The sequence below is a fragment of the Triticum aestivum genome, chromosome 2B (assembly GCF_018294505.1).
Source record: "Triticum aestivum cultivar Chinese Spring chromosome 2B, IWGSC CS RefSeq v2.1, whole genome shotgun sequence".
Taxonomy (NCBI): Eukaryota; Viridiplantae; Streptophyta; class Magnoliopsida; order Poales; family Poaceae; genus Triticum; species Triticum aestivum.
The window spans coordinates 104,641,243-104,713,331 of NC_057798.1; positions in this window are offsets into that span (position 1 = coordinate 104,641,243).

Here is a 72,089-nt window from a genome sequence, read left to right on the forward strand (position 1 = left end):
ATAGAAAAGCGAATAATTATGACGTTATCTAGGCATGATCATGTCTGTAGGCATCACATCCGTAACAAGTAGACCAACTCCTGCCTGCATCTACTACTATTACTCCACACATCGACCGCTATCCAGCATGCATCTAGAGTATTAAGTTCATAAGAACAGAGTAACGCATTAAGCAAGATGACATGATGTAGAGGGATAAACTCAAGCAATATGATATAAACCCCATCTTTTTATCCTCGATGGCAACAATACAATACATGCCTTGCAACCCTTTCTGTCACTGGGTAAGAACACCGCAAGATTGAACCCAAAGCTAAGCACTTCTCCCATGGCAAGAAAGATCAATCTAGTAGGACAAACCAAACCGATAATTCGAAGAGACTTGCAAAGATAACTCAATCATATAAAAGAATTCAGAGAAGATTCAATTATTATCCATAGATAAACTTGATCATAAACCCACAATTCATCGGATCTCGACAAACACACCGCAAAAAGAGATTGCATCGAATAGATCTCCACAAGAGAGGGGGGAACATTGTATTGAGATCCAAAAAGAGAGAAGAAGCCATCTAGCTAATAACTATGGACCCGAAGGTCTGTGGTAAACTACTCACAACTCATCGGAAGGGCTATGGTGTTGATGTAGAAGCCCTCCGTGGTGGAATCCCCCTCCGGCAGAACGCCGGCGATGGCTCCAAGATGGGATCTCGCGGGTACAGAAGGTTACGGTGGCGGAAATATTTCTTTGGTGGCTCCCTGGATGTTTTGGGGGTATGTAGGCTTATATAGGAGGAAGAAGTACGTCGATGGCTGCCCGAGGGGCCCACGAGACAAGGGGCGCGCCCTATAGGGGGGGCGCCCTACCCTCTCGTGGCCGCCTCAGATGCTTCTTGACTTGCACTCCAAGTCCTCTGGATCACGTTCGTTCCAAAAATCACGCTTCCGAAGGGTTTATTCCGTTTGGGCTCCGTTTGATATTCCTTTTCTTCGAAATACTGAAATAGGCAAAAAAAACAGCAATACTAGTTGGGCCTCAGGTTAGTAGGTTAGTCCCAAAAATGATAATAATGTGTAAAATAAAGCCCATAAACATCCAAAACAGGTAATATAATAGCATGGAACAATCAAAAATTATAGATACGTTGGAGACGTATCAACAGTCTAGTGGCCAAGTAGAACTGAGTAACAGAGAGCTTAAATTAATTTTGCAAAAGACTATTAATAGATCTAGAAAGAATTGGTCTAAGAAACTTGATGATGCATTATGGGCTTACAGAACTGCATATAAAAATCCTATGGGTATGTCTCGATAAAAAATGGTTTATGGAAAGGCATGTCACTTACCTCTTGAACTAGAACGTAAAGCATATTGGGCTATTAAAGAGCTCAATTATGATTTCAAACTTGTCGGTGAGAAGAGGCTATTTGACATTAGCTCACCTGATGAATGGAGAACCCAAGCCTATGAGAATGCGAAACTGTTTAAGGAAAAGGTTAAAAGATGGCATGACAAAAGGATACAAAAGCGTGAGTTTAATGTAGGTGATTATGTGTTGCTCTTCAACTCTCGTTTAAGATTTTTTGCAGGAAAACTTCTCTCTAAATGGGAAGGCCCTTACGTTATCGAGGAGGTCTATCGTTCCGGTGCCATAAAAATCAACAACTTCGAAGGCACAAATTCGAAGGTGGTGAACGGTCAATCAAATATTATATCTCAGGTAATCCAATAAATGTTGAAACTAATATTATTGAAACCATAACCCCGGAGGAATACATAAGGGACACTTTTCAGAACATTCCAGACTCCGAAAAGGAATAGGTACGTGGTATGGTAAGTAAACCGACTCCAAAACAGTTCCAACAGCTGTTTTTCTCTATTTTGGAATATTTAAGAAAATAAGACAATAAGAAGTAGTCCGGGAAGGACACGAGGCATCCACGAGGGTGGAGGGCGCGCCCTACCCCCCAGGGCGCGCCCCCTGCCTCGTGGGCACCTCGTGTGCTCTCCGGACTCTGTTTTCTCGCACAATACTTCTTTTGGTTGGTAAAAAATCATTATATAATCTCCCGAAAGTTTTGACCACCGTATCACGCAAATATCCTCTGTCTTTGTTTCCAGATGTTTTCTGTCATATTTGTCAAGGCTAGGCATCATGTTGTCACCCTCCTCCAACAATGAAGGCAACGATGCTTGGTTGATGAAGATGGAGCTGAAGAGAGAAGGACCCAGGGAGATCAACAAGGAGGATAGGATCAAGAAGATTACGGAGGATCAAGCTCCAGCGGGAGGAGAAGAAGACACTCAACCTCTTCCCGACCTATTTACCCCAACTAAGATTGGAGCCTTCAAGATAATTGATTTAGCTCGCATACAAAACAAGTATCTCACATGTGAAAATATTTTGTTGAAGGATCATATCTTCGCACTCAAGGGCATTATCCGCAAATTGGAAGAGCTCCTATGCTCGATGTGCGACTATCCATCATCATCACCACCCTCTTCACCAGCAAAGGAGGCATAATCACATGGGTATGGGCACTCCCCTTGGCAACTGCCAAGCTTGGGAGAGGTGCCCCGGTATCGTATCACCATCACACTCCTATCTTTACCGTTCTACTTAGTTCGATCCTTTTAGAAATATCTTGATCTAGTAGAATAAAGCTTTGGTATGATTTAGTTTTGAGTTTTGCTTTATGATCCCTCTATGTAATCGAGTCCGTGAGCTATATATAATAAAGATTAGTGTTGAGTCAAGGGCTTAGCGTTTTGCTATGATCTTGAGGGAATAAAAATAAAAAAAGTATAAAAACAAATAAAGAGATCATATCGATCTTATGAAGAGTGATGACTTCACATATAAAGAGTATGATGAATAAAAGTTGTTGGGAGTTGGCAAACATAGTTTTGGTCATCATTGCAATTAATAGGAAGTAATAAAGAAAGAGAGGTTCTCACATATAAATATACTATCTTGGACATCTTTTATGATTGTGAGCACTCATTAAAATATGACATGCTAAAGATTTGACGTTGGACAAGGAAGACAACGTAATGGGTTATGTTTTCTTATATCCGAAAAAAAGTATATTGTCATGGATCATCCAACATGTTGAGCTTGCATTTCCCTCTCATGTTAGCCAAATTCCTTGCCACAAGTAGAGTTACTACTTGTGTTTCCGAATACCCTTAAAACCAGTTTTGCCATGAGAGTCCACCATATCTACCTATGGATTGAGTAAGATCCTTCAAGTAAGTTGTCATGTTGCATGCAATAAAAATTGCTCTCTAAATATGTATGACTTATTAGTGTGGAGAAAATAAGCTTTACACGATCTTGTGATATGGAAGTAATAAAAGCGACGGACTACATAATAAAGGTCTCTATCACAAGTGGCAATATAAAGCGACGTTCTTTTGCATTAAGATTTCGTGCATCAACCACAAAAGCACATGACAACCTATGCTTCCCTTTGCGAAGGGCCTATCTTTTAATTATTTATTGTCTTATACATTATGCAAGAGTCATGGCGATCTTCACCTTTCCTTTTTATTTTATCCTTTGGCAAGCACTTGTGTTGGGAAGATCCTGATATATATATATATATATATATATATATATATATATCCAATTGGATGTAAGTTAGCATGAACTATTATTGTTGACATTACCCCTAAGGTAAAAGGTTGGGAGGCAACACTATAAGCCCCTATCTTTCTCTGTGTCCGATTAAAACTTCGTACCATAAGTATTGCGTGAGTGTTAGCAATTGTGAAAGACTAAATGATAGTTGAGTATGTGGACTTCCTGAAAAGCTCTTATATTGACTCTTTCCGATGTTATGATAAATTGCAATTGTTTCAATGACCAAGATTATAGTTTGCTACTTTTCAATGAAGTTTATGATTCATACTTGACATTGTGAATAAATTGTTACTTGAGAATAGGAAAACCTATGACAAAATTTATAAATGTTGATGTTATAAGAATGATCATGATGCTCTCATGTCCGTATTTTATTTTACCGACACATCTATCTCTAAACATGTGGACATATTTTTTGATATTGTATTCCGCTTGAGGACAAGCGAGGTCTAAGCTTGGGGGAGTTGATACGTCCATTTTGCATCATGCTTTTATATCGATATTTATTGCATTATGGGCTGTTGTTGCACGTTATATCACAATACGTATGTCTATTCTCTCTTATTTTACAAGGTTTACATGAAGAGGGAGAATGCTGGCAGCTGGGATTCTGGGTTGGAAAAGGAGCAAATATTACAAACCTATTCTACACAACTCCAAAAGCCCTGAAACTCCACGAAAGTCATTTTTGGAATTAATAAAAAAATACTGGCGAAAGAATCAATGTCAGGGGGGCCACACCCTATCCACGAGGGTGGGGGCGCCCCCCCCCCTCTAGGGCGCGCCCCCTGCCTCATGGGCCCCCTGGAAAAAAATCAGAAGCAAGCTTACGGGACGAAACTCCGCCGCCACGAGGCGGAACCTTGGCGGAACCAATCTAGGGCTCTGGCAGAGCTGTTCTGCTAGGGAAACATCCCTTCAGGAGGGGGAAATCATCACCATCGATCCTCTCATCGTGAGGGGGTCAATCTCCATCAACATCTTCACCAGCACCATCTCCTCTCAAACCCTAGTTCATCTCTTGTATCCAATCTTTGTTCCAAAACCTCAGATTGGTACCTGAGGGTTGCTAGTATTGTTGATTACTCCTTGTAGTTGATGCTAGTTGGTTTATTTGGTGGAAGATCATATGTTCAGATCCTTAATGCATATCAATACCCCTATGATTATGAACATGGATATGATTTGTGAGTAGTTATATTTGTTCATGAGGACATGGGAGAAGTCTTGCTATAAGTAGTCATGTGAATTTGGTATTCGTTCGATATTTTGATGAGATGTATGTTGTCTCTCCTCTAGTGGTGTTATGTGAACGTCGACTACATGACAGTTCACCATTGTTTTGGCCTATAGGAAGGCATTGGGAAGTAATAAGTAGATGATGGGTTGCTAGAGTGACAGAAGCTTAAACCCTAGTTTATGTGTTGCTGCGTAAGGGGCTGATTTGGATCCATATGTTTCATGCTATGGTTAGGTGTACCTTAATACTTCTATTGTAGTTGCGGATGCTTGCAATAGGGGTTAATCATAAGTGGGATGCTTGACCAAGAAAGGGCAGTACCCAAGCACCGATCCACCCACATACCAAATTATCAAAGTAACAAACGCGAATCATATCAGCATGATGAAAACTAGCTTGATGATAATTCCCATGTGTCCTCGGAGCGCTTTTCTCTATATAAGAACTTGTCCAGGCTTGTCCTTTGCTACAAAAAGGATTGGGCCACCTTGCGGCACCTTGTTTACTTTCATTGCTTGTTACCTATTACAAATTAGCTTATCACAAAACTATCTGTTACTGATAATTTCAGTGCTTGCAGAGAATACCTTAACCGCTTGTCATTTCCTTCTGCTCCTCGTTGGGTTTGACACTCTTATGTATCGAAAGGACTACGATAGATTCCCTACACTTGTGGGTCATCAAACGTCTTGTATGATATGAGTCTTTGCTTTTTTGTTTGGCACAATCATCCTTGATGTACAAGCTTTTGAGAGGGACACACATGAATCGTGATTTATTAGAATACTCTATGTGCTTCACTTATATCTTTTGTGCTTAGCAATTTGCTCTAGTGCTTCACTTATATCTTTTTAGAGCACGTCGGTGGCTTTATTTTATAGGAATTGTTGAACTCTCATGCTTCACTTATATTATTTTGAGAGTCTCTAAACAACATGGTAATTTGCTTAGGTTATGAATTTATTCCTTTTATGATGGGCATCCAAGAGGGATATAATAAAAACTTTCGTATAAGAGCTATGATTAGATGAGAAGTTTGAATCCTTGCATTTGTTTTGAGATATAAAGATGGTGATATTAAAGTCATGCTAGTGAGTAATTGTGGATTAGTAGAAATACTTGTGTTAAAGTTTGTGATTCCCGTAGCATGCATGTATGGTGAACCGTTATGTGATGAAGTCGGTGCATGATTTATTTTTTGATTGTCCTCCTTATGAGTGGCAGTCGGGGATGAGCGATGGTATTTTTCTACTAATATATCCCCCTAGGAGCATAAGTGGAGTACTTTATTTTGATGGCTAATAAATTTTTGCAATAAGTATGTGCGTTCTTTATGATTAATGTTGAGTCCATGGATTATACGCACTCTCACCCTTCCACCGTTGCTAGCCTCTCTAGTACCGTGCAACTTTCGCCGGTGCATTAAACCCACCCTATACCCTTGCTCAAAAAAGCCACCATACCTACCTATTATGGCATTTCCATAGCCATTCTGAGATATATTGCCATGCAACTTCCACCGTTCCGTTTTATTATGACACACACCATCATTGTCATATGGTTCTCATATGCATGAGGCATTCATATAGAGTCATATTTTGTTCTAGTATCGAGTTGTAATCCTTGAGTTGTAAGTAAATAAAAGTGTGATGATCATCATTATTAGAGCATTGTCCCATGTGAGGAAATGATGATGGAGTCTATGATTCTCCCACAAGTAGAGATGAGACTCCGAACTTAAAAATAAAAGAGACCAAAGGGCACAAAATAAAAAAGAGTCCAAAGAGTCGAAACCAAAAAAATAAAAAAATGAGAGAAAAAGAGAGAAGGGATAATGTTACTATCCTTTTACCACACTTGTGCTTCAAAGTAGCACCATGATCTTCGTAATAGAGAGTCTGCAATTTTTCCACTTTCATATAATAGTGGAATTTTTTCATTACAGAACTTGGCTTGTATATTCCAATGATGGGATTCCTCAAATTGCCCTAGGTCTTTGTGAGCAAGCAAGTTGGATGCACACCCACTTAGTTTCTTTTCGAGCTTTCATACACTTATAGCTCTAGTGCATCCTTTGCATGGCAATCCCTTCTCGCTCGCATTGATATCTATTGATGGGCATCTTCATAGCCCATTGATACACCTAGTTGATGTGAGACTTTCTCCTTTTTGTCTTCTCCTCACAACCTCCACCATATTCTATTCCACCTATAGTGTTATATCCATGGCTCATGCTCATGTATTGCGTGAAAGTTGAAAAAGCTTGAGAACATTAAAAGTATGAAACAATTGCTTGACTTGTCATCGGAGTTGTGCATGATAAAATACTTTGTGTGATGAAGATGGAGCATAGCCAGACTATATGATTTTGTAGGGATAACTTTCTTTGGCCATGTTATTTTGAGAAGACATGATTGCTTTATTAGTATGCTTGAAGTATTATTGTTTTATGTCAATATTAAATTTTTATTTTGAATCTTATGGATCTGAATATTCATGCCAAAATAAAGAAGATTACAATGATAAATATGTTAGGTAGCATTCCACATCAAAAATTCTGTTTTTATCATTTACCTACCCGAGGACGAGCAGAAATTAAGCTTGGGGATGCTTGATACGTCTCCAACGTATCTATAATTTTTTATTGTTCCATGCTATTATATTATCTATTTTGGATGTTTTATATGCATTAATATGCTATTTTATATTATTTTTGGGACTAACCTATTAATCTAGAGCCTAGTGCCATTTTCTGTTTTTCCTTGTTTTGGGGTTTTACAGAAAAGGAATATCAAACGGAGTCCAAACGAGCTGAAAATTTACATTGATTCTTTATGGACCAAAAGAGACCCCCGAAGCACCGGAGCTGGACCAGAAGAGTTATGAGGATACGACAATCCAGGGGGCGCCCTATCCCCTGGGTGTGCCCTGAGGGCTTGTGGGCCCCTTGGGCACCTTCTTGACTTGTTTCCGACGCCAAAAAATCTTATAAATATAGAAACCTCCGAAAAGAACCCTAGATCAGAAGTTCCGCCGCCCGAGCCTGTGTAGCCACAAAAAACCAATCAGGATCCTGTTCCGGCACCCTGACGGAGGGGGAAATCATCACCGGAGGCCATCTTCCTCATCCCGACGGTCTCCATGAATAGTTCACCCTTAGGGCTGAGGGTATGTACCAGTAGCTATGTGTTTGATCTCTCTCTCTCGTTTCTTGATTTGGCACGATCTTGAAGTACCATGAGCTTTGTTATTATAGTTCGATCATATGGTGTTTCTTCCCTCTCTATCTCTTGTTGTGATGAATTGAGTCTTGCTCTTTGAGGTTCCGTTATGTTGGATTGAGTGTAAGATTTGAGAACACTTGATGTATGTCTTGCGATGGGATATCTGTGGTGACAATGGGATGTTCTATTGATTCACTTGATGTGTGATTTGGCACTCAACTCACGGTTTCTCGAGGTGACATTGGGGTAATCTATGCATAGGGTTTGATGCACGTTTTCGTCCTACGTTCTCCGATAGGAACTTTGGAGTGACTCTTTGTCGCACATTGAGGGATTGCCATATGATCTAATTATGTTATCATTGTTGAGAGACTTTGCACTAGTGAAAGTATGAACCCCGGGCCTTGCTTTCAAGCATTGCAATACCATTTTTACTCACTTTTGTTACTAGTTACCTTGTTGTTTTTATATTTTTAGATTACAAAAACCCATATCTACTATCCATATTACACTTGTATCATCATCTCTTCACTGAACTAGTGCACCTATACAATTTACCATTGTATGGGTGTGTTGGGGGCACACGATACTCTTTGTTATTTGGTTGCAAGGTTGTTTGAGAGGGACCACCTTTATCCCTACGCCTCCCACGGATTGATAAACCTTAGGTCATCCACTTGAGGGAAAATTGCTACTGGCCTACAAACATAGTTTCAAATAGCAAAGATAGCATCCTCTATTGCGTCCGCAATAGCGCTATCACAATAGCGTCCGCTATTGCTCAAATTAAATGTCATTACTTTTTGTTCATGATCTAGAAATATACACCATAATCTAGTGTTTTTACATATCTGCTACGCGGACATAGCTCCCACTATATCGCTCGCTATCCGCATTGCGCTACGTGGACCCTAATCCGCTACCAGCCCGCTATCCGCTATTTAAAACCATGCCTACAAAACTTTGCGATTGGAGGCCCAACACGAGTCTACAAGTAGAAGCTTGCATAGTAGACATTGAGGGAGTCCCGAATTAAGGGGTCCTCGGACAGCCGGACTATATGCATATGCCGGACTGTTGGGCTATGAAGATACAATATAGAAGACTTCGCCCCGTGTCCGGGTGGGACTCTCCTTTGCGTGGAAGGCAAGCTTGGCGATTCGCATATGTAGATTCCCTTCTCTGTAACCGACTTGATGTAACACTAGCCCCCTCCAGTGTCTATATAAACCGGAAGGGTTAGTCCGTAGGACAAGGCCAATCAGAATCATAGGCTAGCTTCTAGGGTTAGCCTCTATGATCTCGTGGTAGATCAACTCTTGTAATACTCATATCATCAAGATCAATCAAACAAGAAGTAGGGTATTACCTCCATAGAGAGGGCCCGAACCTAGGTAGACATCGTGTCCCCCGCCTCCTATTACCATTAGCCTTAGACGCATAGTTCGGGACCCCCTACCCGAGATCCGCCGGTTTTGACACCGACATTGGTGCTTTCATTGAGAGTTCCACTGCGTCGTCATCATAAGGCTCGATGGCTCCTTCAATCATCTACAACAATGTGGTCTAGGGTGAGATCTTTCTCCCCGGGCAGATCTTCGTATTCGGTGGCTTCGCACTGCGGGCCAACTCGCTCGGCTAGCTGGAGCAGATCAACAGCTATGCCCCAGGCCATCAGGTCAGGTTTGGAAGCTTGAACTACACCACCGACATCCGCGGAGACTTGGTCTTCGACGGATTTGAACCCATGACAGCCGCACCCTGTAGCCACGATGAACATGACTTAAATCTGTCATCAAACCATGCTTAGGAGACAGCGCATGTAACTGTCCTGGCCCTAGATCCAGTGCAGGTTGTGCCACCCAAGGACGGGAGGATGGACCCTGCCACGGAAGTTGCAGACTCAACGGTGTTAGAGCCGAACACAGATCTGACCTCCAACGAAGCCTGTGTCATCGGAACCTTGGACTTGTCTCCAGCCATAGGCTCCAAACCGCGTGTATCCGCGCCCATCGAATCTAACTGGGCACCAATCTTGGATTTCAGCTCCGCAGACATCTTCCAACACTCACCCTTGGGTGATGTGTTAAACTCATTGAAATCCCTCTCCTTGGCAGGGGATTCTTGGCCGGACTATGTCCGGCTTGAGTGGGATGTGGACAACGAAGAACTTTGTTGCCCACCCACCACCCACTTGATAGCCACTGTCGACGACTTGACAGACGTGCTTGACTTCGACTCCGAAGACATCGACGGTATGGACGACGATGTAGGAGAGGAACAGGAACCACCGCCCACAAGGCGCTGGACAGCCACCTCGTCGTATGACATATACATGGTGGATACACCCAAAGAAGACAATGGCGAGAACAACAAGGATCCAGTTGAGGACAAGCCTCCTGAGAAGCAGTCGAAGCGCCGACGTCAGCGGCGCCGCTCTAAACCATGCCATGGTAAAAACAGTGATACCGGCACAAGAGACAATAACACTCCGGACAATGCCGAAGACAAAGACGACCCCGCCCAGCCGAGTTTCGAACCAGTCGAATGGGAAGACGGGCGAGCCAGCCCTGATGAACAGGCCATGAACGAAGACTCGGAAGACATCAATTACATGCCCCTCTCCGAGGATGAGGCGAGCCTCGGCGATGAAGAATTTACCGTGCCTAAGGATCCCGTCGAACAGGAGCGCTTTAAGCGTCGGCTTATAGCCACTTCAAAGATCCTGAAGAAGAAGCAGTAGCAGCTTCAAGCTGATCAAGATCTGCTCACTGATAGATGGACTAAGGTCCTAGAAGCCAAGGAATACGGACATGAATGGCCAACCAAAAATTACTCGAAGCGCAGGTTGCTACCTCAATTTGATGACGAGGCACTAGAGCCCTTACCACCAGGGCACGATGCGGCTGACCGACCCCCACGTGGCCGAGATAAAGTGGCATATCAGCCGAACTCCAGCCCGCACCCTATCGTCGAACAAATAGAAACACAACAGCTCGGGGATACACACACGACCTGCGATACGACTTGCAAACTAGAGCAGGAGAGCCCAGATCGATCTATGGATCACGAGGGCGCGCCCCAATGCGCGACGACAGCCGCCACGCCGGATATAATAAATACAAACCTTTTAGGGCCGAATACCGCAGACCAGCTCCATCCGAACTGTGTCGCGACGTAGCCCGACATAGAGGCGCCGCACACCCCCCTATGCTTCACTGATGAAGTAATGGAACATGAATTCCAAGAAGGGTTTAAACCCGCAAACATCGAATCATATGATGGGACAACAGATCCCGCAGTATGGATCGAAGACTTCCTTCTCCACATTCATATGGCCTGCGGTGATGATCTGCATGCCATCAAGTATCTCCTGCTAAAACTCAAGGGACCAGCTCGGCACTGGTTGAACAATCTGCCTGAAAACTCTATTGGCAGTTGGGAGAGCCTAGAAGATGCATTCCTTGACAACTTCCAAGGCACCTATGTCCGACCTCCGGATGCCGATGACTTAAGCCATATAATCCAACAGCCCGGAGAGTCAGCCAGGAAATTCTGGACTCGGTTCTTAACTAAAAAGAACTAGATTGTCGATTGTCCGGATGCCGAAGCCCTAGCGTCCTTTAAACCCAACATCCATGACGAATGGCTTGCCCGACACCTCATCCAAGAGAAGCCGAAGTCTGTGGCAGCCCTTACGACGCGTATGACCCGCTTTTGTGCGGGCAAGGACAGCTAGCATGCTCGTAGCAACAGCACCTCAAGTAAACCTGGAACTTCTAAATCCAGGGATAACAACGGCAAGCCCTGACGCAGTAGACACAAGCGTCGAAACAATGGAAACAACGCTGAAGACACGGTTGTCAACGCCGGATTCAGTGGTTCTAAGTCCGGTCAATGAAAGAAACCATTCAAAAGAAACAATCAGTGTACGTCCAGTTTGGACCGCATACTCTACCGTCCATGTCAAATTCACAGCACCCTAGGTACACCAGCTAATCATACCAACAGAGAATGTTGGGTCTTCAAACAGGCCGGCAAGTCAAATGCTGAAAGCAAGGAGAAGGGGTTGCAAAGCGACGACGATGACGAGGAGCCCCGGCCACCGAAAACAGGAGGGCAAAAGAAGTTCCCTCCACAAGTCAAAATGGTGAGCATGATAAATGCCACCCATATTCCCAAGCAGGAGCGGAGGTGCACACTCAGGGACGTCTACGCGATGGATCTAGTCGCCCCAAAGTACAACCCATGGTCGTCCTTCCCGATCACCTTTGATCGCAGGGATCATCTGACCAGTATCCGTCACGGCGGCTCAGCCGCACTAGTCCTTGACCCAATCATTGACGAATTCCACCTCACGCGAGTCCTCATGGATGGCGGTAGCAGCGTGAACCTGCTTTATCAGGACACAGTGCGCAAGATGGGTATCGACCCTTCAAGGATCAAACCCACCAAAACTACCTTCAAACGTGTCATACCAGGTGTTGAGGCCTACTGTACGGGCTCAATCACTCTAGAAGTGGTCTTCGGATCCCCGAATAATTTCTGAACTGAAGAGCTAATCTTCGACATCGTCCCTTTTCGCAGCGGCTATCATGCACTGCTCGGACGAACCGCATTCGCTCAATTCAATGTGGTGCCACACTAAGCTTATCTCAAGCTTAAGATGCTCGGTCCATGTGGCGTCATAACAGTAAATGGAAACTGATACGTCTCCAATGTATCTATAATTTTTTATTGTTCCATGTTATTATATTTACCTGTTTTGGATGTTTATGGGCTTTACTCTACACTTTTATATAATTTTTGGGACTAATCTATTAACTGGAGGCCCAGCCCATATTGTTGTTTTCTTGCCTATTTCAGTGTTTCGAAGAAAAGTAATATCAAACGGAGTCCAAAGGGAATGAAACCTTCGGGAAAGTTGTTTTTGGAACGGAAGCAATCCAGGGGACTTGGAGTGCACGTAAGGGAAGCTTCGAGGAGGCCATGAGACAGGGGGCGTGCCCACCCCCTTGGGCGCGCCCTCCACCCTCGTGGGCCCCTCATGGCTCCCCTGACCGACTTCTTTCGCCAATATATCTCCATATACCCTAAAAAAATCTAAGGGCACAATAGATCGGGAGTTTCGCCGCCACAAGCCTCTGTAGCCACCAAAAACCAATCGGGACCCTGTTCCGGCACCCTGTCGGAGGGGGGATCCCTCACCGGTGGCCATCTTCATCATCCCGATGCTATCCATGACGAGGAGGGAGTAGTTCACCCTCAGGGCTGAGGGTATGGACCAGTAGCTATGTGTTTGATCTCTCTCTCTCGTCTTCTTGAGGTGATACGATCTTGATGTACCACAAGCTTTGCTATTATAGTTGGATCTTATGATGTTTCTCCCCCTCTACTCTCTTGTAATGGATTGAGTTTTCCCTTTGAAGTTATCTTATCGGATTGAGTCTTTAAGGATTTGAGAACACTTTATGTATGTCTTGTCGTGCTTATCTGTGGTGACAATGGGATATTCACGTGATCCACTTGATGTATGTTTTGGTGATCAACTTGCGGGTTCCGTGACCTTGGGAATCTCTGCATAGGGTTGGTACATGTTTTCATCTTGACTCTCCGGTAGAAACTTTGGGGCACTCTTTGAAGTACGTTGCGTTGGTTGAATAGATGAATCTGAGATTGTGTGATGCATATCGTATAATCATGCCCACGGATACTTGCGGTGATAATGGAGTATCTAGGTGACATTAGGGTTTTGGTTGATTTGTGTCTTAAGGTGTTATTCTAGTATGAACTCTATGATAGATTGAACGGAAAGAATAGCTTCATGTTATTTTACTACGGACTCTTGAATAGATAGATCAAAAAGGATAACTTTGAGCTGGTTTTGTACCCTACCATAATCTCTTCGTTTGCTCTCCGCTATTAGTGACTTTGGAGTGACTCTTTGTTGCATGTTGAGGGATTGTTATGTGATCCAATTATGTTATTATTGAAGGAAATATGCCCTAGAGGCAATAATAAAGTTATTATTTATTTCCTTATTTCATGATAAATATTTATTATTCATGCTAGAATTGTATTAACCAGAAACATGATACATGTGTGAATACATAGACAAACATATAGTCACTAGTATGCCTCTACTTGACTAGTTCATTAATCAAAGATGGTTATGTTTCCTAACCATAGACATGTGTTGTCATTTGATTAATGGGATCACATCATTAGGAGAATGATGTGATTGACATGACCCATTCCATTAGCCTAGCACTTGATCATTTAGTATGTTGCTATTGCTTTCTTCATGACTTATACATGTTCCTGTAACTATGAGATTATGCAACTCCCGTTTACCGGAGGAACACTTTGGGTACTACCAAACCACACAACATAACTGGGTGATTATAAAGGAGTACTACAGGTGTCTCTGAAGGTACATGTTGAGTTGGCATATTTCGAGATTAGGTTTTGTCACTCCGATTGTCGGAGAGGTATCTCTGGGCCCTCTCGGTAATGCACGTCACTATAAGCCTTGCAAGCAATGTGACCAATGAGTTGGTTACGAGATGATGCATTACGTAACGAGTAAAGAGACTTGCTGGTAACGAGATTGAACTAGGTATTGGATACCGACGATCGAATCTCGGGCAAGTAACATACCGATGACAAAGGGAACAACGTATGTTGTTATGCGGTTTGACCGATAAAGATCTTCGTATAATATGTAGGAGCCAATATGGGCATCCAGGTTCCGCCATTGGTTATTGACCAAGAATAGTTCTAGGTCATGTCTACATAGTTCTCGAACCCGTAGGGTCCGCACGCTTAAGGTTTCGATGACAGTTATATTATGAGTTTATGAGTTTTGATATACCGAAGGAGTTCGGAGTCCCGGATGAGATCAGGGACATGACGCGGAGTCTCGGAATGGTCGAGACGTAAAGATCGATATATTGGACGACTATATTCGGACTTCGGAAAGGTTCCGAGTGATTCGGGTATTTTTCGGAGTACCGGAGAGTTACGGGAATTCGCCGGGGAGTATATGGGCCTTATTGGGCCATCCGGGAATAGAGGAGAGAGGCCGAAAGGAAGGAGGCGCGCAGCCCCCCTCTGGTCCGAATTGGACAAGGGGTGCGGCCCCCTTTTCCTTCCTCCTCTCCCCCTCTTTCCCCCTTCTCCTACTCCAACAAGGAAGGAGGGAGTCCTACTCCCGGTGGGAGTAGGACTCCCCTTGGCGTGCCCCTCCTAAGCCGGCCGCCCCCTTCCCCTTGCTCCTTTATATACGGGGGCAAGGGGGCACCTCTCGACACAACACAAGTTGATCTTCATGATCGTTCCTTAGCCGTGTGCGGTGCCCCCCTCCACCATATTCCACCTCGGTCATATCGTTGCGGTGCTTAGGTGAAGCCCTGAGTCGGTAGAACATTATCATCGTCACCACGCCGTCGTGCTGACGGAACTCATCCCCGACACTTTGCTGGATCGGAGTCCGGGGATCGTCATCGAGCTGAACGTGTGCTGAACTCGGAGGTGCCGTACGTTCGGTACTTGGATCGGTCGGATCGTGAAGACGTACGACTACATCAACCGTGTTGTCATAATGCTTCTACTTATGGTCTACGAGGGTACGTGGACAACACTCTCCCCTCTCGTTGCTATGCCATCACCATGATCTTGCGTGTGCGTAAGAAATTTTTTGAAATTACTATGTTCCCCAACAGTGGCATCCGAGCTAGGTTTTATGCGTTGATGTTATATGCACAAGTAGAACACAAGTGAGTTGTGGCCGATACAAGTCATACTGCTTACCAGCATGTCATACTTTGGTTCGGCGGTATTGTGAGATGAAGCGGCCCGGACCGACATTACGCGTACGCTTACGCGAGACTGGTTTAATCGTTACGAGCACTCGTGCTGAAAGGTGGTTGGCGGGTGTCTGTCTCTCTCACTTTAGCTGAATCGAGTGTGGCTACGCCCGGTCCTTGCGAAGGTTAAAACAGCACTGACTTGACGAACTATCGTTGTGGTTTTGATGCGTAGGTAAGAACGGTTCTTGCTAAGCCCGTAGCAGCCACGTAAAATTTGCAACAACAAAGTAGAGGACGTCTAACTTGTTTTTGCAGGGCATGTTGTGATGTGATATGGTCAAGACGTGATGAGATATAAGTTGTTGTATGAGATGATCATGTTTTGTTGAAGTTATTGGCAACTGACAGAACCCCTATGGTTGTCTCTTTGTTGCATAAGATGCAAGTGCCAAATAATTTCTTTACTTTATCGCTATGCGATAGCAGTAGTTGCAAGAGCAATAGTTGGCGAGACGACCATGTAACGACACATTGATATAGATCAAGATGATGAAGATCATGGTGTCGTGCCAGTAACGATAGAGATCATGATAGTACTTTGGAGATGGAGATCAAAGGCGCAAGATGATAATGGCCATATCATGTCATATATTTTGATTGCATATGATGTTTATCTGTTATACATCTTATTCTGTTTTGTTTGACGGTAGCATTTTAAGATGATCTCTCACTAATTATCAAGAAGTGTTCTCCCTGAGTATGCACCATTGTGAAATTTCTTCGTGCTGAGACACCACGTGATGATCGGGTGTGATAGGCTCTACGTTCAAATACAACGGGTGCAAAACAGTTGCACACGCGGAATACTCAGGTTAAACTTGACGAGCCTAGCATATACAGATATGGCCTCGGAACACGGAGACCGAAAGGTCGAGCGTGAATCATATAGTAGATATGATCAACATATTGATGTTCACCGTTGAAACTACTCCATCTCACGTGATGATCGTACATGGTGTAGTTGATATGGATCACGTAATCACTTAGAGGATTAGAGGGATGTCTATCTAAGTGGGAGTTCTTAAGTAATATGATTAATTGAACTTAAATTTATCATGAACTTAGTCCTGGTAGTATTTTGCAAATTATGTTGTAGATCAATAGCTTGCGTTGTTGCTTTCATATGTTTATTTTGATATGTTCCTAGAGAAAATTGTGTTGAAAGATGTTAGTAGCAATGATGCGGATTGGATCCATGATCTGAGCTTTATTCTCATTGCTGCACAGAAGAATTATGTCCTTAATGCATCGCTAGGTGACAGACCTATTGCAGGAGCAGACGCAGACGTTATGAACGTTTGGCTAGCTCAATATGATGACTACTTGATAGTTTAGTGCACCATGCTTAACGGTTTAGAATCGGGACTTCAAAGATGTTTTGAACGTCATGGACCATATGAGATGTTCCAAGAATTGAAGTTAATATTTCAAGCAAATACCCGAGTTGAGAGATATGAAGTCTCCAACAAGTTCTATAGCTAAAAGATGGAGGAGAATCGCTCAACTAGTAAGCATGTGCTCAGATTGTCTGGGTACTTCAATCACTTGAATCAAGTGGGAGTTAATCTTCCAGATAAGATAGTGATTGATAGAATTCTCTAGTCACCATCACTAAGTTACTAGAACTTCGTGATGAACTATAGTATGCAAGGGATGACGAAAACAATTCCCGAGCTCTTCGTGATGTTGAAATCGATGAAGGTAGAAATCAAGAAAGAGCATCAAGTGTTGATGATTGACAAGACCACTAGTTTCAAGAAAAGGGCAAAGGGAAAGAAAGGGAACTTCAAGTAGAATGACAAGCAAGTTGTCACTCCCACGAAGAAGCCCAAAGCTGAACCAAAGCCTGAAACTGAGTGCTTACACTGCAAAGGAAATGGTCACTCGAAGCGGAAATGCCCTGAATATTTGGTGGATAAGAAGGATGGCAAAGTGAACAAGGGTATATTTGATATACAGGTTATTGATGTGTGCCTTACTAGTGTTTATAGTAGCTCCTGAGTATTTGATACTTGTTCGGTTGCTAAGATTAGTAACTGAAATAGGAGTTACAGAATAAACAGAGACTAGTTGAAGGGGAAGTGACAATGAGTAATGGAAGTAGTTCCAAGATTGATATGATCATCATCGCACACTCCCTATACTTTCGGGATTAGTGTGAAACCTAAATAAATGTTATTTGGCATTTGCGTTGAGCATGAACATGATTTGATCGTGTTTATTGTGATACGGTTATTCATTTAAAGGTAGAGAATAATTGTTATTCTGTTTACATGAATAAGACCTTTGATGGTTATACACCCAATGAAAATAGTTTGTTGGATCTCGATCATAGTGGTACACATATTCATAATATTGATGCCAAAAGATGCAAAGTTAATAATGATAGTGCAACTTATTTGTGGCACTGCCGTTTGGGTCATATCGGTGTAAAGCGCATGAAGAAACTCCATAAAGATGGATTTTCGGAATCACTTGGTTATGAATCATTTGATGCTTGCGAACCGTGCCTTTTGGGCAAGATGACTAAACTCCATTCTCCGGAACAATGCAACAAGCTACTGACTTATTGGAAATAATACATACCGATGTATGCAATCCAATGAGTGTTGATGCTCGTGGCAAGTATCGTTATTTTCTGACCTTCACAAGATGATTTGAGCAGATATGGGTATATCTACTTGATGAAACATAAGTCTGAAATAGTTGAAAGGTTCAAAGAATTTCACAGTGAAGTGGAAAAATCATCGTAACAAGAAAATAAAGTTTCTGCGATCTGATCGCGGAGACGAATATTTGAGTTACGAGTTTGGTCTTCAATTAAAACAATGTGGAATAGTTTCACAGCTCACGCCATATGGAACACCACAATGTTATGGTGTGTCCGAACGTTGTAACCGCACTTTATTGGATATGGTGCGATCTATGATGTCTCTTACTAATTTACCATTATCGTTTTGGAGTTATGCATTAGAGACAGCTGCATTCACGTTAAAAGGGCACCATCTAAATCCGTTGAGACGACATCGTATGAACTATGGTTTAGAAGTAAACCTAAGCTGTCATTTCTTAAAGTTTGGAATTGCGATGCTTATATGAAAAAGGTTTTCAACCTGATAAGCTCGAACCCAAATCGGAGAAGTCCATCTTCATAGAATACCCAAAGGAAACTGTTGGGTACTCCTTCTATCACAAATCCAAAGGCAAAACATTCGTTGCTAAGAATGGATCCTTTCTAGAGAAGGAGTTTCTCTCGAAAGAAGTGAGTGGGAGGAAAGTAGAACTTGATGAGGTAACTGTACCTGCTCCCTCATTTGAAAGTAGTTCATCACAGAAATCTATTCCTGTGACTACTACACCAATTTGTGAGGAAGTTAATGATGATGATCATGAAACTTCAGATTAAGTTACTACAGAATCTCGTAGGTCTTACAGAGTAAGATCTGCACCAGAGTGGTACGGTAATCCTGTTCTGGAAGTTATGTTACTAGACCATGACGAACCTACGAACTATGAAGAAGCGATGGTGAGCCCAGATTCCGCAAAATGCCTTGAGGCCATGAGATCTGAGATAAGATCCATGTATGAAAACAAAGTATGGACTTTGATTGACTTGCCCAATGATCGGCGAGACATTGAGATTAAATGGATCTTCATGAGGAAGACGGACGCTGATAGTGTTACTATCTACAAAGCTAGAATTGTCGCAAAAGGTTTTCGACAAGTTCAAGGTGTTGACTACGATGAGAGTTTTTCACTCGTATCAATGCTTAAGTCTGTCTGAATCATGTTAGCAATTGCCGCATTTTAAGAAATCTGGCAAATGGATAAACAAAACTGCATTCCTTAATGGTTTTCTTAAAGAAGAGTTGTATATGATGCAACCAGAAGGTTTTGTCAATCCTAAAGGTGCTAACAAATTGTGCAAGCTCCAGCGATCCATCTATGGACTGGTGCAAGCATCTCGGAGTTGGAATATATGCTTTGATGAGTTGATCAAAGCATATGGTTTTATACAGACTTTTGAAGAAGCCTGTATTTACAAGAAAGTGAGTGGGAGCTCTGTAGCATTTCTAATATTATATGTGGATGACATATTGTTAATTGGAAATGATATGGAAATTCTGGATAGCATGAAAGGATACTTGAATAAGAGTTTTTCAAAGCAAGACCTCGGTGAAGCTGCTTACACATTGAGCATCAAGATCTATATAGATAGATCAAGACGCTTGATAAGATTTTTCAATGAGTACATACCTTGATAAATTTTTGAAATAGTTCAAAATGGAACAGCCAAAGAAGGAGTTCTTGCCTGTGTTACAAGGTGTGAAGATGAGTAAGACTCAAGACCCGACCATTGCAGAAAATAGAAAGAGAATGAAAAGTAATTCCCTATGCCTCATTCATAGGTTCTATAAAGTATGCTATGCTGTGAACCAGACCTATTGTATACCTTGCTCTGTGTTTGGCAAAGGAATACAATTTTGATCTAATAAGTAGATCACTGGACATGGGTCAAGAATATAAGATGTTTCTCGATTATGGAGGTGATAAAAGAGCCCGTCGTTAAAGTTACAACGATGCAAGCTTTTACACCAATCCAGATGACTCTAAGTCTCAATCTGGATACATATTGAAAGTGGGAGCAATTAGCTAGAGTAGCTCCGTGCAGAGCATTGTGGACATAGAATATTTGCGAAATACATACGGCTCTGAATATGACAGACCCGTTGACTAAGCTTCTCTCACGAGCAAAACATGATCATACCTTAGTACTCTTTTGGGTGTTAGTCACATAGCGATGTGAACTAGATTATTGACTCTAGTAAACCCTTTGGGTGTTGATCACATGATGATGTTAACTATGGGTATTAATCACATGCAGATGTGAATATTGGTGTAAAATCACATAGCGATGTGAACTAGATTATTGACTCTAGTGCAAGTGGGAGACTGGAAGGAAATATGCCCTAGAGGCAATAATAAAGTTATTATTTATTTCCTTATTTCATGATAAATGTTTATTATTCATGCTAGAATTGTATTAACTGGAAACATGATACATGTGTGAATACATAGACAAACATATAGTCACTAGTATGCCTCTACTTGACTAGCTCATTAATCAAAGATGGTTATGTTTCCCAACCATAGACATGTGTTGTCATTTGATTAATGGGATCACATCATTAGGAGAATGATGTGATTGACATGACCCATTCCGTTAGCCTAGCACTTGATCGTTTAGTATGTTGCTATTGCTTTCTTCATGACTTATACATGTTCCTGTAACTATGAGATTATGCAACTCCCGTTTACCGGAGGAACACTTTGGGTACTACCAAACGTCACAACGTAACTGGGTGATTATAAAGGAGTACTACAGGTGTCTCCGAAGGTACATGTTGAGTTGGCCTATTTCGAGATTAGCTTTTGTCACTCCGATTGTCGGAGAGGTATCTCTGGGCCCTCTCGGTAATGCACATCACTATAAGCCTTGCAAGCAATGTGACCAATGAGTTGGTTACGGGATGATCATTATGTAACGAGTAAAGAGACTTGCCGGTAACGAGATTGAACTAGGTATTGGATATCGACGATCGAATCTCGGGCAAGTAACATACCGATGACAAAGGGAACAACGTATGTTGTTATGCGGTTTGACCGATAAAGATCTTCATAGAATATGTAGGAGCCAATATGAGCCTCCAGGTTCCGCTATTGGTTATTGACCAAGAATAGTTCTAGGTCATGTCTACATAGTTCTCGAACCCGTAGGGTCCGCACGCTTAAGGTTTCGAGGACAGTTATATTATGAGTTTATGAGTTTTGATGTACCAAAGGAGCTCGGAGTCCCGGATGAGATCAGGCACATGACGAGGAGTCTCGAAATGGTCGAGACGTAAAGATCGATATATTGGACGACTATATTCGGACTTCGGAAAGGTTCCGAGTGATTCGGGTACTTTTCGGAGTACCGGAGAGTTACGGGAATTCCCCGGGGAGTATATGGGCCTTATTGGGCCATACAGGAATAGAGGAGAGAGGCCGAAAGGAAGGAGGCGCGCAGCCCCCCTCTGGTCCAAATTGGACAAGGGGTGCGGCCCCCTTTTCCTTTCTCCTCTCCCCCTCTTTCCCCCTTCTCCAACTCCAACAAGGAAGGAGGGAGTCCTACTCCCGGTGGGAGTAGGACTCCCCTTGGCGCGCCCCTCCTAGGCCGGCCGCCCCCTTCCCCTTGCTCCTTTATATACGGGGGCAAGGGGGCACCTCTAGACACAACACAAGTTGATCTTCGTGATCGTTCTTTAGCCGTGTGCGGTGCCCCCCTCCACCATATTCCACCTCGGTCATATCGTTGCGGTGCTTAGGGGAAGCCCTGCGTCGGTAGAAAATCATCATCGTCACCACGGCGTCGTGCTGACGGAACTCATCCCCGACACTTTGCTGGATCGGAGTCCGGGGATCGTCATCGAGCTGAACGTGTGCTGAACTCAGAGGTGCCGTACGTTCGGTACTTGGATCGGTCGGATCGTGAAGACGTACGACTACATCAACCACGTTGTCATAACGCTTCGGCTTACGGTCTACGAGGGTACGTGGACAACACTCTCCCCTCTCATTGCTATGCCATCACCATGATCTTGCGTGTGCATAAGAAATTTTTTGAAATTACTACGTTCCCCAACAATTATTCTTGAGAGAACTTGCACTAGTGAAAGTATGAACCTTAGGCCTTGTTTCCTAGCATTGAAATACCATTTACGCTCACTTTTACCACTTGTTACCTTGCTGTTTTTATAATTTCAGATTACAAATACCATTATCTACCATCCATATTGCACTTGTATCACCATCTCTTCGCCGAACTAGTGCACCTATACAATTTACCATTGTATTGGGTGTGTTGGGGACACAAGATACTCTTTGTTATTTGGTTGCAGGGTTGTTTGAGAGATACCATCTTCATCCTACGCCTCCCATGGATTGATAAACCTTAGGTCATCCACTTGAGGGAAATTTGCTACTGTCCTACAAACCTCTGCACATGGAGGCCCAACAACGTCTACAAGAAGAAGTTTGCGTAGTAGACATCAAGCTCTTTTCTGGCGCCGTTGCCGAGGAGGTGAGTGCTTGAAGGTATATCTTTAGATTTGCAATCGAATCTTTTAGTTTCTTGTTTTATCACTAGTTTAGTCTATAAAAGAAAACTACAAAAAATGGAATTGACTTTATCTCATATGCTTCATCTTTTTAATAACTTTCGTAAGAATGATGGAAAGGAAAATTGTGCTCAAGTGCTAGAAGAAGAAATCTATAAAATGTTTGGCACTAAATATGTGAATGATGAGCATGATTGCAATGTTGTTACTATGAATTCTTTGAATACCCATGATGCTAATGATATGCAAAGCCATAAGCTTGGGGATGCTATGTTTGATGAAGATGATATGTTTAGTCCCCCAAGTTTTGATGAGAATATTTATTATGATGAAAGCATGCTCCTATTTACGATGATTATATTGATGAAAGTGGATTTGGAGAGGTCATTGTTGGGTAACGTAGTAATTTCAAAAAAAATCCTACGCACACGCAAGATCATGGTGATGCATAGCAACGACAGGGGAGAGTATTGTCCACGTACCCTCGTAGACCGTAAGCAGAAGCGTTATGACAACGCGGTTGATGTAGTCGTACGTCTTCACGATCCGACCGATCCAAGTACCAAACGTACGGCACCTCCGAGTTCAGCACACGTTCAGCTCGATGACGATCCCCGGACTCCGATCCAGCAAAGTGTCGGGGATGAGTTCCGTCAGCATGCCGGCATGGTGACGATCTTGATGTTCTACCGTCGCAGGGCTTCTCCTAAGCACTGCTACGATATTATCGAGGTGGACTATGGTGGAGGGGGGCACCGCACACGGCTAAGAGATCCAAGGGATCAATTGTTGTGTATTTGGTGCTAGCCCTGTCCCTCTATTTATATGTTGAGCCCCGGGGTCGAAACTTGGAGCAAAAGCCTCCTCAAAGTCGGTTTTGCCCGAAAGGCAAGAGTCCCACTCGGACTCCAGGACCAAACGCCACAATCCTTGGTGTCTGGCCCAGACGCCATGGGCCTTGGCGTCTGGGTCTCCGGCGTTTGGCCCCCTGGCCTCCGCAAAACTCCTTTTGCACGGACCTAAAGCCTGATGGGCTTGACCCCTTGGCCTAACCATATCATCCAATATATGAATCTTTACGTCTCGACCATTTCGAGACTCCTCGTCATGTCCCCGATCTCATCCGGGACTCTGAACTCCTTCGGTACATCAAAACATGTAAACTCATAATATAACTATCATCGAAACCTTAAGCGTGCGGACCCTACGGGTTCGAGAACAATGTAGACATGACCTAGAACTATTCTCGGACAATAACCAATAGCGGAACCTGGATGCTCATATTGGCTCCTACATATTCTACGAAGATCTTTATCGGTCAAACCGCATAACAACATACGTTGTTCCCTTTGTCATCGGTATGTTACTTTCCCGAGATTCGATCGTTGGTATCTCAATACCTAGTTCAATCTCGTTACCGTCAAGTCTCTTTACTCGTTCCGTAATACAATCATCCCACAACTAACTCATTATTTGCAATGCTTGCAAGGCTTAAGTGATGTGTATTACGGAGAGGGCCCAGAGATACCTCTCCGACAATCGGAGTGACAAAACCTAATCTCGAAATACGCCAACCCAACATGTACCTTTGGAGACACCTGTAGTACTCCTTTATAATCACCCAGTTACGTTGTGACGTTTGGTAGCACCCAAAGTGTTCCTCCGGTAAACGGGAGTTGCATAATCTCATAGTTACAGGAACATGTACAAGTCATGAAGAAAGCAATAGCAATATACTAAACGATCAAGTGCTAGGCTAACGGAATGGGTCATGTCAATCACATCATTCTCCTAATGATCTGATCCCGTTAATCAAATGACAACTCATGTCTATGACTAGGAAACTTAACCATCTTTGATTCAACGAGCTAGTCAAGTAGAGGCATACTAGTGACACTATGTTTGTCTATGTATTCACACATGTATTATGTTTCCGGTTAATACAATTCTAGCATGAATAATAAACATTTATCATGATATAAGGAAATAAATAATAACTTTATTATTGCCTGTAGGGCATATTTCCTTCAGTCTCCCACTTGCACTAGAGTCAATAATCTAGTTCACATCGCCATGTGATTTAACACCAATATTCACATCTATATGTGATTAATACCCATAGTTCACGTCGTCATGTGATCAACACCCAAAGGGTTACTAGAGTCAATAATCTAGTTCACATCGTTATGTGATTAACAACCAAAGAGTACTAAGGTATGATCATGTTTTGCTCATGAGAGAAGTTTAGTCAACGGGTCTGTCACATTCAGAGCCGTATGTATTTTGCAAATATCTATGTCTAGAATGCTGTGCACGAAGCTAATCTAGCTTATTGCACCCACTTTCAATATGTATCTAGACCGAGAGTTAGAGTCATCTAGATTAGTGTCAAAACTTGCATCGACGTAACCCTTTACGACGAAACTTTTATCACTTCCATAATCGAGAAACATATCCTTATTCCACTAAGGATAATTTTGACCGTTGTCCATTGATCTACTCCTAGATCACTATTGCACTCCCTTGCAAAGCTTAGTGGTAGGGTATGCAATAGATCTGGTACACAACATGGCATACTTTATAGAACCTATGGCTGATGCATAGGGAATGACTTTCATTCTCTTTCTATCTTCTGCCGTGGTCGGGTTTTGAGTCTTACTCAATCTCACACCTTGTAACACAGGCAAGAACTCTTTCTTTGACTGTTCCATTTTGAACTACTTCAAAATCTTGTCAAGGTATGTATTCATTGAAAAACTTATCAAGCGTCTTGATCTATCTCTATAGATCTTGATGCTCAATATGTAAGCAGCTTCACCGAGGTCTTTCTTTGAAAAACTGCTTTCAAACACTCCTTTATGCTTTGCAGAATAGTTCTACATTATTTCCGATCAACAATATGTCATTCACATATACTTATCAGAAAGGCTGTAGTGCTCCCACTCAGTTTCTTGTAAATACAGGCCTTTCCAAAAGTCTGTATAAAACCATATGCTTTGATCAACACATCAAAGCGTATATTCCAACTCCGAGATGCTTGCACCAGTCCATTGATGGATCGCTGGAGCTTGCACATTTTGTTAGCACCTTTAGGATTGACAAAACCTTCTGGTTGCATCATATACAACTCTTCTTTAAAAAATCCATTAAGGAATGCAGTTTTGACATCCATTTGCCAGATTTCATAAAATGTGGCAATTGCTAACATGATTCAGACAGACTTAAGCATAGATATGAGTGAAAAACTCTCATCGTAGTCAACACCTTGAACTTGTCGAAAACCTTTTGCGACAATTCTAATTTTGTAGATAGTAACACTATCAGCGTCCGTCTTCCTCTTGAAGATCCATTTAACCTCAATGTCTCGCCGATCATTGGGCAAGTCAATCAAAGTCCATACTTTGTTTTCATACATGGATCTTATCTCAGATCTCATGGCCTTAAGCCATTTTGCGGAATCTGGGCTCATCATCGCTTCTTCATAGTTTGTAGGTTCGTCATGGTCTAGTAACATAACTTCCAGAACAGGACTACCGTACCACTCTGGTGCGGATCTTACTCTGGAAGACCTACGAGGTTCTGTAGTAACTTAATCTGAAGTTTCATGATCATCATCATTAACTTCCTTACTAATTGGTGTAGCAGTCACAGGAACAGATTTCTGTGATGAACTACTTTCAAATAAGGGAGCAGGTACAATTACCTCATCAAGTTCTACTTTCCTCCCACTCACTTCTTTCGAGAGAAACTCCTTCTCTAGAAAGGATCCATTCATAGCAACGAATGTTTTGCCTTTGGATCTGTGATAGAAGGAGTACCCAACAGTTTCCTTTGGGTATTCTATGAAGACGCACTTTTCCGATTTGGGTTCGAGCTTATCAGGTTGAAACTTTTTCACATAAGCATCGTAGCCCCAAACTTTAAGAAACGACAACTTTGGTTTCTTGCCAAACCATAGTTCATAAGGCGTCGTCTCAACGGATTTCGATGGTGCCCTATTTAAAGTGAATGCAACTGTCTCTAATGCATAACCCCAAAACGATAGTGGTAAACTGATAAGAGACATCATAGATCGCACCATATCCAATAAAGTGCGGTTACGATGTTCGGACACACCATAACGTTGTGGTGTTCCAGGTGGCATAAGTTTTGTGAAACTATTCCACATTGTTTTAATTGAAGACCAAACTCGTAACTCAAATATTTGTCTCCGTGATCAAATCACAGAAACTTTATTTTTCTTGTTACGATGATTCTTTACTTCACTCTGAAATTCTTTGAACTTTTCAAACGTTTCAGACTTATGTTTCATTAAGTAGATATACTCATATCTGCTCAAATCATCTGTGAAGGTCAAAAAAATAATGATACTTGCCGCGAGCCTCAACACTCATCGGATCGCATACATCAGTATGTATTATTTCCAATAAGTCAGTTGCTAGCTCTATTGTTCCGGAGAACGGAGTCTTTAGTCATCTTGCCCATAAGGCATGGTTCGCAAGCATCAAGTGATTCATAATCAAGTGATTTCAAAATCCCATCAACATGGAGTTTCTTCATGCGCTTTACACCAATATGACCTAAACTGCAGTGCCACAAATAAGTTGCACTATCATTATTAACTTTGCATATTTTGGTTTCAATATTATGAATATGTGTATCACTGCGATCGAGATCCATTGAACCATTTTCATTGGGTGTGTAACCATATAAGGTTTTATTCATGTAAACAGAACAACAATTTATTCTCTTACTTAAATGAATAACCGTATTGCAATAAACATGATCAAATCATATTCATGTTCAACGCAAATGCCAAATAACATTTATTTAGGTTTAACACTAATCCCGAAGGTATAGGGAGTGTGCGATGATGATCATATCAATCTTGGAACCACTTCCAACACACATCGTCACTTCACCCTCAACTAGTTTCTGTTTATTCTGTAACTCCTGTTTCGAGTTATTAATCTTAGCAACCGAACAAGTATCAAATACTCAGGGGTTACTATAAACACTAGTAAGGTACACATCAATAACATGTATATCCAATATACCTTTGTTCACTTTTGCCATCCTTCTTATCCGCCAAATGCTTGGGGTAGTTCCACTTCCAGTGACCAGTCCCTTTGCAGTAGAATCACTTAGTCTTAGGCTTAGGTCTAGACTTAGGCTTCTTCACTTGAGCAGCAACTTGCTTGCTGTTCTTCTTGAAGTTTCCCCTTCTTCCCTTTGCCCTTTTTTTTGAAACCAGTGATCTTGTCCACCATCAACACTTTGATGTTTTTCTTTGATTTCTACCTTTGCCGATTTTTGCATCACGAAGAGCTTGGGAATCATTTTCGTCATCCCTTGCATACTATAGTTCATCACAAAGTTCTACTAACTTGGTGATGGTGACTAGAGAATTCTGTCAATCACTATCTTATCTGGAAGATTAACTCCCACTTGATTCTAGCGATTGAAGTACTTAGACAATCTGAGCACATGCTCACTAGTTGAGCGATTCTCCTCCATCTTTTAGCAATAGAACTTGTTGGAGACTTCATATCTCTCAACTCGGGTATTTGCTTGAAATATTAACTTCAATTCCGGGAACATCTCATATGGTCCATGAAGTTCAAAACATCTTTGAAGTCCTGATTCTAAGCCGTTAAGCATGGTGCACTAAACTATCAAGTAGTCATCATATTGAGCTAGCCAAACGTTCATAACGTCTGCATCTGCTCCTGCAATAGGTCTGTCACCTAGCGGTGCATTAAGGACGTAATTCTTCTGTGCAGCAATGAGGATAAACCTCAGATCACGGATCCAGTCCGCATCATTGCTACTAACATCTTTCAACACAATTTTCTCTAGGAACATATCAAAATAAACATATGAAAGTAACAACGCAAGCTATTGATCTACAACATAATTTGAAAAATACTACCAGGACTAAGTTCATGATAAATTTAAGTTCAATTAATCATATTACTTAAGAACTCCCACTTAGACAGACATCTCTCTAGTCATCTAAGTGATCACGTGATCCAAATCAACTAAACCATGTCCGATCATCACGTGAGATGGAGTAGTTTCAATGGTGAACATCATTATGTTGATCATATCTACTATATGATTCACGCTCGACCTTTTGGTCTCCTTGTTCCGAGGCCATATCTGTATATGCTAGGCTCATCAAGTTTAATCCGAGTATTTCGCGTGTGCAACTGTTTTGCACCCGTTGTATTTGAACGTAGAGCCTATCACACCCGATCATCACATGGTGTCTCAGCACGAAGAACTTTCGCAACGGTGCATACTCAGGGAGAACACTTCTTGATAATTAGTGAGAGATCATCTTAAAATGCAACCGTCAATCAAAGCAAGATAAGATGCAAAAAGGATAAACATCACATGCAATCAATATAAGTGATATGATATGGCCATCATCATCTTGTGCTTGTGATCTCCATCTTCGAAGCACCGTCGTGATCACCACCGTCACCGGCGCGACACCTTGATCTCCATCGCAGCATCGTTGTCGTTACACCATCTATTGCTTCTACGACTATCGCTACCACTTAGTGATAAAGTAAAGCAATTACAGGGCGTTTGCATTTCATACAATAAAGCGACAACCATATGGCTCCTGCCAGTTGCTGATAACTTCGGTTACAAAACATGATCATCTCATACAATAAAATATAGCATCACGTCTTGACCATATCACATCACAACATGCCCTGCAAAAACAAGTTAGGCGTCCTCTACTTTGTTGTTGCAAATTTTACGTGGCTGCTACGGGCTTAGCAAGAACCGTTCTTACCTACGCATCAAAACCACAACGATAGTTCGTCAAGTTAGTGATGTTTTAACCTTCGCAAGGACCGGGCATAGCCACACTCGGTTCAGCTAAAGTGAGAGAGACAGACACCCGCCAGTCACCTTTAAGCACGAGTGCTCGTAACGGTGAAACCAGTCTCGCGTAAGCGTACGCGTAATGTCGGTCCGGGCCGCTTCATCTCACAATACCGCCGAACCAAAGTATGACATGCTGGTAAGCAGTATGACTTGTATCGCCCACAACTCACTTGTGTTCTACTCGTGCATATAACATCAACGCATAAAACCAAGGCTCGGATGCCACTGTTGGGTAACGTAGTAATTTCAAAAAAATTCCTACGCACACGCAAGATCATGGTGATGCATAGCAACGAGAGGGGAGAGTATTGTCCATGTACCCTCGTAGACCGTAAGCGGAAGTGTTATGACAACGTGGTTGATGTAGTCGTACGTCTTCACGATCCGACCGATCCAAGTACCGAACGTACGGCACCTCCGAGTTCAGCACACGTTCAGCTCGATGACGATCCCCGGACTCCGATCCAGCAAAGTGTCGGGGATGAGTTTCGTCAGCACGACGGCGTGGTGACGATCTTGATGTTCTACCCTCGCAGGGCTTCGCCTAAGCACCACTACGATATTATCGAGGTGGACTATGGTGGAGGGGGGCACCGCACACGGCTAAGAGATCCAAGGGATCAATTGTTGTGTATTTGGTGCTAGCCATGTCCCTCTATTTATGTGTTGAGCCCCGGGGTCGAAACTTGGAGCAAAAGCCTCCTCAAAGTCGGTTTTGCCCGAAAGGCAAGAGTCCCACTCAGACTCCAGGACCAAACGCCACAATCCTTGGCGTCTGGCCCAGACGCCATGGGCCTCGGCGTCTGGCCCAGGGCCAGACGCCAGGGTCTCCGACGTTTGGCCCCCTGGCCTCCGCAAAACTCCTTTTGCACCGACCTAAAGCCTCATGGGCTTGACCCCTTGGCCTAACCATATCATCCAATATATGAATCTTTACGTCTCGACCATTTCGAGACTCCTCGTCATGTCCCCGATCTCATCTTGGACTCTGAACTCCTTCGGTACATCAAAACATGTAAACTCATAATATAACTGTCATCGAAACCTTAAGCGTGTGGACCCTACGGGTTCGAGAACAATGTAGACATGACCTAGAACTATTCTCGGTCAATAACCAATAGCGGAACATGGATGCTCATATTGGCTCCTACATATTCTACGAAGATCTTTATCGGTCAAACCGCATAACAACATATGTTGTTGCCTTTGTCATCGGTATGTTACTTGCTTGAGATTCGATCGTCGGTATCTCAATACCTAGTTCAATCTCGTTACCGGCAAGTCTCTTTACTCGTTCCATAATACATCATCCCACAACTAACTCATTAGTTGCAATGCTTGCAAGGCTTAAGTGATGTGTATTACCGAGAGGGCCCAGAGATACCTCTCCGACAATCGGAGTGACAAAACCTAATCTCGAAATACGCCAACCCAACATGTACCTTTGGAGACACCTGTAGTACTCCTTTATAATCACCCAGTTACGTTGTGACGTTTGGTAGCACCCAAAGTGTTCCTCCGATAAACGGGAGTTGCATAATCTCATAGTTACAGGAACATGTGTAAGTCATGAAGAAAGCAATAGCAACATACTAAACGATCAAGTGCTAGGCTAATGGAATGGGTCATGTCAATCACATCATTCTCCTAATGATCTGATCCCGTTAATCAAATGACAACTCATGTCTATGGCTAGGAAACTTAACCATCTTTGATTCAACGAGCTAGTCAAGTAGAGGCATACTAGTGACACTATGTTTGTCTATGTATTCACACATGTATTATGTTTCCAGTTAATACAATTCTAGCATGAATAATAAACATTTATCATGATATAAGGAAATAAATAATAACTTTATTATTGCCTCTAGGGAATATTTCCTTCAGTCATGACTTTATTTAGTGATGAATCCACTATTTCGGAAGACGTTCCAATTGATTATGAGAATAAAGTTGCTATCTATGATGATTATTGTGATGACATGTATGCTGTAAAGAATAATGGTAACCATGAAACTTGTCATCATGATTTTAGTTTTGAATTGGATTATGCCTCACATGATAATTATTTTGTTGAGTTTGCTCCCCCTATTATTCATGAGAAGAAATTTGCTTATGTGGAGAGTAGTAAAATTTATATGGAATTATATCATGAAAAGAATGCTTTAGGTGCTGGTTATATTTTTGAATTCATTCATGATGCTACTGAAAATTATTATGAGAGAGTAACATATGCTTGTAGGAATTGCAATAATATCAAGTTTCCTCTCTATGTGTTGAAAATCTTGAAGCTATGCTTGTTTTACCTTCCTATGCTAGTTGATTATTGTTCACATAAGTTGTTTGCTCACAAAATCACTATGCATAGGAAGTGGGTTAGACTTAGATGTGCTAGTCATATTCTTCATGATGCTCTCTTTTATGTTTCAATTTTTATCTTTTGTGTGAGCATCATTCAAATCATCATGCCTAGCTAGGGGCGTAAAACGATAGCGCTTGTTAGGAGGCAACCCAATTTTATTTTTATCCTTTGCTTTTGTTCCTGTTTAGTAATAAATAATTCATCTAGCCTCTGGTTAGATGTGGTTTTATGTTCTAATTAGTGTTTGTGCCAAGTAGAACCTTTGGGAAGACTTGGGTGAAGTCTATATGATCTTGCTGTAAAAAACAGAAACTTTAGCGCTCACGAGATTAGTTGTCATGTTTTACAGAAGAGTGATTTTAAGTTGATTATTTTTGCATATGATTAATAGACAAATTCCTCAGGTCCACCAATTGAATTTTTGGAGTTCCATAAGTATACGTTTTATACAGATTACTACAGACTGTTCTGTTTTTGACAGATTCTGTTTTCTATGTGTTGTTTGCTTATTTTGATGAATCTATGAGTAGTATCGGAGGGTATGAACCATAGAGAAGTTGGAATACAGTAGATATTACATCAATATGAATTTAGAATGACTTCACAACAGTACCTAAGTGGTGGTTTTATTTTCTTGTACTAACGGAGCTCATGAGATTTTCTGTTGAGTTTTGTGTTGTGAAGTTTTCAAGTTTTGGGCAAAGATTCGATGGACTATGGAATAAGGAGTGGCAAGAGCCCAAGCATGGGGATGCCCAGGGCACTCCAAGGTAATATTCAAGTACAACCAAGAGCCTAAGCTTGGGGATGCCCCGGAAGGCATCCCCTCTTTCGTCTTCGTCTATCGGAAACTTTACTTGGAGCTATATTTTTATTCGCCACATGATATGTGTTTTGCTTGGAGCGTCGTGTATGATATTAGTATTTGCTTTTTAGTTTACCACAATCATCCTTACTATACACACCTATTGGGAGAGAAATACTTGATGTTGGTGTCAAAACCGGCGGATCTCGGGTAGGGGGTCCCGAACTGTGCATCTAGGCGGATGGTAACAGGAGACAAGGGACACAATGTTTTACCCAGGTTCAGGCCTCTTGATGGAGGTAAAACCCTACGTCCTGCTTGATTAATATTGATGATGTGTGTTACAAGAGTAGATCTACCACGAGATGAAGGAGGCTAAACCCTAGAAGCTAGCCTATGGTATGATTGTTGTTCGTCCTACGGACTAAAGCCATCCGGTTTATATAGACACCGGAGAGGGCTAGGGTTACATAGAGTCGGTTACAATGGTAGGAGATCTACATATCCGTATCGCCAAGCTTGCCTTCCACGCCAAGGAAAGTCCCATCCGGACACGGGACGAAGTCTTCAATCTTGTATCTTCATAGTCTTGGAGTCCGGCCGATCATGATAGTTCGGCTATCCGGACACCCCCTAGTCCGGAACTCCCTTAGTAGCCCCTGAACTAGGCTTCAATGACGACGAGTCCGGCGCGCATGTTGTCTTCGGCATTGCAAGGCGGGTTCTCCCTCCGAATAATTTTATAGAAGATTGTGAACACCAGGATAGTGTCCGGCTCTGCAAAAATAAATTCCACGTACCACCGTAGAGAGAATAATATTACACAAGTTCAATCTGCCGACGTATTTTGTGGCATGACGTCACACCATTACCAAGCCTTTACTCGAATTGTTTTTATTGTATCACCTCAGCGCATTTAGCGAGGCGGTTTCCTTGGCACGTCTTGTCGAAGCAGAGATCGTGTTCCCCTTATTCCCGGATTCCCATCAATACGGATGTGGGTAACCCAACCGCGCCCGTTGCCATGCCCCCTCCATCGAAGGCAGGTTCCAAACGGTCACGGGGACGGCTCTTGGTATTCTTCCTCTTTATAATGAGACCAAGGCACGTTCTTTTCCTTCAATCCTCTATCGAATCCGCCCCTCACCCCGAGTTCCAACACCCAGGGCTCCACATTCGGGTACCTTCGATCTGTGACATTGTCCGGCCCTGACCTACGAGGCCGGTGGATGCCCTCCTCTGTCACGGAAGAGGACGTGCTAAAGCTGAGAGACGCCAGGTACTTAACCTACGAGATTTCGCATAGGCTGCCTGCCCAAGGGCAGGTTATTCCGACCCCCGAGTTTGGTGAGAGTGTCGTGTTCGTGTCTCACCTTCGTCGGGGTTTAGGCTTCCCGACGGATCCCTTCGTGAGGGGGCTCATGTTTTACTATGGGCTGGAATTTCATGACTTGGCTCCGGAGTCCATCCTCCACATCTCATCATTCATTGTCGTCTGCGAAGCCTTCCTCCGCACTACCCCTCACTTCGGCTTGTGGCTCAAAACCTTCAACGTGGAGCCGAAGATGATTGAGGGGCGTCAGGCAGAGTGCGGCGGGGCGGTTATAAGCAAGAGGGCCGATGCTCCATGGCCCGAGGGCTCTTTTCAGGAGGAGCTCGGCTTGTGGCAACAGGAGTGGTTCTATATCACCGCTCCCAGGGGCAGCAGGCAGAGGCCACCTCCCGTCTTCCGCTCGGGCCCTCCACAATAGTTGACGTCATGGGTCAACAAGGGGCGTGACTGGGGGCCGTCCAAAGACGTACCCCTGTTGCAGGACCGGATTCGAGGCCTCCACGAAAGGGAGATCAATCTAGTCGCAGTGGTACAGGTTATGTTGATCCGGCGCCTACTGCCCTGCAAACATCGCCCCCTCCGCCTGTGGGAATTTAATCCGGAGGGGCCACGAGCTCTTCAACACTTCATGGGTTTGACACCCGCGGAGATGTACAAACTGTTCTTCGGATCGCAAGAGATGCGTCCGGAATTGACCGAGGATGCTGGCCTAAGCTGCAATCGCCCGGATACTCAAGTAAGTAGCCCTGTGTCCGAACACATCGTCCGTTCATTTACTGTGGGTTTGCCTTTTAACCAGCTATCCCTTGGACAGGAGTGGGTAGCGCAAGCAAAACTGATACGGTGTCCGGCCCCCCTCCCTGAGACCACGCAGGATCCCGTGTTAATCAAAATGTTGGAGGTTGCACCTTTGGAGGAGGGCGAAGAAGGGCATAGGGGAACTACCACCTCAGCTACGGAGGTTTTCAGTAAGGGAGGAATCGAGAGTCCCTCCTTCTAGGGGGAGAAGAGGACCGCTTCCGAAGACCCGGAGGCCAAGGCCTCAAAGCGGGGAAAGAAATCTGTACCGGAAGGTCCTGTGCCGGGAAGAGCCTCGGCCGTATTGTCTCCTCGGAGGAATCAGCCCTCTAGCGAGCCGTAAGTATAAAAAAGGGGGGATTTTGTAGTAGTGGCCATCCCTGCTTAATTTCTAAGGGTAACCAAAGTTTTCATCTTGTAGTTCGGATCCCAGCCCGTCTCAGCACAGCTCATCTTCGGGAGACCTTCGTCCGGAGATGATGGAGAGCGAAACGCCTCCATCTGCCGCCCCATCGTGCGGGGCGGACGACCCTGAGGTGTCGTCGCGGAGGGTCTCCCCAAGTCCAGCGGGGCCAGAGAGTTCGGCACCCATTGGAGTACGGCCGGTGGAGTTGCAGGATTTGCTTAAGAGGGCGTCTGTCTCAGAAGATCACCGCACATTAATGGGTAGGATGATTGAGAGGATCTCGTACGCCGAAAGCGGGTTGTATGAGGCCGTCGGAAGTTTGCTGACGGGGTTTGAGGTACGCAAAAATGACATACCTTTTGACAGTTTTGCACGTGAAGTGTGCCCTGTATAGATAGTAGCCCCTGAGACTTGGTATGCTGTCGAAAGCGACAGCGTGCCGAGGATCATAATCTCAGTTATAGATTGTCGCCTTTCCTATGCAGGTGGCGGAACGTTCGGTGGCCAGCCGGACTAATGGATTTGCCGAGCTGAAGAGGCAACTCGATGTTGCGGATGCGGACATCTCGCTGGTCAATAAACGACTTCATGAGTCACAAGGTATGTGGTTGCTCTGCGGTCGCCTAGTAAGGGAGATAACGCCCATTCCTTACAATTTGTATGCCTGATGCAGATAGTGCTGCTGCTGTGGAAGGCCTTCGAGCAGAACTTGCTCGGGCCAAGGAGCAAGCCAGAAAAAGTGAGGCGGCTGCCTTGAAGGCAGCGGCACAGCTAGAAGCCGAGAAGGCTACTCACTGCCGAAGCAGGGAGGAGATGGCCGGAATGGCCATGAATTTAAAAGTTGCTACCGACCGCCTGGAGGTTCTTGAAAGAGAACACCGAGCAGAGCAAGAGGACCTGAAGAAGGCCAACGCCGAAGCCAAGGATGCCCGTAGTGCGATGCGGGCTATGAAGGAGGAACTGCGTCAGGTCGGAGACATTGTGGCTGGAAAGCCCTTTATGCTGTGTAGGAAGTTCACGGATCCGAAGTATGCTCAGCTGGGCCGTTTGTACGGTGCAGATGATCCTTATCTGGACTTGGCGGCGAGTGCGGCGGACGCAGTTGTGCACTTTCGAAGCCAGAAGGATCACGAAATGCAAGAGCTTTTCTGGTCTCAGTTCCATAGTTCGGAGCGTCCACTTACGTTGAGTGATCGGCTGGTTGAGTGGGCTGAGCTGAATAGATTGTTCGGACTTGCCATGACGGATGTGGTCGCTCATCTGTGGCCGAAAAGGCCCAAGCCGAAGAGTTATTTTGGCTTGTTGCAGCAATTCCTTGGGGCGGTGCCGCGTATTGGGGCGTTGAAGCGGTCGGCATGCATAGAAGGTGCACGGATGGCTCTCGCCCGTGGTAAGACATATTGGGCGGAGATGGATGCTACCGCTGTTGCATCCCGGGGTTCGGACAGAAGCCGATTCCCCACCGAGCACTATTTTGAGGAAGTCCTGCAGGGCGCTCGTATAATAGAGTCGCAGTGCTCGAAAGATGTTATGTTTGAATGACATGTATGATTTCTGAGATCATGTTTATAATGCAATAACTTTTTATAGTTGTGTGTTCAAGTATTGAACTATCTCCTGTGCGGCCGTATATGTATGTATAATCTGAAAGATGGCAGTCTTTGGCTTCAGCCCCCACGCACATGGTGCGGGGGTGTTTGCAAAAAGAAAAGCGCTTTTTCACACTTAATCCAACGTCTTGGTCCTTTTAAGGAGGTGATAGCGTAGCAAACTAGGCAACCGGACTATAATGCTTTATCACTTTCGCTTAGCCATAGGAGCTCGAATGTGGGGCTACTATATAGCCCCTGGTGGCACCGCTCTTCCCCGAACTCGGGGCGTGTATGTGCCTGATCGGGAAGCGGTCCTTCGTCAAAGCGGAGGAATTCTGAACATTCCAATGGTCGATCGAGTGGTTGACCAGTCTCTCGCTATATCATGACAGTCAGTTTTCGGCTTTCTCTACTGAGGTGCTCGCCCGGCCGAACCGAGGCACAATCGCAGTAGTTCTCCTGGTGCCGCGTTAGCCGATGATACGGAATGTAAGGCAGCAAAACACAGGAGCCGGGCAAACCCAACATTTGACCAAAGACATGATTCGGAGCTGATGCATATAAGGCCTAACTCAAGATGCCGAACACTCCCTGAGGTGTTCAGTCTTTATGATACCAGGCAGAACAATGCCCTAAGCCCCTAGTGTCCAGGTACAGGCGGGAACTTCTGACGCGGCCGATGCCAAAACGCCAGCCTCCTCCTCGGCTATGGTGAGAAATCGGGGGATGTGTATCAACAAGAGAGAGTAAGAAAGGTTTACGCAGGGTCTTAATCTGAAAAGAATCCTTGCAACGGGTCCCTGCTGCACGTCTGCGCCTGTGTCTCCGTTGTGCTGTATCCTGGACGGGTGTAGCACGTGCTTGATCTGTAAAAGAGAAGGACTTAGTTTCCAAGAAATATCGTGCAGAAGTTGTATTAAAATAGAATAGAATTAAGAAAGTTGAGCTTTATTGGCTCTCATCATTTATACACGCGGCCCCTTATAAAGGGGGTATGCGGCTGGGAAGCCCCTTGTTTAGTTACGCCGGACTCGCCTAACCATGTCCGAGGTCCAAATGACCTGTTTTTAGGGGCTTTGACCTGCAAGGTCTGATTAGTGTGTGGCTGTCGAAGCAGTCTCACGTTCTCCATGGTCGGGGAACGCTCGGAATTAATTTTTAAAGACATTATGCCACGTTGACCGGGTATTTTTGAGCGTAAAAAACGTGTAATGTGGTATTGCCTTAGGGCTGGCGAAAGCTACGCGCCCCAGTAGTGCTTAAGGGCTACTGTTTGAATGGGGCGATGGAGAGTGAGCCTTTCGCGACGGAGGTTGTCGGATGAACCGAACACAACCTCTAGTGGTACAGAGCCTGTATCATTGGCTTAAGGGCCCAGCGTCACTCCTTTGAAGGAAGTGCTACTACGGCGAATTTTGGTAGGGTCTATCCCCATTCTGCGGGCGGTGTCCTGGTATTGCAGGTGTCGCGCTGTCTTTTCGTGTTATCACATGAAGTGAGTTCACTGTTTTGACTTCTAGTGGGAAAGTCTTCTGTTTTCCGGAGTGCTGCTTTTGGGTTTCATCACTTTCGCTTGGTGTGTCGAGCCCCTTGTGTTCGGCATTAAGTCGGCCGGACTGTTTGAAGACCCAACAATCTCTGTGGGTATGGTTTGCAGGCTTCCCAGAGGTACCATGTATTTGACATAGTCTATCCAGAATCTTGTTTAGGTTGGATAGCTCGTCACTGTTGTGCTTGAGGGGTAGTGTTTTGTGGTTCGGCCGAGAGCTTTTGAATCTGGCGTTGACCACCGTACTATTCAGGCCATTTTCCTTATTCCGGCACTGATCTTTTCTGCGTCGTGATTTCCCATTTCCATCCCTGACTTCGGATGTACTCGGGTCGCTGGTGGTGCATCTAGCCAGCTAGCTGTCTTCCCCCACGCAAAAGCGGGTCATGAGGCTCGTTAGTGCGTCCATTGTTCTTGGTTTTTCCTGGCCGAGGTGTCTGGCAAGCCATTCGTCTCGGACGTTGTGTTTAAAGGCTGCTAAGGCTTCAGCGTCCGGACAGTCTACTATTTGGTTCTTTTTAGTGAGGAACCTGTTCCAGAATTTGCGTGCTGACTCTCCGGGCTGTTGAGTTATGTGACTTAAATCGTCTGCATCCGGAGGGCGGACATAGGTCCCCTGAAAATTTGCTCGAAACGCATCCTTAAGCTCTTCCCAACTTCCAATGGTATTTTCTGGGAGGCTTTTAAGCCAATTCCGAGATGGCCCTTTGAGCTTGAGGGGTAGGTATTTTATGGCGTGGAGATCGTCTCCTCTGGCCATATGTATGTGTAGGATGTAATCCTCAATCCAGACTCCGGGGTCTGTTGTTCCATCATATGCCTCTACGTTTACGGGTTTGAATCCCGCTGGAAATCCATGATCTAGTACCTCGTCGGTGAAACATAGTGGGTGTGCGGCGCCCCTGTATTTGGGTGTGCCGTTGTCTTCAAATGCTCGGCGGGTTATGTTCCTTCCTGGAGTCTTCTTTTTCGCCCATAGATAGATCTGACTGGGTCATCCTTTTTCCAAGGATCTTTATGTTGATCGTGTGCCGGCTTGTGTGTGGCGCCCCTTGTTGCTCTTGGCCTGTCATCTAGTCGTCTATCCGGCTAGGCAGCTTCTTTCTTTTTTGACTGTGGGGGCTCTAAGGCTTCCTCGTCAAATTCGGGCAACAGCTTGTGCTTCGGGTAGCTCTTTGTCTGGTGACTAGCGCCATGTTTATCTGCGATGTTGAGTACTTTGCTCCATCTCATTCTGAGTGCGTCCTCCGCTGTTTTGAGCTTTCGCCTTTGCTTCTTCAAACTTCTTGCAGTGGCGACGAGCCTTTTATGAAGATTCGTATGCTCTGCTGATGTGAGATCATCTTCGTCGGGGATGGGTTGCTTGTCCAGTTCAGGTCCGGCTGGCTGCTTGGTGACATGGGCGTCGTCCACTGCTTCGCCCTGCTCTAGGGCCGGGTCCGTATGGGTGCCGTTTTTATCGAGGCCTATCTTCGGGCAGCGCTTGCGTCGCCATTTTGGTTGTTTGTTGGGGGAGTTGTCCTTCGCCACATCCTGTTTTTCCTCATTATCGCTTCCTTTTGGTGTATCCACCATGTATACGTCGTGAGTTGGGGTGGCTTTCCAGTGCCCGGTGGGTGCTGGTTCTTGTTTGTCTTCGGCATTGTCGTCCATACCATCGATGTCTACGGGGTCGTAGTCTAGCATGTCGGTTAGATCGTCGACAGCGGCTACCAAGTGGGTGGTGGGTGGGCTTTGAATTTCTTCGTTGTCCGCATCCCAACCGTCCTGACCGCAGTCCGGCCAGGGCTCTCCTGATAATGAGAGACACATTAGCGAACTCAAGATGTCGCTGGAAGGTGAGTGTCGAAAGATGTCCGCTGCGGTGAACTCCATGATCGGCGCCCAATCGGATTCGATTGGAGGGGGCACGGGAGGTTCGGAGTCCGGCGAGGAGTCCGGCACCTCGGAGTCACGAGCTTTATGAGGGACAAGGTCAGTGTTCGGATCTATCGCCGTAGAGGTTGCAGCCCACAAGGCGGTGTCTAGCCATCCGTCCTCGATCTGCGCAGCCGGTTCCGAATTGAAGATCGGAGCGGGTTCGAGTGCGGCCTCCAGGATACTGTCCGGCTGCAGAGCTAAATCATGCTCGCCGTGACAGTGCGGCACGCTCGGCTGTGGCTCGAATCCATCAAGGATCAAGTCCCCGCGGATGTCAGCCGTGAAGTTCAAACTTCCAAATCTGACCTGACAGCCAGGGACGTAGCTTTCGATCTGCTCCAGATGGCCAAGCGAATTGGCCCGCAGTGCAAAGCTGCCAAATACGAAGATCTGTCCGGGGAGAAAGGTCTCACCCTGGACTGCGTCCTTGATGATGGTCGAAGAATCCATCGAGCCTATCGGTGACGACACAGAGGAACTCTCAATGAAAGCACCAATGTCGGTGTCAAAACCGGCGGATCTCGGTTAGGGGGTCCCGAACTGTGTGTCTAGGCGGATGGTAACAGGAGACAAGGGAGACGACATTTTACCCAGGTTCGGGCCCTCTTGATGGAGGTAAAACCCTACGTCCTGCTTGATTAATATTGATGATGTGTGTTACAAGAGTAGATCTACCACGAGATCAAGGAGGCTAAACCCTAGAAGCTAGCCTATGGTATGATTGTTGTTCGTCCTACGGACTAAAGCCATCTGGTTTATATAGACATCGGGGAGGGCTAGGGTTACACAGAGTCGGTTACAATGGTAGGAGATCTACATATCCGTATCGCCAAGCTTGCCTTCCACGCCAAGGAAAGTCCCATCCGGACACGGGACGAAGTCTTCAATCTTGTATCTTCATAGTCTTGGAGTCCGGCCGATCATGATAGTTCGACTATCCGGACACCCCCTAGTCCGGAACTCCCTCACTTGATTTTAAATTTATTAGAATACTCTATGTGCTTCACTTATATCTTTTGAGCTAGATAATTTTTGTTCTAGTGCTTCACTTATATCTTTTAGAGCACGGCGGTGGCTGAATTTTGTAGAAGTTTTTGATATCTCATGATTCACTTATATTATTTTCAGAGTCTCTTAGAATAGCATGGTATTTGCTATGGTTATAAAATTGGTCCTAGAATGATGGGCATCCAAGTTGGGTATAATAAAAACTATCATAGAAAGTGAATTGGATACTATGATCAATTTGATACTTGATAATTGTTTTGAGATATAGAGGTGGTGATATTAGAGTCATGATAGTTGGTTAATTGTGAATTTAAAGAATACTTGTGTTGAAGTTTGTGATTCCCGTAGCATGCACGTATGGTCAGCCGCTTTGTGATGAAGATGGAGCATGATTTTATTTATTGATTGTCTTCCTTATGAGTGGCGGTCGGGAACGAGCGATGGTCTTTTCCTACCAATCTATCCCCCTAGGAGCATGCATGTAGTACTTTGTTTTTAGTGACTTGTAGATTTTTGCAATAAGTATATGAGTTCTTTATGACTAATGTTGAGTCCATGGATAATACGCACTCGCACCCTTCCACCATTGCTAGCCTCTCTTGTGCCGCGCAACTTTTGCCGGTACCATACACCCACCATATACCTTCCTCAAAACAGCCACCATACCTACCTATTATGGCATTTCCATAGCCATTCCGAGATATATTGCCATGCAACTTTCCAACGTTCCGTTTATTATCACACGCATCATCATTGTCATATTGCACTTTGCATGATCATGTAGTTGACATCGTATTTGTGGCAAAGCCACCTCATAATTTTTCATACATGTCACTCTTGATTCATTGCATATCCCGGTACACCATCGAGGCATCCATATAGAGTCATATCTTGTTCTAAGTATCGAGTTGTAATTTTGAGTTGTCAATAAATAAAAGTGTGATGATCTTCATTATTAGAGCATTGTCCCAGTGAGGAAAGGATGATGGAGACTATGATTCCCCCACAAGTCGGGATGAGACTTCAGATTTCAAATAAAAAAAAGAGAAAGGCCAAATGAAAAAAAAGGAAAGGCCAAATAAAAAAATGAAAAAAAGAGAAAAAAAAATTGAGAGAAAAAGAGAGAAGGGGCAATGCTACTGTCCTTTTTACCACACTTGTGCTTCAAAGTAGCACCATGATCTTCATGATAGAGAGTCTCCTATGTTGTCACTTTCATATACTAGTGGGAATTTTTCATTATAGAACTTGGCTTGTATATTCCAATGATGGGCTTCCTCAAAATGCCCTAGGTCTTCGTGAGCAAGCAAGTTGGATGCACACCCACTTAGTTTCTTTTGTTGAGCTTTCATACGTTTATAGCTCTAGTGCATCCGTTGCATGGCAATCCCTACTCACTCACATTGATCTCTATTAATGGGCATCTCCATAGCCCGTTGATACGCCTAGTTGATGTGAGACTATCTTCTCCTTTTTGTCTTCTCCACAGCCACCATTCTATTCCACATATAGTGCTATGTCCATGGCTCACGCTCATGTATTGCGTGAAAATTGAAAAGGTTTGAGATTACTAAAGTATAAAACAACTGCTTGGCTTGTCATCGGGGTTGTGCATGATTAAATACTTTGTGTGATGAAGATAGAGCAACAGCCAGACTATATGATTTTGTAGGAATAACTTTCTTTAGCCATGTTATTTTGGGAAGACATGATTGCTTTCTTAGTATGCTTGAAGTATTACTATTTCTTATGTCAATATGAACTTTTATTTTGAATCATTTGGATCTGAACATTCATGCCACAATAAATAAAATTACATTGAGAAATATGCTAGGTAGCATTCCACATCAAAAATTCTGTTTTTATCATTTACCTACTCAAGGACGAGCAGGAATTAAGCTTGGGGATGCTTGATACGTCTCTAACGTATCTATAATTTTTTATTGTTCCATGCTATTATATTACCTGTTTTGGACGTTTATGGGCTCTACTCTACACTTTTATATCATTTTTGGGACTAACCTATTAACCGGAGGCCCAACCCATATTGTTGTTTTCTTGCCTATTTCAGTGTTTCGAAGAAAAGGAATATCAAACAGAGTCCAAAGGGAATGAAACCTTCGGGAAAGTTGTTTTTGGAACGGAAGCAATCCAGGGGACTTGGAGTGCGCGTAAGGTAAGCTTCAAGGAGGCCATGAGACAGGGGTTGCACCCACCCCCCTGGGCGCGCCCTCCACCCTCGTGGGCCCCTCATGGCTCCCCTGACAGACTTCTTTCGCATATATATCTCCATATACCCTAAAACATCAAAGGACACAATAGATCAGGAGTTTCGCCGCCGCAAGCCTCTGTAGCCACCAAAAACCAACAGGGACCCTGTTCCGGCACCCTGACGGAGGGGGGATCCCTCATCGGTGGCCATCTTCATCATCCCGGCGCTATCCATGACAAGGAGGGAGTAGTTCACCCTCAGGGCTGAGGGTATGTACCAGTAGCTATGTGTTCGATCTCTCTCTCTCTCTCTCTCTCTCGTGTTCTTGAGGTGATACAATCTTGATGTACCACGAGCTTTGCTATTATAGTTGGATCTTATGATGTTTCTCCCCCTCTACTCTCTTGTAATGGATTGAGTTTTCCCTTTGAAGTTATCTTATCGGATTGAGTCTTTAAGGATTTGAGAACACTTGATGTATGTCTTGCCGTGCTTATATGTGGTGACAATGGGATATTCACGTGATCCACTTGATGTATGTTTTGGTGATCAACTTGCAGGTTCTGTGACCTTGGAAATCTATGCATAGGGGTTGGCACACGTTTTCGTCTTGACTCTCCGGTAGAAACTTTGGGGCACTCTTTGAAGTACTTTGTGTTGGTTGAATAGATGAATCTGAGATTGTGTGAAGCATATCATATAATCATGCCCACGGATACTTGAGGTAACAATAGAGTATCTAGGTGACATTAGGGTTTTGGTTGATTTATGTATTAAGGTGTTATTCTAGTATGAACTCTATGATAGATCGAACGGAAAGAATAGCTTCATGTTATTTTACTAAGGACTCTTGAATAGATAGATCAAAAAGGATAACTTTGAGGTGGTTTCGTACCCTACCATAATTTCTTCGTTTGCTCTCCGCTATTAGTGACTTTGGAGTGACTCTTTGTTGCATGTTGAGGGATTGTTATGTGATGCAATTATGTTATTATTGTTGAGAGAACTTGCACTAGTGAAAGTATGAACCTTAGGCCTTGTTTCCTAGCATTGCAATACCGTTTACGCTCACTTTTACCAATTGTTACCTTGCTGTTTTTATAATTTCAGATTACAAATACCATTATCTACCATCCATATTGCACTTGTATCACCATATCTTCGCCAAACTAGTGCACCTATACAATTTACCATTGTATTGGGTGTGTTGGGGACACAAGAGACTCTCTGTTATTTGGTTGCAGGGTTATTTGAGAGAGACCATCTTCATCCTACGCCTCCCATGGATTGATAAACCTTAGGTCATCCACTTGAGGGAAATTTTCTACTGTCCTACAAACCTCTGCACTTGGAGGCCCAACAACGTCTACCAGAAGAAGGTTGCATGGTAGACATCAGAAACACAGAACGCTCCCTCCGCACTGAAGAGCACACCGCCTCCCTAGCTGCAGAAGCACTGAGTGGCCTATTTAAATCGAACCTCAATTCGGCGGTCAAGCTCATGGACACTGTCAAAAGAGTCTGAACTACCCTGCGGCAGGATAGCATAGCTCGTCAAGAGCTCAACTAGCCACTTGTCCCCTGTCTCATCCTTGACCAAACTGTGGCCCTCGTTCTGCGCGTACTTAATTACTCACCAAGACTACCATGGGGATAGACAGAGGAACAGCTAGGTTGTGTTCCGCAATGCGGCTCAACCGCTCAGGGACACACAAGCATTTTTCTTTTACATTTTCTTTTTAGGTTCACTTTTGTTTAGGCCATCACTGGCGACCTGGCGACCGGACCTATGAAGGTATCGGACATACCAAGGAGGGAAACAGCTCGAATGCGCAAGGGAATCCCTAGATATTCCCCTTGATGATCATCCTATTATTCTTCGGATCCGCACATAGCTCCCCCCTGGTCTCAGCAGGTTCCGAAGTCATATTTCTTTTTATCGCACTACTTGTACCATACGCTTTGACGTATTATTCAATTACAATCTGTGGCGTTATATGATGTTCACTTCCTATTCTTCTTTATTGATATTTTTTGTCAAGTAGCAGTCGTACACTCTGCTATGCCTTAATATGCCAGGGGCTTTGTTGTACCCCGTAATATGGCAAGAAAGTTCGAACACCTTCACGGTTGTTCGGCACCCCGAACTTATAGCATTATATGCATCAGCTCTGAATCATGTCTTGGGTCAATAGTTGGGTTGCCCGGGTCCTGTGCTTGCTACGCTACGTTCCGCTATATCGGCTAGGGTAGTAAAGGGAGAACTACTGCAATTGTGTCCCGGTTCTTTCACACGAGCACCTCAGTAGAGAAAGCCGAAAACTGACTGTCATGATGCGGTGAGAGCTGGTCAGCTGTTCGAGAGGTCACAAAATCTTTAGCGATTTATTCCTCATTATGTGATAACTAATGCATCATGCGACGAATCAGTTTTTACCCGATCAGGTGTTTATAGAACCCCAAGTTCGGTCTTATGAACACTAGGGGTTGTGCCTACCTTTCTTTTGTCAAACTCCTATGGCTAAGTGAGGGTGATAAAGCCTTATAGTCCGATTGCCTGGTTCGTTGTGCTAAACACCTCCTTTAAGGACCCAAAACTGGAGTAAAGAGTGTTTAGATTAATCCCAAACACCCTCGTACTTCCTACATGGGGGCAGAAGCCGACGACTGGCAAACCCTCAGAATTAACATAAAAACGGCCGTGCAGGAGGTAAAAATTCAAATAACAAGCACTATATTACATAATGACCTTGTTTCATATTACAGCACAGGATAACATGAATATATTCATGGGAAAATAATATCCTTGGCACATTGCTCCGCCACAAGGCGGGATCCCTCCAGGACACTGTCATAATACAACTCGGGTTTGCGGCGCTCCTTCCCTACGGGCGGTCCTTCGGTCATCAGCTTTGCAGCATCCATCTTTGCCCAGTGCACCTTTGCATGGGCAAAGGCCATTCGTGCACCTTCAATGCAGACCAACCGCTTGATGGTGTCAAGCCAATGGCAGGCACTAACCAGCCGCTTCACGAGCCCGAAGTAGCTGCTGGGAATTGCTTCAACAGGCCATAGCCGGATAATCAAATCCTTCATGGCTAGTTCGGCCACCGTATGCAGCTCGACCAGCTGTTTCAGCTGATCAATAAAGGGCACTAGATGTTCTGGTGCCAGATATTGCGACCAGAACAACTTCTCCGTAGAGCTCCCCTCTTCGGCTCAGTAGAATTGTGCGGCACCAGATACGCTGCGCGGTAAATCCGCAAACACCCCTGGAGAACCCCGAATTCAGGTTAGTAAAAGGAATCTTTCCTTCACATATTTGCTTGGCATAAAAAAAGCCTTACCCGCCGTGATCTCTTTGGCCTCCTGGATTTCCCGAAGAGCACCTTGTGCTTCACCCTGGGCATCGTGCACGGCTTGACGAACATTGGTGAGTTTGGACTCTTTTTCCGCCATACTCTATTCCAAGGTCTCGCACCTCTTCATGGCTTCTTGGAGCTCTTGTTGAACCTCAATGACCCTGGCCTCATGTTTTTCACGAGTTGCCTGCTCCTTGGCTGCCTTCTTCTTGGCCTCAGCTACGCCTTCTTAAGAGCCTCGACTTCGGTCGCTGCTCCTAATACATAACATGATAGTTTTAGTCACATTTAATCATTCATTTGTACTAAATACAAACAAGGTTTTGCATACCTTGGTTATCCTCCAACTGCCTCTTCACTTGGTCGAGCTCTTTTTCGGCCCGCTCCAGACTCTGCTTCAGCCCGGAGACTTCGCAGTATGAGAGGTGGCAGTTAATAATGACGCATGTTTAGTCAAAAAAGGGGTTACATGGTAAGACTCCTGCGAAATTGATCCTTTGCCCAGCTTTTCTTTTCGAACACCGAACAGTGCATCAGGGGCTACTATCTATACTATGACACTCTTTAAACCTCACTACTTGCCTCAAAGCCTGTTAGCAGGCTGGTGCAGGCTTCAGTTAGCCCGCTCTTGGCAAACTGAATCTTCTCAATCACCGCACCCATAAGGGTACGGTGTTCATCAATCATAGAAGCGTTCTTCAGCGCTGCCGATAAGGTATCCGGCACCTCTGGCTGGACAGAGGTTGCCGGCGGAATAGGCGCACCCCCTTCTGTTAAAAGAGGTTGCTTGCCCGAATCCGGAGCCGTTTGGTTCTCCGGAACTGTATCCGGTTGGGGACCGAATTCAAGATGACCCCCACCGTCAGTATCCATGGGGTTCATCTCCCCCATGTGTCCGGCCACCGAGGTTTGACCCTCTAGCGCCGCCTCGACGGTTTCCTGTGCTCCTCCTCGGCCTGGGCCCCTTTGAGACGACACTTCGTTGTTGTCCATGTGTTTGGGGGAGGAGGACGTCGGGAGAGTCTCGTTGTCCATCGCGTCAGAGCCCAGCGAGCCTTCAGATGAAGATTGCTCGATGTTGGACCTGGCCGGACTACAAAATGGGTGACTCGGTGTGTTAATATTATGCAATAGTGAGACTAGATATATGTATGTGTCCAAGTTTCTTTGTACTCACAATTTGGCCAGGGGCTTGACCCTGGGATCCCACTCTGGGCTGCTATCGGTGGCTGTGGTGGATTCATCTCGATTGGAGGCTTTCCCCTTCTTGGATGATTCGGCCTCCAAACGTGCAGAGGTCATCCTCTTATTTCTCCCCCTCGCTGGGGGGGATTGGCTTTCCTTTTCTTCTTCTTCCTTGTCCTCTTCGGAGGAGGAGCGGGCCTCAGAATCTTCGGACACCACGTCCGAAGTACCCTTGCGACGAAGGCTGCCCCTAGTCTCCTTGGCCTCCTTCTCGGCCTTCTTCTTTGGCGCCTTATAAGACGCCGGGACCAGCATCTTCATCAGAAGTGGGCCAGCTTGTTCTTCTGGCAGTGGGGCCGAACAGTAGATTCGTTTCGCCTTCTTCGTCCAGCGCTGGGAGAATCATTGGGGAAATATTAGGCGTTTCCCTCAGAGTATGCGAATAAAGCATACGCCTTGCCAACATACGAAAACCTACCAAACTTGCGGGACGGGACAATTTGTACCCGCGGTCCTTGGCCGAGTCCGGCCATGACTTGCCGGGCTTGAAAAGCACCTTCCAGATGTCTTCGTGCGTTGTTCCGAAGAACTCCAGCAGGGTCTGGTGCTTGTCCGGATCAAATTCCCATAAATTGCAAGACTTGCATTGACACGGGAGAATCCGACGAACTAACATCACCTGGACTACATCGACAATTTTGATGTTCTTTTCTTCCATGCTCTTGGTACGCGCCTGGAGCACCGCTAGCTCGTCTGATGAAGACCAGTCCATGCCCTTCTCGAGCCAGGACGTAAGCCGCAATGGGGCTCTGAATCGGAATTCGGGAGCTATGGCCCATTTTGTGCCGCGTGGCTCAGTGACATAGAACCACTGTTGTTGCCACCCTTTGACATAATCATTGAATGTACCTGATGGCCATTTGACATTGGGTATCTTGCTCACCATGGCGCCTCCGCACTTGGCGTGCTTGCCGCCCACCACCTTTGGCTTCACGTTGAAAATCTTCATCCATAGTCCGAAGTGTGGAGAGACGCGGAGGAAGGCCTCGCACACGATGATGAATGTCGAGATGTTGAGGAAGGAATTGGGGGATAGATCATGGAAATCGATCTCGTAGTAATACATAAGGTCGCGAACAAATGTGTGGAGAGGAAACCCCAGCCCACGGACGAAGTGAGGGAGCAATACAACCCTCTCATGGGGTTCCGGAGTAGGGACGATCTATCCCGCCGTCAGAAGACGGTGCCCGATCTTCTTGGCCAGATACCCGGCCTCCCGAAGTTTCTTTATATCCTTCTCCTGGACAGTGGAGGCCATCCACTTGCCTCCAGCTCTAGATCCGGACATTTTTGGAATGCTTTTGTGGGCGGAGAAGGCGAGTGCTTGGGCGCTGGAGCGAGAGAGAGAGAGAGAGAGAGAGAGAGAGAGAGAGAGAGTAAGCAGAGGAAGGAGAAGGCGTGGGTGAAAGAGGGGAATCCTTATCCCTTTATAAAAGGCAACAAAAATCATGCGCCTCCCCACTTTCCCTAAAACTTGCTTATTCCCCAAGCACCGTGCGAATGGCATGGTTGGGTTACCCACGCCCGTAGTGATGAGAATGCCGTAACAATGAGACACGATCTCTGCCTCGATATGACGTGCAAATAAAACCGCCTTGCGAAACATGGAGTAGCAGGTTGGAAAAACGGTTCGAATAATGACCGGGCTGCGGCGTGATGTCACGTTATGGAAAATTTGTCGGCAGATTAGACTCATTGAATATTGTACTCTCTACGGTGGTACGTGAAATTTGCAGAGCTGGGCACGATTCTTGTGTTCAAGATCTACTTTGGAGTATTCGGAGAAGGAACCCGCCTTGCAATGCCGAAGACAATCTGTGCGTTGGACTCATTGTCATTGAAGCCTGGTTCAGGGGCTACTGAGGGAGTCCTGGATTAAGGGGTCCTCGGACAGCCGGACTATATGCGTATGCCGGACTGTTGGGCTATGAAGATACAAGATAGAAGACTTCGCCCTGTGTCCGGGTGGGACTCTCCTTTGTGTGGAAGGCAAGCTTGGCTATTCGGATATGTAGATTCCCTTCTCTATAACTGACTTGATGTAACCCTAGCCCCCACCAGTGTCTATATAAACCAGAAGGGTTAGTCCGTAGGACAAGGACAATCAGAATCATAGGCTAGCTTCTAGGGTTAGGCTTTATGATCTCGTGGTAGATCAACTCTTGTAATACTCATATCATCAAGATCAATCAAGTAGGAAGTAGGGTATTACCTCCATAGAGAGGGCCCAAAACTGGGTAAACATCGTGTCCCCCGCCTCCTGTTACCATTAGCCTTAGACACACAGTTCGGGACCCCCTACCCGAGATCCGCCAGTTTTGACACCGACAGACATCACTAGTGTAATCTTTGTATGGCCTGAAACAAGCGCCTAAGCAATGGCATGAGAAGTTTAATAACACTTTGACATCTATTGGCTTTGTTGTTAATGAAGCTGACAAATGTGTGTATTATCGCTATGGTGGGGGCGAAGGAGTTATACTGTGTCTATATCTTAATGACATACTGATATTTAGGACCCACCTCAAAGTCATTGAGGAGGTGAGGGCTTTTCTATCTCATAACTTTGAGATGAAAGACCTAGGTGTGGCCGATGTTATCTTTAACATCAAGCTACTAATAGAATATGAGGGTGGAATTACACTTTTGCAATCCTACTATGTTGAGAAGATTTTGAGCTGTTTTGGATATTCAGATTCGAAAGTTCAAAGGCACGACTGTTGATCAATTGAGATATTCTCAAGTGGTTGGTTCACTCATGTACCTAGCTTCTGCTACTCGTCCTGACATCTCATTTGCTGTGTGCAAACTGAGCCGACGAGTTTCCAATCTGAGAGATGTGCACTGGCATGCCACTGAATGAGTGATGCATTTTTTGCAAGGTACTGTGAACTATGGAATTCACTATTCTGGATACTTGGTAGTACTTGAGGGGTATAGTGATTCAAATTGGATATCAGATGCTGATGAGACAAAAGTCACAAATGGATATGTCTTCACACTTGGTGGTGTTGTTGTTTCATGGAAGTCTTGCAAACAAGCGATGTTAACGAGATCAACTATGGAAGTAGAACACACATTATGCGTCGAAGCAGAATGGCTTCGAGAGCTTTTGATGGATTTGACAGTGGTTGATAAACCAGTCCCGACTGTCCTTATGAACCGTGACAATCAAACTGTGATTGCAAGGCTAAGAGTTCAAAGGACAACATGAAATCCACAAAGCACATAAGAAGATGATTAAAATCTGTGAGAAAATCAAGTAACTTTAGAGTGTGGGCGCTGGTATATCCAGACTACTAAAAATCTGCAGACCCTTTTACGAAAGGGCTATCACGGATTGTGATAGAAAATGCATCAAGGGAGATGGGTATGAGACTCACGTAAGTTGCCATGGGGGTAACCCAACCTATGTGATCGGAGATCCTGTGAATTAGGACCTGGGAAAACAATCCAGCGGTCAACTGAGGAGAGTATCCTTAATTAACCCACTCTATTGAAGATGCATAATACTCTCATAATCTGTTAGGCAAGCTGACTTTTGTCTTAATGTGTTCCAAAGCTTATGTAAGCAAGATGCTAACCTACAGAGCATTCTTAGAGAAACACACCTATGTGAGCCCGACTTCTGGTCACAGTCTATGAGATTGAGTAATCTCTAGGAAGCTCATGAGAAGGTAAGGAGTATGACTAATAAGCTCCATCCGTGGGTTTTAGCCTTCGTCAACCACGTATCGACTGACAATAGGCAAAACTTCTGCATGCCAAACTGACAATTCAAGGCATAGTCCATTGTTCAGTTGCGAAGAAGTCCAATCCTATTGCTGTAGGTGGAAGTTCAACTTAACAGTCTCCACTAAAAATTATGGTATATCAAACATTGTTTGGAATAGTTTGACAAAGTTATGTGCCTCGAGATCTGGTGGGGATTGATGGATTATAGATGAGCTTAGGCACATATAAGACAATAATCCCTGGTTAATCTCTAAGGCCCATTTAGGTGCATGACAAGTGGTGGGATGTTTAGTACCATACTACTAGTGGAGTGAGAGTGAGACCCCTTTATAAGGGCTACTCTACCACATGCCACTGGGAGCTTGAGAAGAGGAGCTGTACACGCGCGCTCCTACTCCTCCATTGCCCGCCTTGCCACGCCTCATCACGACACGCGCACCGTGGGAATGAGCCGAGCCAAAGCTTATTTTTGCCGGTCAGGAATGGTTAATTAATCTCAAATTAATTGACGAGTTGTTGACTCGATCATGGGCTTGAGCCCAGACCTCACTCTCTCTTGCACAACCCTAGCCTTCATCTGATGTTCCTCTCTATGTGTTGCTTCCGGTGATCCCATCCCGACGACCGCATGCACGATCGGTCGGGAGAGCATGTGCCTCTGGAACCCTGTCATTTGAGATCCTGCCCGGGAGAATGACAATAAGGTTTTTGGGGAGTGTCTTCATACGAAAGCTCCCGATCCGTCCTCGTCTTCGTACACCTCTGCTCCCACTACTGAAGGAAATATGCCCTAGAGGCAATAATAAAGTTATTATTTATTTCCTTATTTCATGATAAATGTTTATTATTCATGCTAGAATTGTATTAACCGGAAACATGATACATGTGTGAATACATAGACAAACATATAGTCACTAGTATGCCTCTACTTGACTAGCTCATTAATCAAAGATGGTTATGTTTCCTAACCATAGACATGTGTTGTCATTTGATTAATGGGATCACATCATTAGGAGAATGATGTGATTGACATGACCCATTCCGTTAGCCTAGCACTTGATCGTTTAGTATGTTGCTATTGCTTTCTTCATGACTTATACATGTTCCTGTAACTATGAGATTATGCAACTCCCGTTTACCGGAGGAACACTTTGGGTGCTACCAAACGTCACAACGTAACTGGGTGATTATAAAGGAGTACTACAGGTGTCTCCAAAGGTACATGTTGGGTTGGCGTATTTCGAGATTAGGTTTTGTCACTCCGATTGTCGGAGAGGTATCTCTGGGCCCTCTCGGTAATGCACATCACTATAAGCCTTGCAAGCATTGCAACTAACGAGTTAGTTGTGAGATGATGTATTACGTAACGAGTAAAGAGACTTGCCGGTAATGAGATTGAACTAGGTATTGGATACTTACGATCGAATCTCGGGCAAGTAACATACCGATGACAAAGGGAACAAAGTATGTTGTTATGCGGTTTGACCGATAAAGATCTTCGTAGAATATGTAGGAGCCAATATGGGCATCCAGGTTCCGCTATTGGTTATTGACCAAGAATAGTTCTAGGTCATGTCTACATAGTTCTCGAACCCGTAGGGTCCGCACGCTTAAGGTTTCGATGACAGTTATATTATGAGTTTATGAGTTTTGATGTACCGAAGGAGTTCGGAGTCCCGGATGAGATCGGGGACATGACGAGGAGTCTCGAAATGGTCGAGACATAAAGATCGATATATTGGACGACTATATTCGGAGTTCGGAAAGGTTCTGAGTGATTCAGGTATTTTTCGGAGTACCGGAGAGTTAGGGGAATTCGCCGGGGAGTATATGGGTCTTATTGGGCCATACGGGAATAGAGGAGAGAGGCCAAAAGGAAGGAGGCCTGCGCCCCCCCTCTGGTCCAAATTGGACAAGGGGCGTAGCCCCCCTTTCCTTCTCCCTCTCCCCCTCTTTCCCCTTCTCCTACTCCAACAAGGGAGGTGGAATCCTACTAGGACTAGGGAGTCCCAGTAGGTCTCCACACTTGGCGCGCCCTTCCTAGGGCCGGCCTCCTCCCCCTTGCTCCTTTATATACGGGGGCAGGGGGCACCCCATGACACACAAGTTGATCTACGGATCGTTCCTTAGCCGTGTGCGGTGCCCCCCTCCACCATATTCCACCTCGGTCATATCGTCGCGGAGTTTAGGCGAAGCCCTGCGCCGGTAGAACATCATCATCGTCACCACGCTGTCGTGCTGACGGAACTCATCCCCGAAGCTTTGCTGGATCGGAGCCCGGGGATCGTCATCGAGCTGAACGTGTGCTGAACTCGGAGGTGTCGTACGTTCGGTGCTTGGATCGGTCGGATCGTGAAGACGTACGACTACATCAACCGCGTTGTGCTAACGCTTCCGCTTACAGTCTACGAGGGTACATGGACAATACTCTCCCCTCTCGTTGCTATGCCATCACCATGATCTTGCGTGTGCGTAGGAAATTTTTTGAAATTACTACGTTCCCCAACAGTGGCATCCGAGCCAGGTTTTATGCGTTGATGTTATATGCACGAGTAGAACACAAGTGAGTTGTGGGCGAGACAAGTCATACTGCTTACCAGCATGTCATACTTTGGTTCGGCGGTATTGTGAGATGAAGCGGCCCGGACCGACATTACGCGTACGCTTACGCGAGACTGGTTTCACCGTTATGAGCACTCGCGATTAAAGGTGGTTGGCGGGTGTCTGTCTCTCTCACTTTAGCTGAATCGAGTGTGGCTACGCCCGGTCCTTGCGAAGGTTAAAACAGCACCAACTTGACGAACTATCGTTGTGGTTTTTATGCGTAGGTAAGAACAGTTCTTGCTAAAGCCCGTAGCAGCCACGTAAAATTTGCAACAACAAAGTAGAGGACGTCTAACTTGTTTTTGCAGGGCATGTTGTGATGTGATATGGTCAAGACGTGATGCTATATTATATTGTATGAGATGATCATGTTTTGTAACCGAAGTTATCGGCAACTGGCAGGAGCCATATGGTTGTCGTTTTATTGTATGAAATGCAAACGCCCTGTAATTGCTTTACTTTATCTCTAAGCGGTAGCGATAGTCGTAGAAGCAATAGATGGCGTAACGACAACGATGCTACGATGGAGATCAAGGTGTCGCGCCAGTGACGATGGTGATCACGACGGTGCTTCGAAGATGGAGATCACAAGCACAAGATGATGATGGCCATATCATATCACTTATATTGATTGCATGTGATGTTTATCCTTTATGCATCTTATCTTGCTTTGATTGACGGTAGCATTTTAAGATGATCTCTCACTAATTATCAAGAAGTGTTCTCCCTGAGTATGCACCGTTGCGAAAGTTCTTCATGCTGAGACACCACGTGATGATCGGGTGTGATAGGCTCTATGTTCAAATACAACGGGTGCAAAATAATTGCACACGCGGAATACTCAGGTTAAACATGACAAGCCTAGCATATACAGATATGGCCTCGGAACACGGAGACCGAAAGGTCGAGCGTGAATCATATAGTAGATATGATCAACATATTGATGTTCACCGTTGAAACTACTCCATCTCACGTGATGATCGGACATGGTGTAGTTGATATGGATCACGTAATCACTTAGAGGATTAGAGGGATGTCTATCTAAGTGGGAGTTCTTAAGTAATATGATTAATTGAACTTTAATTTATCATGAACTTAGTCCTGGTAGTATTTTGCAAATTATGTTGTAGATCAATAGCTTGCGTTGTTGCTTTCATATGTTTATTTTGATATGTTCCTAGAGAAAATTGTATTGAAAGATGTTAGTAGCAATGATGCGGATTGGATCCGTGATCTGAGGTTTATCCTCATTGCTGCACAGAAGATTTATGTCCTTAATGCACCGCTAGGTGACAGACCTATTGCAGGAGCAGACGCAGATGTTATGAACGTTTGGCTAGCTCAATATGATGACTACTTGATAGTTTAGTGCACCATGCTTAACGGCTTAGAATCGGGACTTCAAAGATGTTTTGAACGTCATGGACCATATGAGATGTTCCAGGAATTGAAGTTAATATTTCAAGCAAATACCCGAGTTGAGAGATATGAAGTCTCCAACAAGTTCTATAGCGAAAGGATGGAGGAGAATCGCTCAACTAGTGAGCAAGTGCTCAGATTGTCTGGGTACTACAATCGCTTGAATCAAGTGGGAGTTAATCTTCCAGATAAGATAGTGATTGATAGAATTCTCTAGTCACCATCACCAAGTTAGTAGAACTTCGTGATGAACCATAGTATGCAAAGGATGACGAAAACGATTCCCGAGCTCTTCGTGATGTTGAAATCGACGAAGGTAGAAATCAAGAAAGAGCATCAAGTATTGATGATTGACAAGACCACTAGTTTCAAGAGAATGGCAAAGGGAAAGAAAGGGAACTTCAAGTAGAATGACAAGCAAGTTGCCACTCCCGCGAAGAAGCCCAAAGCTGAACCTGAAGCCAAAAACTGAGTGCTTCTACTGCAAAGGAAATGGTCATTGGAAGTGGAACTACTCCAAATATTTGGTGGATAAGAAGGATGGCAAAGTGAACAAGGGTATATTTGATATACAGGTTATTGATGTGTGCTTTACTAGTGTTTATAGTAGCCCCTGAGTATTTGATACTTGTTCGGTTGCTAAGATTAGTAACTCGAAACAGGAGTTACAGAATAAACAAAGACTAGTTGAAGGGGAAGTGACGATGAGTGTTGGAAGTAGTTCCAAGATTGATATGATCATCATCGCACACTCCCTATACTTTCGGGATTAGTGTTAAACCTAAATAAATGTTATTTGGCGTTTGCGTTGAGCATGAATATGATTTGATCATGTTTATTGCAATACGGTTATTCATTTAAAGTCAGAGAATAATTGTTGTTTTGTTTACATGAATAAAACCTTCAATGGTCATACACCCAATGAAAATAGTTTGTTGGATCTCGATCATAGTGATACACATATTCATAATGTTGAAACCAAAAGATGCAAAGTTAATAATGATAGTGCAACTTATTTGTGGCACTGCCGTTTGGGTCATATCGGTGTAAAGCACATGAAGAAACTCCATAAAGATGGATTTTCAGAAACACTTGGTTATGAATCATTTGATGCTTGCGAACCGTGCCTATTGGGCAAGATGACTAAAACTCCGTTCTCCGGAACAATGGAACGAGCTACTGACTTATTGGAAATAATACATACCGATGTATGCGATCCAATGAGTGTTGATGCTCGTGGCAAGTATCGTTATTTTCTGACCTTCACAGATGATTTGAGCAGATATGGGTATATCTACTTGATGAAACATAAGTCTGAAATAGTTGACAAGTTCAAAGAATTTCAGAGTGAAGTGGAGAATGATCGTAACAAGAAAATAAAGTTTCTGCAATTTGATCACGGAGACAAATATTTGAGTTACGAGTTTGGTCTTCAATTAAAACAATGTGGAATAGTTTCACAAACTCATGCCACCTGGAACACCACAGAATGGTGTGTCCAAGTGTCATAACAGTACTTTATTGGATATAGTGCGATCTATGATGTATCTTACCAATTTACCACTATCGTTTTGGGGTTATGCATTAGAGACAGTTGCATTCACTTTAAAAAAGGGCACCATCAAAATCCATTGAGACGACGCCTTATGAACTATGGTTTGGCGAGAAACCAAAGTTGTCATTTCTTAAAGTTTAGGGCTACAATGCTTATATGAAAAAGTTTCATCCTGATAAGCTCAAACCCAAATAGGAGAAGTGCGTCTTCATAGAATACCCAAAGGAAACTGTTGGGTACACCTTCTATCACAGATCTGAAGGCAAAAACATTCGTTGCCAAGAATGGATCCTTTCTAGAGAAGAAGTTTCTCTCGAAAGAAGTGAGTGGGAGGAAAGTAGAACTTGATGAGGTAATTGTACCTGCTCCCTTATTGGAAATTTGTTCATCACAGAAATCTGTTCCTGTGACTACTACACCAATTAGTGAGGAAGTTAATGATGATGATCATGAAACTTCAGATTAAGTTACTACAGAACCTCGTAGGTCTTCCAGAGTAAGATCCACACCAGAGTGGTACGGTGATCCTGTTCTGGAAGTTATGTTACTAGACCATGACGAACCTACGAACTATGAAGAAGCAGTGGTGAGCCCAGATTCCGCAAAATGGCTTGAGGCCATGAGATCTGAGATGAGATCCATGTATGAAAACAAAGTATGGACTTTGATTGACTTGCCCAATGATCGGCGAGACATTGAGATTAAATGGATCTTCAAGAGGAAGACGGACGCTGTTAGTGTTACTATCTACAAAGCTAGAATTGTCGCAAAAGGTTTTCTACAAATTCAAGGTGTTGACTATGATGAGAGTTTTTCACTCGTATCTATGCTTAAGTCTGTCTGAATCATGTTAGCAATTGCCGTATTTTATGAAATCTGGCAAATGGATAAACAAAACTACATTCCTTAATGGATTTATTAAAGAAGAGTTGTATATGATGCAACCAGAAGGTTTTGTCGATCCTAAAGGTGTTAACAAAATATGCAAGATCCAGCGATCCATCTATGGACTGGTGCAAGCATCTCAGAGTTGGAATATACGCTTTGATAAGTTGATCAAAGCATAAGGTTTTATACAGACTTTTGAAGAAGCCTGTATTTACAAGAAAGTGAGTGGGAGCTCTGTAGCATTTCTAATATTATATGTGGATGACATATTGTTAATTGGAAATGATATGGAAATTCTGGATAGCATGAAAGGATACTTGAATAAAAGTTTTCAAAGCAAGACCTCGGTGAAGCTGCTTACACATTGAGCATCAAGATCTATATAGATAGATCAAGACGCTTGATAAGATTTTTCAATGAGTACATACCTTGATAAATTTTTGAAATAGTTCAAAATGGAACAGTCAAAGAAGGAGTTCTTGCCTGTGTTACAAGGTGTGAAGTTGAGTAAGACTCAAGACCCGACCATTGCAGAAAATAGAAAGAGAATGAAAACTCATTCCCTATGCCTCAGTCATAGGTTCTATAAAGTATGCTATGCTGTGAACCAGACCTATTGTATACCTTGCTCTGTGTTTGGCAAAGGAATACAATTTTGATCTAATAAGTAGTTCACTGGACATGGGTCAAGAATATCCTTAGTGAGGACTAAGGAGATGTTTCTCGATTATGGAGGTGATAAAAGAGCTCGTCGTAAAAGTTACAACGATGCAAGCTTTTACACCAATCCAGATGACTCTAAGTCTCAATCTGGATACATATTGAAAGTGGGAGCAATTAGCTAGAGTAGCTCCGTGCAGAGCATTGTGGACATAGAATATTTGCGAAATACATACGGCTCTGAATATGACAGACCCGTTGACTAAGCTTATCTCACGAGCAAAACATGATCATACCTTAGTACTCTTTTGGGTGTTAATCACATAGCGATGTGAACTAGATTATTGACTCTAGTAAACCCTTTGGGTGTTGATCACATGATGATGTGAACTATGGGTATTAATCACATGCAGATGTGAATATTGGTGTTAAATCACATAGCGATGTGAACTAGATTATTGACTCTAGTGCAAGTGGGAGACTGAAAGAAATATGCCCTAGAGGCAATAATAAAGTTATTATTTATTTCCTTATTTCATGATAAATGTTTATTATTCATGCTAGAATTGTATTAACCGGAAACATGATACATGTGTGAATACATAGACAAACATATAGTCACTAGTATGCCTCTACTTGACTAGCTCATTAATCAAAGATGGTTATGTTTCCTAACCATAGACATGTGTTGTCATTTGATTAATGGGATCACATCATTAGGAGAATGATGTGATTGACATGACCCATTCCGTTAGCCTAGCACTTGATCGTTTAGTATGTTGCTATTGCTTTCTTCATGACTTATACATGTTCCTGTAACTATGAGATTATGCAACTCCCGTTTACCGGAGGAACACTTTGGGTGCTACCAAACGTCACAACGTAACTGGGTGATTATAAAGGAGTACTACAGGTGTCTCCAAAGGTACATGTTGGGTTGGCGTATTTCGAGATTAGGTTTTGTCACTCCGATTCTCGGAGAGGTATCTCTGGGCCCTCTCGGTAATGCACATCACTATAAGCCTTGCAAACATTGCAACTAACGAGTTAGTTGTGAGATGATGTATTACGTAACGAGTAAAGAGACTTGCCGGTAATGAGATTGAACTAGGTATTGGATACCGACGATCGAATCTCGGGCAAGTAACATACCGATGACAAAGGGAACAAAGTATGTTGTTATGCGGTTTGACCGATAAAGATCTTCGTAGAATATGTAGGAGCCAATATGGGCATCCAGGTTCCGCTATTGGTTATTGACCAAGAATAGTTCTAGGTCATGTCTACATAGTTCTCGAACCCGTAGGGTCCGCACGCTTAAGGTTTCGATGACAGTTATATTATGAGTTTATGAGTTTTGATGTACTGAAGGAGTTCGGAGTCCCGGATGAGATCGGGGACATGACAAGGAGTCTCAAAATGGTCGAGACGTAAAGATCGATATATTGGACGACTATATTCGGAGTTCGGAAAGGTTCCGAGTGATTCGGATATTTTTCGGAGTACCGGAGAGTTACGGGAATTCGCCGGGGAGTATATGGGCCTTATTGGGCCATACGGGAATAGAGGAGAGAGGCCAAAAGGAAGGAGGCCTGCGCCCCCCCTCTGGTCCGAATTGGACAAGGGGCGCAGCCCCCCTTTCCTTCTCCCTCTCCCCCTCTTTCCCCTTCTCCTACTCCAACAAGGGAGGTGGAATCCTACTAGGACTAGGGAGTCCTAGTAGGACTCCACACTTGGCGCGCCCCTCCTAGGGCCGGCCTCCTCCCCCTTGCTCCTTATATACGGGGGCAGGGGGGCACCCCATGACACACAAGTTGATCTACGGATTGTTCCTTAGCCGTGTGCGGTGCCCCCCTCCACCATATTCCACCTCGGTCATATCGTCGCGGAGTTTAGGCGAAGCCCTGCGCCGGTAGAACATCATCATCGTCACCACGCCGTCGTGCTGACGGAACTCATCCCTGAAGCTTTGCTGGATCGGAGCCCGGGGATCGTCATTGAGCTGAACGTGTGCTGAACTCGGAGGTGCCGTACGTTCGGTGCTTGGATCGGTCGGATCGTGAAGACGTACGACTACATCAACCGCGTTGTGTTAACGCTTTCGCTTACGGTCTACGAGGGTACGTGGACAATACTCTCCCCTCTCGTTGCTATGCCATCACCATGATCTTGCGTGTGCGTAGGAAAAAATTTGAAATTACTACGTTCCCCAACAACTACTTCCCCTGCGTCGACTCCATGGCTGATGACAAAGCCGCCAAGAAGAAGGTTTTGATCGATGCCAAGGTTGCCCCCGCCACAGCGTTGGCCTGGCCAACCGGAGGGTATGGCTCGTTCATCCCCTATTTGCCGTTCACGTGTTATTCGTAGATGTTTCGGTTTTATGTACTATACGTGCTCACATGATTAAGTATCGGTATGAGAGCATACTGTATTTGTCATGTTTACTATTTACTCGTGGATTAAATTAGTCAAAAAAGTGCTAATATTGTCGGCGTTCTGGGAACGGGGGTCCCCGGACTTGCCTGCCTGTGGCCTGTGGCGTGGCTCAAGTGGTGGCCCAATGCGGCCCATCTTCGTCTGCTCAAGCTCAAGACCCTCGCGAGGGGCCAAGCCTCGCGGGGCGGACGACGGAAGGCTTCCTCAGGAGCGGCCTCGCCAGGCTAGCTCGTGAGGAGGCGAAGAGATCAAGGCAAGGGTACCTCACGAGGTGCCCATGACACAAGCCATGATGATCAAGACCAGGCGGGCGCCGGTCTATGCAGTGTCCTTGTTTCCTCTTTGGTGCAAAGGGAGCAAGCGCAGGCGTGGAGTACCGAGGCGTCAAGTAAAGGTTACCATTTTAGTGCAACGAGACCAAGACTAGCAAAGCGGAAGGACGGAGGTCACCATGGAGCCCAAGACGACGTCATCACCAGTGCCTTTGGCAGTCGAAGACCAACTTTAGTTAGGATAAGTTGTACTAGATGTTCCCCTTCAAAATGGCCGTTGTTGGCACCCTTCCCGCTCAATATTTGGGAAGAGCACCAGGGCCTCTATATATATAGGGCTAGCCACCAAAGGTTAAGGAGGAGAATCCACACTGCCGCAAGAACACCCCTCGCAAGGCCGTTCTTCCTCTGTACTGTTCATCATCAACCCCCTGAGGCACTCCACTCACCACACACTAGAGTAGGGTATTACACCACAATGGTGGCCCGAACCAGTATAAACCTTGTGTCCCTTGTGTTGTTGTTCATCGTGTAGCTTAGATTCTCAGCGAGGCGTTAGAACGTGGATCGGTAGGGGAGAGATCTTCGCGCGCACCCCAGAGTTCGAACCTTAAGGGTTTTGCCGGAACCCGAAATCTGACATTTGGCGCGCAAGGTAGGGGTGTGCCGGAATCTTTCTTCCACCATCATGCGCTCTATCGCTTCGTCGTCTCCATGTCCCGCGACCAGACGGCCAACGCCGACCGCTGGGCGGCGTGGCCTGCCAACGCCGTGCCGCCTGCCCAGGGAGACCTCAACCTCGTGCCCCAGGCAGCTCGCGCTCCGCAGAACGCTGCGAGGTGTGGGCGATGCAGCCAAGCGCCGCCTGCCCTCACCCTACGGCAGGTACGATCAGCGGCAAGGGCCTCAAACCACGCCATGGCCACAACACCGCACACCCGATGGGAGCAGGCGAACATGAAGGCCGCGCTCACGGTGGCTCGAGAGCTGCTACGGTGCATACTGCAGGAAAGCGACCACGACATGCTGTTGGAGCGTGTTGCCGAGCTCCTGGATGCCGCTGCCTCAGGGGCACCTCCGTTCTGCGTCCAACTACCACCCCAGGCCCCGGGCGGGTCATATGGCAGGCCTAACTGTGCCCGCGCGACCCCAGGCATACCTCATGGCCTTGTCAGCACTAGCTTGGTCACCAACGCCGGATACAGGTCAGGCCGGCACCGCTTCTGGTAAGCGAGGGGATGCGCACCACTGCCTATGGCCCAGGTGGGCCGTCGCACTACCGTCCTCAAGACGGCGCTTCGAGACGGACCACATGGCACGTGGGGCACTACGGCGAGGCCCTCGGGGCGGTGACGGAGTCCTGGATTAGGGGGTATCCGGACAGCTGGAGACTATACATCGTCCGGACTATTTAAGCGTGAAGATACAAGACTCAAGACTTCTGCCCGTGTCCGGATGGGACTCTCCTTTGCGTGGAGGACAAGCTTGGCGATTCGGATATTATGTTTCCTTCCTTGTAACCGACTCCATGTAAACCCTAGCCCTCTCTGGTGTCTATATACACCGGAGAGGATGGTCCTTAGAAGGCCGATCACAATTACAATCATACCATCATAGGCTAGCTCTTAGGGTTTAGCCTCTACGATCTCGTGGTAGATCTACTCTTGTACTACTCATATCTTCAATATTAATCAAGCAGGAAGTAGGGTTTTACCTCCATCGAGAGGGCCCGAACCTGGGTAAACATTGTGTCCCTTGCTTCCTATTACCATCAGCCTAAGACACACAGATCGGGACCCCCTACCCGAGATCCGCCAGTTTTGACACCGACATTGGTGCTTTCATCGAGAGTTCCTCTATGTCGTCACTTTGAGGCTTGATGGCGTCTTCAATCATCAACAACACGGTCCGGGTGAGACTTTTCTCCCTGGACAGATCTTTGTGTCCGGCGGCTTCGCACTGCGGGCCAATTCGCTTGGCCATCTGGAGTAGATCGACAGCTATGCCCCTGGCCACCAGATCAGGTTCGGAAACTTGAACTACACGGCGGATATTCGCGGAGACTTGATCTTCGACGGATTCGGCCCTGTGCCAGAAGCGCTGGACAATCGCGACGAGCACGGCCTAGACCTGCTGTCGAACAATGCTCGGGATATCACCCCGGCAGTAGCCCCGGATCTAATCCGGAGCAGGTTGCATTGCCTAAGGACGAAGGGGTAGACCCCGCCCCACAGGCTGCATACTTATCGGCGGTGGAGCCAAAGACAGGTCTCACCTCTGTGGAGGCCTGTAACCCTGGGCCCCCGAACTCGTATTCGGTTGCTCGTTCCGATCCGCATACCTTCGAGCCACTCAAACCAGGTTGTGCTCCGGTAATGGAGTTTACCGCTGCGGACATCTTCCAGCACTCGCCCTTTGGCGACATGTTGAACTCATTAAAGTCTCTCTCTTTGTCAGGAGGCTCTGGGCCGAACTATGTCTGGCCTGAGTGGGAAGCAGGAGACGAAGGAATTCGTTGCCCACCCACCACCCACTTCATTGCCACGATCAATGATTTAACCGACGTTCTAGACTTCGACTCCGAAGACATCGACGGTATGGACGACGATGCAGGAGAAGCTCCAGAATCTCTAGGGCGCGGGACTACTACCTTGCCGCACGATATATACATGGTGGATACGCCCAAGAAGGACGACAGCAATAATCCGGAAGATAAAACACCCGGGCAAAAGCCAAAACAGCGGCGCAGACGCCGCTCAAAGTCCAGCAACAGTAAAAATAGCGACAAGAGCGCAAGAAGGATTGACATACCAGTAAACCCTGAAGGTAGTGACGACCACATGGACCCAGCGATGGAGCAGGACGAGCCAGGTCATGCCAAACCGGGCTCGGAGCAAATACCCGACCACAACGATCCGGAGGGACGAGATCATGAAACCACCCCAGAACATGAACACAGTCCGGACGACGGTGCATTCACCATTCCGGATGAACGAGTGGAACGAGACATCCTCCACCGAAAGCTTATGGCCACAGCAAGAAGTCTAAAGAAGCAGAAGCAGCAGCTTAAGGCCGCACAGGAAAAGCTCAGTCACAGATGGAATAAAGTGCTCGACACTGAAGAAAGATATGGCGACGATCGCCATACAAAGAGCTATCCAAAACACAAGCTACTGCCAGAATTCGATGATGAGGCCGTTCCACCAAAGAATAATGCAACCAGGAGACCAGACGTACCGCTTCACAACCACAACAGAGCGGCTACTGGCACCATGCACGATTTACGTGAGAAGCTGGATAAGAAGGCCGGTGCAGCCAGGTCCATCTACGGATCTAAAGGACACACCCCGGCGAGGGACTATGGTCACCCAAATGCTAATACAAGCCAAATACCAGTTCAAAATAAGCACCGGACACAACAACAGCCGACTACATGCCACAACGCGCCCAGATACAGAGGGGCTGCACACCCCATGTGCTTCACCGATGAAGTATTGGACCATGAATTCCCACAAGGCTTTAAACCTGTGAACATAGAGGCATACGACGGAACAACAGACCCAGGGGTCTAGATCGAGGATTTTATCCTGCATATTCACATGGCTCGCGGGGACGATCTCCACGCCATCAAATACCTTCCCCTCAAGCTGAAGGGACCAGCTCGACACTGGTTGAAAAGCCTCCCCAAAAACTCAATTGGAAGTTGGGAGGAACTCGAAGACGCTTTCAGGGCCAATTTTCAAGGGACTTATGTCCGGCCTTCAGATGCAGACGATCTAAGTCACATAATCCAACAGCCCGGAGAGTCCGCCCGCAAGCTTTGGAATAGATTCCTCACTAAGAAGAATCAAATTGTCGATTGTCCGGACGCCGAAGCCCTAGCGGCATTCAAACACGGCATCCGTGACGAATGGCTCGCCAGACACCTCAGCCAAGAAAAGTCGAGGACAATGGCAGCCTTAACAAGCCTTATGACCCGCTTTTGCACGGGTGAAGATAGTTGGCTAGCCCGTAAAGGCACCAGCGACCCCAGCATGTCCGAAATAAGGGATGGCAACGGGAAGCCATGACGTAATAAACACAAACGCCAAAACAAGGAAGAGAGCCCGGATAACACAACGGTCAACGCCGGATTCAGGGGCTCTTGACCTGATCAGCAAAAAAAGCCATTCAAAGGTAGCAAAGAGGGACCATCCGGTCTGAACAGGGTCCTGGACAGACTATGCCAAATTCATGGCACCCGGGAGAAACCTGCGAACCACACCCATAGAGAGTGCTGGGTCTTCAAGCAGACCGGCAAATTAAATGTCGAACACAAAGGAAGGGAAACACCAAGTGAAGACAAGGACGAACCTCGCCAGCCGAACACGGGGGGACAGAAAAAATTCCCTCCAGAGGTTAAAACAGTAAACATGATCCACGCGACTCACACATTCACGAGAAGGCAAGAACGCGCGCTCAGAGACGCGCATGATGTAGAGCCCATCGTACCAACATCTGACTACTGGATGTCTCGTCCGATCACTTTCGATCACATGGACGGCCGAACTAGTATTCGGCGCGGAGGATCACAGGCCTTGGTGCTTGACCCAATAATCGACGGATACCGTCTCACCCGTGTCCTTATGGACGGCGGCAGTAGTCTCAATTTAATATACGAGGACATTGTCCATAGAATGGGGATAAACCCATCCAGAATTAGCCAAAGCAACACCACCTTTGAAGGGGTGATACCAGGCGTTGAAGCCTATGGCAGGGGCTCCGTCGTGCTGGAAGTAACATTCGGCTTCCCAGGCAACTCCAGAAGCGAAGAACTACTCTTCACCATCGTCCCCTTCCAAAGCGGCTATCACGCATTGCTTGGAAGAACGGCCTTCGCCCGCTTCAACGCATTGCCGCATTATGGCTACCTTACACTCAAGGTGCCCGGTCCACGTGGCGTCATCACCATTAGAGGAATCATAGAGCGCTCTTCACGTGCAGAGGAACACGCGACGGCCCTGGTGGCCGGACTGTAAGCGGCCTCCAAATATCATATACATGACTGGTCATTAAGACCACAGACACGGTTAGACGAGTTCGGTAGCCCGGATAAAATTCAACCAGGGCACCATATATGTACTCCCATAGCGGAAACCAGGGGCTATAAATATTTAATACAGCCCCACACTTGGCTCAACCTTAGTGGAAGACCAGTATCTAACACTTTTATTATCCATCGCTTACTTACGTTGTACTCTCCTACGAGTTTTCTTTTTTCACAGACAACGTCCGCGCGATACCCTTCCAGGATACGGCACAACGGAGACAAAGGCGCAGACGTGCAGCAGGGCCCCGTTCAACAGGTTTCTTTTTAGATTAAGCCCCTGTGTAAACCTTTTCTACTGCCTCTTGTTGTTTAACCATCCCATGGGTTCCATCCCCACAGAGGATACTGCCGTTATTGGCATTTCGCCATGACAGATTCATCGCACGTACCTGGAACCTTAGGGTTTATAGCAGGCTCTCGTCAGCCTGTTTTCCTTCGCAAAGACCGAATACCTTCAGGAGTGTTCGGCGTCACGAGTTTGGCCTTATATGCATAAGCTCTGAATCATGTCTTGGGTCAAATGTTGGATTTGCCCGGCTCCTGGGTTTGCCGCCTTATGTTCCGTTATTATCGGCTAAGGCAGGCCAAAGGAGAACTACTACGATTGTGCCCTGGTTATTCCGGATGAGCGCCTCAGTAGAGAAAGCCAAAAACTGACTGTCATGATAAAGCGAGAGACTGTTCAACCACTCGAAGACTCACCGGAATCTTTAAGGATTCCTCCGCATTAACGAAGGGCCGTTTTCCGGCCACGTACATACGCGCCCGTATTCGGATGCACGCGAATGTACCAGGGGCTACATAGTAGCCCCACCATTAGACTCCCATGGCTAAGCGAAGGTGTTACAGCTATATAGTCCGGTTGCCTAGTTCAACGTGTGATCACCTCCTTAATGGACCAAGACGTTGGATCAAGTGTGATTAAGCATATTTTTCGCAAACACCCCCGCATTGTATGCGTGGGGGCTGAAGCCAACGACTGCTATCTTTCGGACTACTTATACATATAAAAACGGCCGTACAGGGGACACAATCATATTTTCAGGCAAAAAGTATAAATAGCCTTACAATCAAAATAAACATTGTTCTTTACAATGATTTGACTTCTCAGTCGAAGAGGACATTCTTTGAGCACTGCGCCTCTATTAGGCGGGCACCTTCTGTCACCTGCGCTAGGTAGTGCTCGGCCGGATATTGGCCGCCCGCCGGATCCTGGGTCGCTATAATGGTGGCCTCCATATCCGTCCAATAGGCTTTAACGTGGGCAAGGGCCATCCGCGCACCCTCTATGCACGCCGACCTCCTCATGGCGTCGATCCTAGACATGGCCCCAAGGAATTGTTGCACCAAACCAAAATAACTATCTGGCTTGGGCCCCGCTGGCCAAGGATGGTCTATTACAGACCGCATTGCAAGCCCGGACAGCCTATGAAGCTCTGCCACAGCAGCCACCTTCTCATTTAACAGCAGCGGGCGAGTGGGAGCATTGAACTGCGACCAGAAAAGCTTCTCCACTTCCTTATCACCTTGATCCTCGAAGAACTTGGCAGCGTCAGCTATACTATTCGTCAAGTCCGCATATGCGTCTGCAGGACTCGAGCGCCCAGCTAGGGGAGCATACTTTGAATCCAAAAACTTCGTCCGCAGTAGGTAGGAGCCCCCAGCCACGATTTTGTCGGCCTGTTGGAGCTCCTCCCGCATACCCTGAATCTCGGTCCGCATCTCCTTGGCGGCATTAAGTGTCTTGTCTAGCTCGGTCGAACTAGCCTTATTCTCCTTTTCAAGGAGCACATACCGGTCGGCGGCATTTTTCAACTCTTCAGCCATTTCGGCTATCTTTTCCTCGCTTCGAAGATGAGCAGCCTGTTCGGCTCTCAACTCTTCGGTCGCCTTTAGGGCAGCCGCTTTGCTAGCCCGAGCTTGTTCCTTGGCCTGAGCAAGCTCTGCCCTTAGGGCCTCGACGGCAGCAGCACCATCTGCAGTGCATACACAGGGCATTAACATTATGTCATTTCGAATTTTCCTATACAACATAATAAGGGAAGCAGAGCACGTACCCTGTGACTCCTCTAGCCGTTTGTTCACCAGTGTGATATCGGCATCAATAGATTCGATCTGCCTCCTTAGTTCGGCAACTTCAACAGACTGGTCGGCTGCCGGATCCTTATATATCTGCGCACATATACAGCGCAGCCATCACTATATGATCCCCTGTTTGCCGCCTATGGCGAGCAACCAGAGTCTCAGGGGCTACTATTCATAGGGAGCACACCTAGCGCGTGCTTCATAACCAAAAAATAGTGCATTTTTCACTACATACCTCAAAGCCTTTGAGCAGGCTTGTAAATGCCTCATTCAAACTGCTGGTAGCGAATGAAATCTTCGTGAGCACCGTGCTCATTAAAGAGCGGTGCTCCTCCGAGAGCGCAACTCGCTCCAGAAAGCCTGTCAGTACGTCTGGCCGGACATCGAACTGTGCCGGACCCCTCTCATCGCCCCTTGGGGGAGCCAAACGCTCCGGGCTCAAGGTGACTGACGTGTTCGCTTTCAGCTTCGGTAGATCCGGACTCCTCCGTGATGACACCTCCGTGTCGCCTGATTCATGAGGCAGAGAGGTGGGTGGAGTCTCACTCTCCATCATCTCCGGACGAAGGTCCCCCGAAGATGAACTCTGTTGAGATGAGATGCTCGCCGGACTGCAAAAGACAAAGTCCTGGTTATGGATCTCGGAGTAACGTCATACCTTCGAATTAATTAATAACTTACAGCTCGATGGAGGGCTGGCCCATTGGTGGGCACGATGTGGTGACGGTGCCCGTCGCGGCAGAGCCCCCTGGTGACACCTTCTTCCCTTGCTTGGGCGCCTCCGCCTCCAAGTCTCCGGAGGCTGCCCTCTTCTTCCCGCGGGGGGAGGAGACTTTAACCTCAACCTCCTGACTATCCTCCATAGGAAAGGTAGTGATTCCCTCGGTCTGGATGCATAGTGTGTGCAGTTCGGCTTCACTGCCCTTTCCTTCGCCTTTCCCTGAGGGGATTTTGCTGAGCAACCGGCCAAGCATCTTGGCAATGGTTGGACCGGGCGAGCCTTCAGGAAGTGGCGCTGGACACCTGATTCTCTCCGCCTTGTTGAGCCATTCCTGGCCACAGAGGGATTTTCAGAATAATAGTTATGATAAATATAAATGAAGTACCTGGCTTTAAGGCTACTTACTTGGGCATCTAGGCGATTGCAGCTTAGGCCCGCATCCTCGGTGGTGTCCGGACACTTTACTTGTGGTCCGAAGAATAATTTACACATTCCTTCGAGCTTCAGGCCGAAGAAGTGCTTAATAGTTTGTGGACCCTCCGGATTAAACTCCCACATCCGGAGAGGCCGACGTTTGCACGGCAACATCCGCCGGATTAGCATCACTTGCATTATGCTGACAAGATTTATGTCCCTCTCAATAAGCTCCCGGATACGATTCTGCAGTTTTGGTACATCGCCAGTAGGCCCATAATTCCGTCCTACGTCGGTCCAAGATGCTAACTGTGACGGAGGGCCTGAGCGGAATTCAGGGGCGGCTACCCACTTTGTGCCTCTGGGAGCTGTGACATAAAACCACCTCCGTTGCCACACATCGGATACTTCCGGAAAAGAACCCTCTGGCCATGGGCATCGGCGTTCTTGCTTATTATGGCACCTCCGCATTCCGCATGTCGCCCCTCAATCATCCTCGGCTTCACATTGAAGGTCTTGAGCCATAAGGCGAAGTGGGGGTTGACGTGGAGAAAAGCCTCGCACACAATAATGAACGATGAGATATGGAGGAGGGCGTCTGGAGCCAGATCATGGAAATCCAAGCCATAGTAAAACATGAGCCCCCTCACAAAGGGGTCGAGGGTGAGGCCCAGGCCTCGGAGGAAGTGAGGAACGAATACGACGCTCTCATTGGGCTCCGGGGTGGGGATAACTTGCCCTGGAGCAGGAAGCCTGTGCTGGATATCGACAGTCAGGTATCTTACCTCCCTAAGCTTAGTAATATCCTCCTCTTGGATCGAGGAGGCCACCCACCGGCCTTTTGCGTCGGATCCGGACATACTAGAGGATCTGGGGTGTTGAAGCTTAGGTTTTGAGTGCTGGAGCATGAGGTGCGAGAAGGAGCAGGAGAGGTGGAAAAGAGGCGTAGGCCTCGGGCCCTTTATAAAGGGGATGAATATCAAGAGTCCTCAGCGTGACCGCTTGAGACTTATCTAAAAACACGGACTCATACCAACGATCACCGTGGGGTCACACACGCCCATATTGATGAAAGATCCCGTAATAAGAGGAACACGATCTCTGCTTTGGCAGGACGTGCCAATAAAACCGCCTCGCAACGCGAGTCGAGATGGAGCAGGAAACGCCGGTTCATGTCGGACCAGGCCATGATGCAAGGGCACAACATACGAAGATTGCCAGCAGAATGGATTTACGCTATGTTCCCTACAATGGTGTGTGAAGATCATCTTGCAGATCCGGACATAGTCTACATGTTCGATAAATAACCTTGGAGTATTCGGAGAAGGAACCCGCCTTGCAATGCCGAAGACAAGACTGCACGCCGGACTCATCGTCATTGAAGCTTGGTTCAGGGGCTACTGAGGGAGTCCTGGATTAGGGGGTATCCGGACAGCCGGACTATATACATCATCCAGACTATTGAAGCGTGAAGATACAAGAATCAAGACTTCGGCCCGTGTCCGAATGGGACTCTCCTTTGCGTGGAGGACAAGCTTGGCGATTCGGATATTATGTTTCCTTCCTTG